The 71,600-nt window shown below is 46.4% G+C and overlaps 1 protein-coding gene and 1 long non-coding RNA gene across 3 annotated transcripts; one reads left to right on the top strand and one right to left on the bottom strand.

Annotated features, from left to right (window-relative positions):
• Positions 1–46,535: 46,535 nt before the first annotated feature.
• Positions 46,536–56,392, bottom strand: LOC311438174. Of its 2 annotated transcripts, none has more exons than XR_014693962.1 (2): positions 56,362–56,392; positions 46,536–48,147 (listed from the first exon to the last, which is right to left on the bottom strand). It is a non-coding gene; the product is annotated as an uncharacterized lncRNA (long non-coding RNA). The 2 variants fall into 2 exon arrangements; XR_014693963.1 differs by lacking the exon at positions 56,362–56,392 and adding an exon at positions 51,380–51,433.
• A 9,839-nt stretch (positions 56,393–66,231) lies between these two features.
• Positions 66,232–70,558, top strand: LOC311437131 (uncharacterized protein). Its single transcript, XM_084519990.1, has one exon. It carries the CDS (start codon positions 66,527–66,529, stop codon positions 68,879–68,881), a length of 2,355 nt encoding a protein of 784 aa, XP_084376116.1. The 5' UTR covers positions 66,232–66,526; the 3' UTR covers positions 68,882–70,558.
• The last annotated feature ends 1,042 nt before the right edge of the window (positions 70,559–71,600 follow it).

Raw genomic sequence — 71,600 nt, 5'->3', positions numbered from 1 at the left:
CTCTTCCCTTGTGTTCATTTTTCTGTTCCAGACACAGACGGCAACAGCAGCTCCTCTGTCTTCTGTTCCTTCCATGTTTGATCTTCTGCCTGCGCTTTCTTCTGCTGGGTCCTGGAGCCCGTAGGAATGAGGGTATTGTGTCCATATTGCATGTGATGACATGTGTTTGAACCAGCACCAGGGCAGCCTGGCAAGAAGGGTTTGAAATCCAGTGGGACAGAACAGCAGGCCAGGTCCCTGCTCATGAACAGCTCGGCCGCTTCTCTGCAGCCCTTTGGGGACAAAAGACATGGGAAGACTGACGGGAACCTGCTGTGGCACCTGCTTTTTGATTTAACCTAGCAGCTAGAGGGACAAAACAGGGGTGAGCATGTCAGCCTGGTCAGAGGCTGCAGCACACCAGTACAAAACAGCACACAGAAATGTTTCCCCATACACGAAAGCAACCTGGAAAACCCCAAGCCAAGATGGACGCTGAGTACCAAAGAGCATCCCAAATGCCTTTGAGAAGAAGTGGGAAGCAACAGGTGGCAATGAAGGTGCTCCTGGGCTGCATCTGGGCAGGGCACTTTGTGCTGAGCTTTTGTAGTTCGTCTTGGCTGCCCCAGCCCACAAGACAGCCAATGCAAAGGGACTGAAAAGCCATTTCCTTTAGAATTCGAGAAGAAAGTGAGCGCAGTTCCTGGGTGGTAAAATGACTTTGTGGTTGAATAATTAACTTGGAAAGGCTACAGAATATTTTGTCTTTAACACAGCAAACCCCCTTTTGCTTTTAATCAATACAATGACTTATGGAGTGAAGGATCTTTCCAAAATGTCTACCCCATAGATTACTGTTCCTTGCTGAGAGGGCTGGTCATGAATTCTTAACGACGGTGGCTTTCATTTCACCCAAAACAACATTGTGTGTCATAATTGAGGCAATAATTAATGCTTACTGGGAATGCTGGATACTGGTTTTAAACAATAAAACTGTAAACCAATGGAGCATAGCGTCACGTGGAAAAGTCAATTTTGCTTAGCAAAAGGCAGGGAGGAGAAAAATGGAGAGACAGAAAGAGGAAGAGTTCAACAGAGAGACAGCGACTCTTACACAAGGCTCAAACTGAGAGGGAAGTGGGAAAAATCACTTTTCCTCTTGTTAAAATAAAGTAATCCATTCAGCTAATATCAGGTCAGGACAAAAGGTCAGGGATCTTCCCGTTGTTAAACATTTGCAGTTGGAGTGCACTATTGTAGCTGGGGGGGAATATGCAGCAAGTATTCCAAGAAAAAAAAATAAATAAAAATCGACTCATAAAATTAAGTAACAAACAAATAAATACAGTGTGTGTTAACTGAAGTGTCAGTGTGCACATCACTGTCTGTTTTCTAAGGGCTATTTTTATTCGTAGCGCCGTAGTACCCAGAAAATCAAATGAGACCGAGACCTGAATTCTCTTGCTGCTGTCCAGACGCACACTCACAAGCTTTTGCTTGAAACAAATCCTCCAGCCACAGTACATGAAGACACGCTCTGTTATCTTTCTTTGTCAGGTGGATAAAGTGAGGCAGAAAGGCACCATAGCCCTGATTACAGAAGAAATCAATAACCATTTATTAATTAAATTCTTCAGTACCTCTGGCCTTGCATGATTTGCCTAGGGTTAGGCAGGAAGCCTATGGCAAAGCTGAGAATTGAATCCAGACCCCTGGGATACTCACCCAGAGCCTCTTCCAAAACCCAGCTTTATATGCACATGAGCAAGCCACTGAAAACTCTAAGTGAACTCTCATTATGTCAATTAATTTTTGCTTAATTAAACAAATCTTTAACAAACATATGTGGGATGTTAGCTCCCCTTCTGTATAGAAAAGCAGACAGACAGCTATATGCACAGAGGGAAGGGCTGGTAATTAACGTTACTAGCATCATCATTGATCTAAAATACAGCAGCCCAGTTTCCAAGGGCAGTCTGCACAGCTCGAACTGCGCTCGGTTTTGACCCTATGTGCGTGGAACATCTGGATAATCTAATGCAACCACGGCAGCTCTGTGAAGTCCTTATTGTTGAGCAATATGAACTTGTTTCTCCATAACATAAAGTAGAAGCTGACAAAACGCAGCTTGCAACTGTTTGCAACCATGTGCCACTTGCAACCAGCGCAGCCTTTTATGTGTTTTTGCAATTGTCACCACGCCTGGCAGAATCAGCTGGTTGCTCCCAGGGCCAGAAATATCAGACAAACACAAAGCTGTTGGCTAGACAGGGTCTGGAAGCCCACATCGTTGTAATCCTGTCCTTTGAATGGGGAAGCCATTGCAGGGATCTGCTCCAGGGTCTCCTTGTTGTGGAAGTGGCTGAGCCTCTGTTTCAGAGGATGGTGGGAGAGAATAAGAACTTGAATTTTGCTGTCTGGCCTCAGCTTGATGTACCAATCCTTCAGTTGCTCTCCCTTGGAAACTTTTTATAAATGATGCGAGTTATGAAGATGAAGGCTGTAATCTTTTAAAAATTACTTATAGGTGTTGTTAAAAAATAATAAAATAAAATTAAAAAAGGAAAGGAAAGGAAAAAAAAAAAAGAAAAAAGACAGTTCTATCTCTGAGCGTAGAGACTCCGCTTCAGGATTGAGCTGAAGACCTAAATCTTCACAGATGTTATGGGCGGGAGCAAATTCCTCCATCCAGTCTCCTCTGAACTGATTCAGAGGGAGTAAATCAGCCTACAGGATGCACGAAGCCCTGTGCCATGATCACAAGACTGCTCCTGGTACCTGAAGAAGCAAGTCCACGTTCACCTTGGAACTGCTAAATTTACTGCAGTGAGGGTTTTCGCTATGATTTACACTCACCAAATGCAACTGCAGTTAACACTGTTGTACCAGGAGTTGAGTCATGAGCAAAACCACATCAGTAACTCATGCTCCATGTAGCTTTGCGTGCAGACTTTGCTACTGCTAAGAAAAGAAAAGCCTGCATGGCTCTGTACTCACCTCATGTATAGCCATACAGTAACAAGCACAGAAGAGATCTCCAGATCATGAAAGATCTCCAGAGCACAGTTTTTCTTTCAGAGCAAGGTGTAGAAATGACCTGCATGTCACACACTAACACAGTGTACCTGTAGATGCCACACTGGCATTCATAAATATGCAAGCTAGAACCCTTCATGTGTGCCAATAACCAGATATATTCATAAGCTGTGTGAAGGTAAAGATGCAGATTTATCTTTTGAACTTTCGCCTTGTGTTAGGTACCAGAAAGGGGAGAAAAAAAATATCAAACTTCATATAAATTCTATATGGGGTCCTGGAGTATTAATTTGCTTTAAAAAAAAAGATGTTAGCCACTAATATCTTCATTAAGAAATAACTATATATGCAAGAGATTTAGGGAAACCCTTTCCAAAATCTCCATCTGGTTGATTCCATCCTTCTCCCTTCCTCTCTGACCTTTCTCATACTATGCTAAATGAACCTTCTCATTTCTTGGTTTGGAAACATCTTCCCACATGTGTCGCTTTTTTTAAACTCCAGAGTAAAAATGAAGAGATATAGCACTCACTAAAACTTCAGCGTAACTCCTCTTCTCAAGTGATTTCAAAGGAAAATATTCTGTGCAGATCTCCTTAAATGAACTGTCAACAAAGTATGCTCCGGGCGGCCAGAATTCAGAAAAGTCACCCAGCGTGCTGACTGGAGAGAAGAAAAACAAACCAGGGAATCGTTCCCCCAGAACACGAGGAGACGAACCTCGTCCCACTGGAGCAGCTCTGAACACTGAAGGTTCCCCTTCGTGCCTGGCTGAGGAATCCAACCCCTCACCTCGCTAACTTCGCCCTCAGAAAGGTTATCTTGCAATCAGAAATGTTGCGTTGCGTGACTTGGATCCATTGTTTATAGAACCGTCTAACTGACTTCATATGTATCTGGTCCAGGGAAACTGATGTTATTAAAACACAACACTGAGACATTGAGCTCCGATAGCAGTTCAACATGAACAAATAAAGCAAGAGTTTTCCCCAAAGTAAAGCAAAGCAAGGATCCCGGCCTTCGTGTGAACTGCAGGGATGAAAGGAGGATGTGATACCATCATCTGAACGTTGACCTTTTCACTGTTGTTTCTTTTTCCAGCTCTGAGCCCCAATCCCGGGTCCCTCCCGTTCTCTTTTATCCCCTCAATCCAGCTCTTGCAAACCCCTGGAGCAGGTAAGCTGTGGGTTGAAAAGGTTTTTCTCATGTTTTGACTCTATTTATTGCTTTTGCAGCCCGGTCAGAGAAGTGCCTGGGTTGTTAGTTGTAACCTTTAACCCCCAGTATCAACACTGCTTGCAGAAAGTTCAACGGCTGTGGTGGAAGTGGGCATGTAAATCGAAAGGTGAAAATGCAGACTGCTTGACTGTATTCGTGAGGTGTTGTTGATACCTCATCAGAAACATCTGACTATGCACTTTCCACACACTTTTCTCAGTGCTAATATCAGAATCTCTGGAATTAAATCTCTGTTGTGCCTTATCAGTACAGTATAATTTCACTGCAGCCTTTGGGTACAGAGACTTCTAATTTCAGACATTATAAATATTAGAAAGACCCACTGCAAATACTTAAAAAGTTGTGTGCTTTTATTCTAGAGAAATACTGGCCATGCAGCTGCACTGGAAATTGGAGAAAATTTGACGTTACACATAGAGGTGCCACAACTGTTGAGTGAAAGCTTTTGGATGGCTGAAGAATTTAGCTTGATAAGAATAATTAACCAAAATATATCTAGGAGCTTTCATCCAGAGATCACAGAGCTCTTAGAAACGGAAGGCAAGGGAAATGCTTTGGGTATTTCAGACATCAATGGAAAGCAGCCAATTTGGGGGCGTAATATATATATATATATATATATATATATATTAACATCACACAGGGAAGTAAATAATAGCCTCTGCTTTGCCTGCACTGAAGAAGAAACGTTTACAGTAGCAACATGCATCAGCCCAGATGAAATCTGGCCGATATATTTAGTAGTCCTAATACTCTTGTCCCCGTGAAAAAAAAAAAAAAAAGAAGTCTATAATGAGCACAAGTTTTGTGTATGAGCAAATAAATTGTCCCTAGATTGTCTGTAGAGGAGGTTCACAAGAAGCTGGGGATAACAAAGGGAACGGAAGGACTATGCTTACTTCATGGCAATTGAACTTCAGCATTCAGGACTGCTGTCTAGCCCCACACTGCTTTAAAAAGAAAAAAATAATGGAAAAAAAAAAAAAAGGCAAAAACAAAAAAAAAAGCATAAAACCAGCTATGACTGAAGATAAAGTGGAAAGTTCCCATGTCAGAGCACCCTGGATTGAAGAATGAAGAGCCACTCTGCTGCATTTCCAAGTCCATGCTGCTGTACACGTTAGAGGACATAGGGAAGGCAAGGATAGCCCCCACTATATAGTATAATTTTGTGCCTCTGAGGGAAAAAGAGTAGGATAGGTGAAGACACTAATTTTCTCTTAGGAACAGAAGCTACTCTGAAAACCCTGCTTACTTGTGTGCTCAAAACCAGATGGATTGTAATGGTAATAAATGAATTAAATCTTTATCATCTGGCAGCAAAGCCAAGAGGAGAAGGAAAAGTAAGCTCAAAGGGTTGGAAAAGGACTCCAAATTCCCCATAGAGGAAACAGATGTAAATCTGGCAAGCTGTCTTTTGGAGATCCAAGTACTGTGGGTTGAAACGAGGACTGGGTTATTCAGCCAAGTCTATTGTCAAATGTGATGGTAATCCTGTTTTAGTGTACAAAAGATTGCGGTCTCGAAATGTCTAGGGGTCTTTCTGCACCATCAAGGGGTTTTCAGAGCACAGAGAGTGACTATCTTGCAGACCTGTTTATGTTGTGTTACGACACCTTTTTATAGTTCCTTGTTGTGGGCTGATCCTGTCACAAAAGACAGATGTCAAGATTGATATCGGTGGAGCTGCAAATGGCTTGATGCTGTTTCAGCAGTACTTTAGAAGTCCCATTGTCCTATGGAAGAAAAAATATCAACACACCATAATTTTAGTAAACAAAAAGGCATGCTGAAAAATGCGTAGGATGTGGAAAACCACTAATTCAAATCAGTATTTTTCTTGAACTCACCGTATCAAGTCTAAGGACACTTTTATTAAAGCAAATCTTCTTAGCCTCCTGAAATGTATTGCCTTGATTGCTTGTGCTCACAGAAACTTATTTCTTAGTCTCTGGACTTCCCTCAAGTATTTTCCTCCATACTATGGCACCTTTATGCTACAACAATAAAGCATCTGGGAGGATAATTCTTGTGTCCTGTGCAGGATGCTTGTGAATCCCAAAGGATGCTGGTTAGTTGACCAGATTAGTAGGACTGATCAAGAGATTTCTTTGGGTGCTCACAAACTCTCAGTCCCTCACCCATACCCATTAATATTTTCAGCTGCAGGATTTGGTCCATCAAAATGTCTTGCTTGGATCTTCACTATGTTTTTGTATCAATTAACTGTCGTAGAGCCACCAGCTTTTCCCACTGGAGGTGCTGGAAGAGGATAGGTTGATTATTATTTCTCCTCAAAGTTCTGGATTTCAGACAATGAAGTCTCTTTCCTGCAAATGAGGTAATTCTGACAAAACCAGCCTTTCCAAAGGGTGGAGAAGAGACCTGAGGAAAGTGTAGGAGGAAGGAAAAGTTGTTGCTGCCCTTACTTGGTTTCATGGGGGAAGACAGTCCTCTCCCCACGCCAGCTCTTGTGGCCACGTGGCGGGAGGTGATGGGGACACACAGCAGCAGACAGATGTCTGCACCCATCAGCGTTAGCCCCAGAGCTCTCCAGTGACTGTACGTATTAAATACCCTCCCCAGGCTATTCCATCTGGGCAAAACAGTGGGTGGTGAAGCAAAAACAACATTTATCATGTTTAAGTTCTGTAACAGACCTTTCAATGTAAACCAGGGTTCTCCTACTTGCTTCCCCTTGCCCTGCTCTTCTCTTCAAAATTGCTTTTGTCAGTCAAACATTGTTTTTTTTAATATCCATGCTTTCCCCTCCTTGACCTGGTTATCTTGGCACGCCAGACACAATTTCTTGCCAAGGTAACTAAGTTTAATCCATAGATCAATGCACCATTCCCACGTGTCAAAGTTTAGAGGAAAAAAATATGTGTGTGAGGAGTTTACTGAAAATGCATTTTTTTTAAAACAAGGTATCTAGGAAGAATTTGTGAGAGGACAGGAAGCTTTTTTTTTTTTTTTTTTTTTTTTTTTTTATCAATAGGTGATGATGCTACCAAAGTATCTAGGGATTTGCTACCACAGCGTTGTGGTGACCTTCTGCACAGGGAGAGACTCCTGAAGATGCAGGCACCCTGTTGGCCCAGCAGGCAACCCTAGATCAGGGCTGTCTCCAACCCCGCATGTCCCTTCTTAGGTCAGGAAGGAGTCAACACAATCCAAATTTCAGAAAATGCAAGGAGCAGACTGGAGGGGCCAACAGATGGTAAGTGAGCTTGAAGGAGCTTCACTCAAATCACTCCAAGGACAGCTGTGGATGTTCACTGACCTACCCTGCACAAGGTGTGGGTTGCTGTCTTCCTGCAGCAAAATCCTGATGAAAGGGCTATGCTGCGGGGCATGAACTACCCTCAGACTCCTGACTCCTACCCACCCATTCTCCTAGCTCTCAAGCAGCGTGTACCAGCTGCAGAAGCACCAGAAGACTCGTGATGGTTTTGAGCTGGATGCTGGGATTAAACCTTCGCAGTAGTGAGGGTAGCAAAGTGCAGCCAGATTGCCTGGGGAGGCTGCAGAATTTCTACTGCTGCAGTTTTTATGGAAAAAGTTGGACAACTGTCCATCAGGAGTGCCACAGAAATAGCCTGTCTTCTTCTGGCACAGGCAGTTGGACTGGATCATCCTTCAAAGCTTCCTCCAGGCTACTTTTTTTTATGGCTTACATTCTCAGGCAGTCTCTTTTTCTCTCTTCCCTTCTCACGTAATGTCAGTGAATCCAGGAGCGTTTTTCCCCAAGACTGACAGCATGCAGTCAGTGTTTATCTGACAGGAGAACATTACAACATTTTCCTAACTGGTGCGGTGCCAGTAAACCGTGTATCATAAGATGCAGCCATTATACATCGACCTTATCAAACCCACAATCTCCAGGTCACCATTAGCTCTTCATAAAGACCACACATATTAATCATGCAGATGGCCTTCAGACTATTTTTGCAATTCACCAGTATCGCTGCCTTTTCCTAATTTTCAGGGGTAATCCCATCACATAAAGAAGGTCTTCAGCACTTTGTCTTACCACAGCATCCCAGCCAGCACTTTCTCACTGTATTCTCAAAAGACTCCCAATGAATCTGTTGTACTTTGAGAACCGGGTTCAATAATTGTAGCCAATATACATTTACCATGAAGCCCGATAGAGATTGCCTGCCTTATTATTCATTCATCTGCAAAAACATATAAAAAAAAAAAAGGAAAAGAAAAAAAAAAAGAGAAAGAGAGAGATAGACATCTGTCAAAAATTATTCTGGCTTTCTGGGTTATTTTCAAATGCATTTATGTACATGATATATGTATAGATATATATATAAAATAAAGAAATGCTGGGAGGAGATAAGTGCATGTAAATATAAGGGAGAGGAAGGGAAGAGGGAGAAAGAGTGTGTGTTTCACATAAGTGCATTTGAACACGTGCACATTCATGCATATTCACTCCAGAGAGAGCAAGGTAAAAAGAAAATATAGAAGTCAAGTTTATAAAGGAAAAAAATCACACCTTTGGGAGAATTAACATGTTTACATGAGCAAAACATTAAATGCTGTGCAGTCAGGCAGCCCATCAAGAAGGGAGTGGTCATCAGGCAACTGTTTTAGAAAAGAAAGCCAACAGAATAGTGACGTGTAAATGAAAAATAAATAAATTGAACGTAAGGCACTCCTGGTTCCAGACTCATGCTAATAAAGCAGCTATTAGGTGGAGACACTGTGGTGATGCCTGAGTTGACAGGGGATTTTTTTTCATTTCTTGCAGGACCCTAATTACTTGAAATGATTGGGGGGGGGGGGGTGGGGGGAGTTAAAATGGCAAAATGGCAAGAAACAGTAAATTTTAATGGCACGTCTGAATGCTGTTCCATTTAATTTCTATATGGGGCAATATTAAACCTCTAGGAACCTGTATCTAAAACAGTCTCCCTCTCTCCCTTTTACATACATGTACAAAACACACGTGTATGTGTGCATGCATATGTATACATATATGCTAGCTCCAATGAATATCTTTGATGTTTTTGCCACTGGCTGAGGGAGAGGCAGTGGAGGAAATGGCTGAAGTGTGGTATGGATCAGATGAGGACAACATTTTAGAGGGAAGAAGCATGTTTTCTCATTTTACCCTTCCTAGTCTATTTTTTCTCTATAGGAAAATACAGTTTAGGAAATACTAAACAAAAATAACCTCTTTGCCATTGTCCAGCACAAATTCCCTGTTATGCTAATCTCTGCTTACATTTTAGCAACTAAAAACCAAGATAATTTGTGCTTGAGTTACTGTCAGCTTTGGGTGCAATATCCAGACAGTGCACACTGGGTTCTGGTCTTCACATTTGTCACCAGCCCTGTCTGGGGCATCTTCTGATGGGAAGCTCCTTGGAGCAGGGAGCAGCATGTTTTGGCTCTGAGTTAGGCACTATGCCCTGCCGTGTGCTCTTTTGCAGCCCTGAAAATTATTATTCTTTATGAACAGTTGTAGTGCGTATGCAAGAGATCTGGACATGGATTAGAGCCCATCTACTTCTTTATACTCAGCAAAAAGAAAGACTCACCCCTCCAAGTATTTTAATCAATTAACAGAGGCTGGAAAACCATAGGAATCAATAGGGGAAAAAAAAAAATAAAAGAGGAGAAATTTGGAGGACTGAAGCAAGGATGCTGCTTGCATGCTCTGCTCGAGTGGGTGGTTACTTTGAAAGCCAAAGGCAGTAAGTGGGAAATCCTAGATAAACAGGAGGCTGTATTTATACCTTCCTCCAAGCCGGCTGACACAGGTGCTCACCAGACACGGGGTACCTGGGTGGCCTGAGTGCGGGGCTGTGCTGCTGCAGGGGGGCCGTGGGGAGCATCGCCAGGACTGTATGCCTCCCACGACATCTGCAAGGTGCAGATTTGAGAAGTGTTGCCAGCCCACCGGGTGCAAATAGCTTGTTTGAAACTCAGTAGCTCACTTGGGGAAATAATTCACCTTTTTGGCTTTTTTTTTTTCCCTTCTCCTGACAGTGATACTATTCCCCTATGCCCACAGCCTGATTCCTCACTTGGCTCTTCCACATCTACAAACGCGTTGTTATTAATGCTGTAAATCATTATTAGTTACAAACAGCTGAGAAATGCAAGGCCAATTTCTTCCCTGAGGTGGAAGTCCCAGTGCTTTGGGTCCTCCAAGCCCTGGGGTCTGCTGCCTCCAGCTCCCACCATGCAGGGGGCTTTGCTCGTGTGGTGGCATCCCCCAGCTCCAGCATTTCCCTGCCAGCCCCACTGTCACCAGGGGATGAAGCTGTCACTGCAGGAAAAGCCCTCGGCTGCTCTTGTTGGCACCCTGGGGGTGCTCCATGCTCACCAGCCTCCCATCAGCAAGCCGGGCCTTTTTTTAGCTCTGCGTGTGTTCATCACAGAGAAAAATGTTTCCACTTACTTTTCCCCCTCCTCTCTTTGGAATATGAGGCACACACTTGTCATGCTTAAAGGAGTGGATTTATGGTTGACTCTGTCTCTTATCTCCCCACAGAGCTTTCTGGAGCTGCTCTCCAGATGGGACAGCATTACAAGCTTCATCACATAAAGCCCAGTTCAGCCTACAGCCCAGATGTTCTTTGTTCCCAGAAATATTCCTCCCCACCAGCCAGTAGAAGGGAGCTGGTGCTGGTATGCGGTCTGCTCCTCCTGTTTGCAGCGCTCGCCATGGGCTGCATGCCCCAGCCCCTGGGCAAGGCTGGGAGGTGGGCATCCAGGAGAGGGCCCACACTGTTCAGCTGCCCAACACCAAGAGGGGCTTTGCCTCCAGTGAGGGAGCTGTGGGTTTCTCCTGACCCAAGATGTGTAAAACAAAGTTCGCTTTGGGCATGGCCTTGCAGCTGCCCCCACTAGCGCAGTGCTAGCATCCCTGGGGAGCTCTCCTCTCCACACCGCGCTGTGTGTCCTGCAGCAGTGGGACCAGTCCCCGGTGCGGGCTTCATATTTATGCAGCTTTCCCCGTGCCCTGAACTCTGCCTGTGTCTCCGGCAGAAGGGCAGCTACCCCAGGTCAGAGCACCGCCTCGAGCCGCCCGGGAATCGGCTTTCAATTTCTGCCGTGGCTTTCCTTCCCTTTTTTCTCTTATCCCTCCAGCCATCGCAGAATAATTCCCATCCCTATTAGCTTACCCCCCTCCCCCTTCCTTCTCTGCCCCTTTGAAATCCTCCCTCCTGTCCCCGGGAGGGGCGGGGGGCGGCGGGAGAATTCCTCCAGATATTACACAAAAGCCTCATGCATCCCCAGTGTCAACCCCAGAGGGCGGCCGGGTAATTCAATTAAGGCGAAGGGGCTTTTGTTTTACTTGCTTTCTTTTCTGACTTTCTCAAGTCTGAGGCAAGAGAGAAAAGCAGGAAGGAGAGGAGCGCTGGCCCTGGGAGGAGGCATAGCGAGGATGGTTGCCTCCTGCTGAGGAAGGCTGTGGGGCTGCTGCCCGCCGGGCATGGTCTCTGTATGGCTGTATCCCTCTGCAGGCCAACCTCATGCTGCTCCTTCCATCTCCCCCATCCTCCTCTGTATTCCTCCCTTCATGCCTTTTTCTCACCCTTCCAGCTTCTTCCGTCACCACCTTTCGTCCCCTCTTATTCTACTTTCCCTTGCCTATTTAATTCCTCCCCTCAGCCTCCGCCTTCCCTCTCCCCCCTGCTCCTGAGTGGTGGAAGATTATTATTATTATTATTTTTTCCAATAATTAACATCTTCATCCCTCAGACTAATGTTTGTTAACTGTGTGTTTATTCTGTGCTCAATGGAGGGCAGACACGCTGGGGTAGGCACAAGTGTGGGATTAAGTGGTGCCTCCTTAAAGCCTTGTGGACAACATGTCGGCCTGCCAGCCTTCACAGGCGTTTTCCCAACACCTCTGTGTCTCCTCTTTTTGGGAAATTAAATTGCCACACTGAGGGGGCTGAGGCTGTGTCACATTCAGCTTTTTCTGATCATGGTGTGTCACCAGGACACCAGGACATGACACCAACAGCAGCCGGTGAAGCCTGTGCCCCTGGGCCTCTTCTGCCACCGGCGCTGGGCCCACAGCTTTGTCCTGCAAAACTTCAGGGCACTAAAGGACAGGGAGGGAGGTTCAAAGGTGTGGACAGCCCTGAGGATGCAGAAATTAGCCCCTGAATTCTTGGAACCGAAACCTGGGCCTAGCCTCACAGCAGGAAACGCCCCAGAGACAATATGGATACCCTATTTCTCTCATCAGTGTGCCTTGAAAGACCTTAGAAGGTCTTGTATGGCACGGTCCTGCCTGAGGAGAGGGGATTCTCCTCTCTGGAGTCAGTGTTGAGCCCATAGCTCTGGGGACTGCTACAGGGCCTGCCACAAAACTCAGCTTTTACACTGCCCCAGGTCTGGCACTGCACCATGAGCCCTCATGAGCTGTGAGGAGACAACTCCCCACCTCCTCCTGCCACCAACTAGCATGGTGACAAAGACATTCTGAGTACTCTAGCCACAAGAACAGAAGTTCTAACTCCCATGATCAAAGCCATGGTGGTTTGCTCTGCAAGTGTGATGGCAAAAGCCCTTTGGGTGGAGTGTGACAGGCCAAATGCCTTTCTCCTGAGCTCCTAAAGCTCAGCAGTCCACATGGCTCCTTGCTTCACATCTTCAGTCCCTGAGGAGCCAAAACCCCCACCCAGGGCCCAGGACCCACTTTTCCCTCTTGTGCTGTCTCAAAGCACACCATCCCAAAGGCTTGGGGAAGGTGAGAGATCTATCTTTTGGTCCATAATCTCTCTGAACTGATCATCCCCTTGCTTGCACTCTCTCCCCCTTCCCTGGGGGGAACCCTGGGGGTGTCTCCCCGTCACCCCTGTCCTGCAGAGGTTAACACAACACGGCGGGGCTGTGCTTCACTCCCCCTGTGCTGCAGCTCCCCCAGGCCAGGCATTTCTCCTGCTCCTTACCAGTTCCCAGCTCCCTGTCTACAGCGGGCTTCCCTTATTAAAGGGGACATACAGACCAATTAGTTGTTATATAATAGCTCTGGACAGCCAGGCAGTGGGACCAAGGGCACTTGCTCAAATTAATAGAGTCTGGGATTGATTTAGGTCTAGGAAAGAAAGCTAATTTGAGCTTTAGTATCTCTCTGGTATCTCCTCAGACAAAACAGGACAGATTTCTTTAGTGCCTGTATTGAATGAAGCCATATACATCAATACACACCAGTAAAAGCTCTTTTTTTCTACACAGAAAACTATGAGTCTGAGATGACAAAATTGTATATTTTTCCTTGTACTTAACCTTTAAGTAAAAAAAAAAAAAAAAAAAAAAAAAAGCTTAGCAAAGAAGGTCCTTTTCCACAAATAAGGAGTTTATTAAGGTAATGGTGTAGCAGGCAGGGTCCCAGCTGAGGGCACAGCCTGAGCACAGCATCCCTGTTCCCTGTCTGGGGCAGCTCCAGCGCCCTGCTGCAGCAGGGTTGGCTGTCACTGCTGATGGCCTGGACCCTTGTTAAAGCACACATCTCTCTCAAGTCATCTGTCTCCCCTCACAACATTCATTGCAGACATCGTGCTCCTTTAATCTATTAATGAGCTCTTCATAGGGATCTTGACACAATTAGGAAATCCAGGCAAGAGAGAAGCTGGAATTTTCTCGAGTGGCTAATTTCTTGTAAAAGAAACCGAGGCTGGAAGATGGCAGAGACACGTTTCCTGCAGTACATGATGTTCATATAAAATGTGTTCTTGGCTCATCTCACACGTCGTTTATCCCGTCTATGAAGCAGGAGGCAGAGGAACAGCACATAAAGCTGTCCACACAAGCTGGCAGTGCTGGAGGCATTGCATCCTGCTCGCTTGGCTCCCACACTGCCACGCCGCGGGTCTGTAAGCCTTAACAAGTGGGACATTTGCCCTGCCCCAGCCTTGCTCTATGGCCAGAGGCTGCTGCTGAGAGCCACAAGGTAGAGCTCCTTAGTAGTGCCATAGGTGGACTGCGTGAAAAGCAAATTGTTTGACCCTTGCATTGGGCAGAAATAGGATCCATATTCATGCTGGGTTGTTTCCTTAATTAACAGAGCCAGTTACAAATACTACAGCTGGTTTGCAAGTAATTTTGCAAATTAAAGCACTGATTTTCTCTGTTGTGATTTATGTCATATTGCTCACTTGTTGGGGAAGTTCAGATTAGGATGAGAAACGCTGAGAAACATGCAAGTCTCTAGACTTTCACAGATTTTAATGGCATACATGGAACACTGAAAAATTAGTACCAGAAGTTACTTCATTTTTTGGATAGCGATTACTTTCTTGCTACAAAGGGAAGCTCTCCAGCCAGGGAACTGCAGCTCTGCCCCCGGCCTTGGCCTTTCTCACTGTGAGGAGGAGGATGGTACCTATCATGCTTTGTACAGATAGAAAAATATTCCTCGCTATTTGGAGAGACCCTGCTGAGCAGCTCTTATTGCATCCATCACTGAGCATGACATCATCCAAGAAGGTGCAAAACTCTCATTATCACAATTTCACATATCACAAATGTTTAAAGAGTTTCTGGTGGGAAGTGTGAGAAGAACCGGAGGCTATTGAGAGATTCATTGTTGTGAAAGGCTTTGGCAGGGCTGTAAATTGACAGCTTTAACAAGGAGCTTACAAAAAAGAAAAGAAATCAAAACAAGAATTATATTATTCAAGTATGTGATCCAAGGAAGAGAATGACGGGAGAGGGGTTTGTTTTGTGTAACCCATGAGTTCCTTAGACAAATCTGGTTTGGGAGGTAGTTCATTAGGAGAATGAAAACAACCCACCTTCTGCTGCTTGCTGCGTTCACTCCACCTCTTTATTTCCAAATCTGCTTTCTTTTCTCACAGGGAAGAGGTAACACTGGGCTTTTGCTGCCCCCGAGCCCCAGCCAAACCCCAGAGCAGAGCAGCGGGATGTGGCTCTCACATGGTTCTTGTTCATCTCCTCAGCTTGGTTCTTCTGACACAAGGCAGAAGAGCGAGTGCATCCTCTCTGTCTTGGCAGTGCAGCCAGTAGGCACGTGCCCAAAAACATGCATCCAGCTGTCTATGAAGTGAAGCCATAGGAAATACATCAAGCCAAATAAAGTTACATTGTTTGATTCGCTGCCTCTATTCAAATAATGCCCCGATCTGCTCCTCAGACGCTGGAGTCAGTCAGTCATTTATCTCTGACCATTCCCATTAATCATAAGGGGATGTTTGGTGGGCTGCGGGGCAATCGGGGGCCTGGGAGGGAGGCAGCTCAGCTTGCTGAAGATGGGGATGGAAACACTCGGCTCCCCAGCTTTGCTGCTGCTGGTGCCACAGATACACCACAGCCCTCAGACTGGGCTGAAGGATTAGGAGACAGGAGAGAAGGGTTTGGGGAAAATGCTGTCTGTGGGAAAGCAGAGAGCTGGCAGTCAGAGCGAGCACATGCACTGCAAAATGTCATCTTAGCTCTTCTCCCTCCCTCCCTCCTTCTGCATACCATCTTCCCAGCGGACTTCACAAGGGGCTGGGACCAAGCCAAAGGAGACAATTCAAAGAGAAAACAGGGCATCCAGCACCCCCTACCTCTGCTAAGCATGCCATCGTCCTTCATTTCTGAAGAAGAGCCAACACACCTGCAAGAGCCAAGACGCTGGATTGCATTTAAGAGTCTTACGTATCTAATCTGACAAGGCATCCTTTTTTCTGCATGTGACGTGATGAGCAGCAGTTCAGCCAGACTACCTCAGCAGTCTGGATCTCAAAGCCCTTCCCAAATGTCACCCCAAAGCCATGTCCTCGAACCACCTTGGACAAGCGCTCCCAAGGAGAAGCACTCAGTGAAGTACTAATAATTCAGAAGTTGAGCAAAGACCGTTCACAGGGCCAGCTTTTCAATCAACTGGCATCTGTAAGCACATGTACAAATCCCTGCATGCAGTTCCTGAAATATGGCACCTTGAGCAAACACCTTCTTAAGCCAGTGGACAACAACTAAAAAATAAAAAAAAATATGTAAAATAAAAAAAAAAAAAAAAGGAAAAATGGGAAATGTCAATGGATTTTAAAAAAAAGCTTCAGACCTGTGAAATGGAAAAAATGTAAAGGAAATGGTAACTGTACCACAATGCCTTGACTACAGTGGTATTTTCTTTCTGGTTTGCATACAAGCCTACTATTGAAATACCAGGTCAGAAGTCATACATTTCTCTCACTTTGTAGTGCTGAGCTCTCTGAGTGAATTTGATATTAGAATTGAGCCTTCTTTATTTCTTTTCTTTCTTCCTTTTTTTTTTTTTTTTTTTTTTTTTTTTTGGCAAATAGTAAATTCACTTAGCTTTAGAAGAATGAAAGGACTGACAAATAAAAGTCAAGTTTTGAGTATACACTCCAGCCTAAGAGCTGGAAGATTTAATACTGTCTTTCATGCTTTCATAAAAGGGTTTTCTCGCTGATTTTAATTTTTTAATTTATTTTAGTGGCAGATTTTTTTACATAAAAAGAAAAAAATAAATAAGGGGGGGTTAAAAAGAGAAGACTACATTTCAGTTTCTCCAAAGCAGAGAGAGATGTTGCCTCGTTTCATGCCACCACATCTGGAGCTTGCTTTTGTGAGAGTCTTTCTTGAAAGATGAGAGGAAAGAGAGAAAATCTTCCCATTTTCTCTGAAAATCCTCCATGTAGACCAGGACATGCGGCAAGGTAGAGGGCAGAGTCACTTCACAAGCCTCCCATCACCGCAGCCTGCAGGGTCTCTGCAGAGGTTTCTGTCTGGCTGTGGGACCAGCCTTAGCGAGACCTTGCTTTCCCACGTCGTGTTTACCCTCTCGGGTTTCATCTGTTTTCCTTGGGCTCCCTTTGGTAAACCTTTGGCTTCAGCGTATTATTAGGGAAACAAGAGCTCGGTATTAAGTGATGATTATGCAATTTATTCTGACAGCAAAAAAAAGTGAAAAGGGGAAATTGACATTTGTGATTTTAGTTATGCGCTGACAACTATAATTAATCTTAATTCCAGTAAGAGGCAGATAAGTGAATGTGATGGGAAAGCTGCATTTTCACTCCTGCTGCCTAAAGACAACTACTTAATTGTGGCAATAAAAAATGGCACAAGTTAGGAAATTAAAGAGGGCAAAAAAATTAGCCTAGTTTAAATGCAAATAATAATAATCATAATAAAAAAATATATATGAAAATGCATTGAAATTAAAATGCATAAAAAGTACAAATTAACTGTATTAAAAATACCCCTGTACAAAGGTAAAATAGCAAGAGATGAGTTTATAAAAGAAAAGAAAAATCTTTCTGAAAACCCATCTCAGGGCAATTGGAAACAGAATTAAGAAAGGGCTGAGTTTAGACTTATTGCACAGAAAAAAGGCTGAGTAACTATTTTTCACTTCATTGGTTAAAAACTTTTTTAGGAACGTGAATGAAGATGGATTTTTTAATTTGACTTTTTAGCGTGAAAAATTGTTTTATTGATCTGACATTATTTTAAGATGAAAATGGTGATTTTGATCAACAAAATACATTAAGCATTTGAAATGAAGAACTGTAAGTCAGCTTCAAACCACATGAAGTGAAAACAAACATTATTTTTTTAAATCCCGGTGGGAAAAAAATGTCCGTCAGCCTATTTCACTTTGTTCATTACGTATCAAATGAAGGGATGGTACCCGCTGCCTTGGGGCAGGAGGACAGACTAGACGACTTCTTAAGGTCTTCTTTCCCTCTGCTTTCTCCTGGCTATACTCAAATGGAATAGGATACACAGCGTTCCCTCTCCCTCTTCCCACAGAGCTTTTTCCAGGCTTATTTAAGGAATTTGCTGAGTGCAGGGAGAGTGCCTGCTTCACAAGCAGTGTTGACTGGAGTCTCCAGCCCTGCCATCATGGAGACAAGAACAGAAGGAAAACAGCTGTTGGGGACCACTTGAGTGGCATTAGTACTCCACTGCAGTTACAACCCAAGCCACGGGCTCTCTCACCAACGCAGATCTACCTACCATTTTGGGTACACTCTAGAATTTCTTGAAAGTATGAGGTAGCCTCTTCCACCAGCCTAATATACCTTAATTTTGAGGATTTCAGGTTGCTGCAAGTTAGAGTGAGTCTGTACGGCTCCCAGGAGGTCTGTTTGGGTGCATCCCTGTGCTTGATCCGCGCCTCTTGCAGCCCACGGAGAGGAACCTGTTGGGCCCGTGCTTTTGGATGCATCTCTCACAGAGGGAGCACCACCCCAAGGGGCACTACTGGCTTATATGGAAGGAGATTGAACCTGTGCTATCAGGCATGTGCAACCTGCAGCTGGCCAGATCACTAGCTTCACTCATCCATCATTTGCAGTGGTGCACAGGCTTCTTCAGCAAATACGGTCCAGACTGATGATACTTTGATGATACTGCAATTCCTCTTGCAAGTTTGCGGGTTTGTTTGTTTGTTTGTTTTTAAGAAAACTGGTATTTTTTAGCCAAAATACAATTTTGAGCCAACTCATGTAAAGAAATGTTCAGGCAAGTATTCATATAGAGTATCTCGATGAAAGTTTCTCTTACACTCAGCATTTCTTTTTTACTTTCCACTGTCGAACATGATTCCTCATCCCAAATCATATTCAGCTGATAAATTCTATATCCAAGCTGAGGTTTACAGAAACCTCCATTTACAGTCAGACTGTGGAAATCCTAACCACAGAAAGTTACTAGTCAAATGCGGTAAATGTTTCTTAAAAAATGTTAAATAAAAATATAACCAGCATTTGGTTATATTTAGGATAAGCAAATCTGATGCTTCATGGCATAAGGCCAGCCATGTGAGGGTCAGAAAGAAATTTCCAACAATGACAATTTCTGTGCATTACTGCATAATTAGACAGGTGCTTTGTGTGTAGTTCAAGCTTTCTTTGGAGGCAAAAGGTAGAGGTTGTCATTGAATCTGGTAATGAACACCAGCAGCCTAATCTGGCATTTCATTCATTCCTTCTCAACTGTCTGCTAAGAAAAAACAGTGGAAAAAAAAAAAATCAATTTTTATTTTTTCTTGGGAGTTTCTCTCTGTAGGGTAAAAGACATAAAAACTTTTTACAGCCATTCTTCTTAAAGAATAATCATGTTGAAAAGATCGCCTATTCTATCCTGTAAGCCAGCCTGTTGGATAAATCAGAATACAAGAGGACATTTTTTTGACCAAAGTGTTTTGACCAAAGGCTTTGGAAATGAGGGTTCCAGTGCCACCGAGCACCTCCCAATACTGGTTAACAAAGACAGTTTTGCAGGACCGATGCTGACAGTCTAAATATTACAGTGTCCATCTGAGTCTTTTGTGTCATTCAATTCTACCTCAGGAACAAGACAAATCTTCACCAGCAAGAATTTTAAATGACAACGGGGATAATTGCGTAGCAACCCTGATATTCAAACACTGAAATGCTTTAATAACACGTACCAAAATAACAGCTTGAATGAGAAAAATGATGTTTTAGGGCAGCTTTAACTGGAGTTGCAATGTGGTGCATTAGGTCATAGTTTTCAGCAGGGAGAACCACTGGGTAGACAAAGAGAGGCCACAGCACTGGTCTTGCAAGGAGGTGTGAATTCATTTACATGAATTCATTTTAGCAGTCTTATACTGAGGCTGAACTTGGCTCATGCCTTGAAGAGACGGGTTGCAGTAGGTATGAAGTTATTGACAAGAACATTTTCCACGTGAATAAAAGCCTGTTTTGTTTTTAGATCTGCCAAGGCTGACAGCTTCCATTTCTTCTGCAGCAACCTTGCATAAGGATGGCATTAGGAGGCAGCGTTTGAGTCTACTTGAGCAGCTTATGATTCCACCAGTGGATCCAGGGGAAAATTTAAAGACTCAAAAGCTTGAGTTAGAGCTTGACAGGTAACTGAAAGCAGAGCCATTTCTCAGTGCGGTACAATCTTAAATAACTGTTCATATTGCCAAAAACAAAATAGAAAAATCCACCCAACCACACGGCTTCGGAGCAATTTCTAAGCTGTACAAAGAGCATAATGCAGGCATTAGCTATAAGGGCATTTCTTAGTGTTGCAAGTAACTAACGGCTCTGAAAATAAGGACATTAGAGTTTTCTTCTGGGCTGTGTCATGTGCTAAACATCATGCCTGACAAGGTATTGGTAGGACAGAGCAGGGAACAGAGCAGCTAAAATACCGAAATTCGAAACAGTGAGAGTAATGAGCTGTATGCAAAGTCTTCATGGGACTGGCCTAAAAATTATGTCTTTAAGTCAAGACAACCCTCCTTACCCAACTACCTCCTAGGCACTACCCCACACCACCACCCAAAAAAAAAAAAAAAAAAAAAAAAAAAAAAAGGAGAAGAAGAAAATAATTCTGTAAGGACTGGCTGGGATTCTTTGGTAATTATTTCTGTTCTGATGTGCAAAACTTACAATATTTGGCAATGCTACCTTGCAAAGGCTTCAGTGTTCTTTGACAATTGGAGACCGTATCCATTCCTATGCATTTCTTGACCACAAAAAACATTGCTTTCTCAGCCCAGGTTTGATTTCAGAATAAAAAATTAAAAAAAAAAGTCTTTAAGGAAAAGCTGGCTGTCAGCCCTAGGCATGGTGTATCCTCACTGATAAACAGACGTTTAGATCTGCAAATTCAGCAGGCCATGGAGAAAGCACTCCAAGCTAAATGGGTTAAATGTTTCCATCAACACACATAGCACAGACACATGCAGTTAAAAGACAGTTTGGGCTGATTCAGAGGCCGTGTATATTTCCAAATAAATTCAATTTACTGAGACTGACTCCTAAATGGAGTCTAGTGTCAGTAAGCCCCCTAATGGAAAACTTGCAGTCTTTGTATTTTCCGCCCTGAGTAAGTACCAAACCAGATGGCACTGGCTCTGGGATGCAAGCACCAAGTCTCTTCTCCCTGCAGGGACAAATGTGCTGACACTACATAATGCTTACAGGTGTTATTCAGTATTATGAACGCTAATAAGAGACTTTCATTTATGGGAGTCTCTCGCCCAAGGGCTCCTGAAGAGAAATAAACTCCAAGCATAATTTACATTAAACAGTCATATGCAGAAATGAATCACATAGCAGGAACAAAGTCTGGGAGAGAATGTGGCGTGCTGTGATCACTAATCGGCACTGCTTAGCAGCAACATCAAGAGCAAGGATGATGAAGAGGCCTTGTCTCCTGTTCTCTGTGCTCACAGTGGGAAGGGATTCTCCATCAGGGAGGACTTCGGCAGCCTTTGCCATGGGAGCATGGCACAAGAAGGCTTTTGCTATGTGGCCATCCCTTAGAGAGGGTCTTGGTCTGGCACTCATCTCCTCTGAGATATATTCTGTCCCCAAGGATTTTTCAGGCTTAGGTTTATCACAGACCCATAAACTGTCTGGAGAGGAGGCTCTGCAAAGGGGACCTGTGAAGACCTGTGAGCCCTGATCTCTGGGTTTCTCCCTGCAGGTGGGAGCAGCTGACAGAATTGAGACCAAGCAGTTTCCTCCCTCCTTGCAGAGATTGGTGGTGAGCCTGTAACTAACAAAACTGGTGCTGCCCACCATGAACGGGAGCTGAGAGTTGTTACCACGGGGTTACAAGAATCCTTCTCACCTGTGGACTCAGCTGTGGCTCCTTCCTTGTGACAGGTGGAATCATGGAATCACTCGTGTTGGAAAAGACCCTAAAGATCATCAAGTCCAGCCATCAACCTAACACCTCCATGTCCACAGCTACATGATGTAGCTGTAGCTAAGCACCACATCCACATGTCTCTTAAATACCTCCAGGGATGTAGGCTTCACCACTCCCCTGGGCAGCCCTAAGCACCCTGTCCATGAAGAAATTATTCCTGATATCTGAACTAAACCTCCCCTGATGCAACTCGAGGCTGTTTCCTTGTGTCCTGTAATTTGTCACCTGAGAAAGATGAGACATCAGGACACAGCACAAGAAAGATAACATCTTAATGACAAGAAAAGGACCGGTTAAATCACCTCTCAGAGGAGTAGCTCAGCCTTCCATGCTCAGAACGGGGCTAATGCCCATCCCAGAGAGGAAACAAAGAGCTGGACCAGAATGACTAATGCCCCCTGCCTATTCCAGATGGGTGAGCTTGCAAGTAGTTTGCTGGCATAAACCCAGAGACACATAAAGCATCAAGTCTTCAGTCTTTACTGGAGGAAATGAATTACAAAGAAGATATTAAAGCAATGTGTCTGCACTCATTTTGCATCAGGAAGATGGAAGGAGTTCATTTCAATCCTCCCTCCCCCCTGTCATCAAGTGTCCTAACACCAGTGAAATCCCTTCCACATCAGGTCAGGCAGATCGCCTTTCAGCGGCTGCTTCCCGCAGCCCAGCCGACGGGAGAGCAGGGCTGGCCAGGCAGCAGCTGGGAGCTGGGGCGAGCAGCAGGTGCCGAACACTTGTGGAGCCCCCAGATCCACATCCCCAGGACCAGGCAGGCAGCAGTGGGGCCGGGCAGGGTGAGAGCTGTGGTGTTTCCCCCTCTGCAGCATCTCCTCGTATTGGGTCTGGTTGTTGTACAGCCAGATGTGGTGCAAGAGGTGGTGAAGGACAGGTTGGGGGAGCTGGACCCCCTGCACCTGTGGCAGTGAGAGGAGCTCCTCTGGAGACCTGCAGGAAAAGGTGCCCAACACCAGTGAGCATGAACTAACAATTATTTTTGAGTGTGAAGCATCATTTTTTAAGTTTTACCTCATCTCAATCCTTCAAAACTCTGAGAACTTGGAATAAAAAAATAAATAAAAAATCATTGAAGCTGTAAAGGTGGATAGGTATTGCTATCTCACTTTTTACTACTAAGACTGGGGTCCCGAGCTGGTCCAGAAGGAGCTACACTTGCCTTGCCTCTTCCAAGAGGAACTATGAAAACTGCTGTTCAGATGGGCTCCACTGTACCCAAAACCCAAAGCTCCTGGTAGAAGTCACGGAGAAAAACCATATTAAAAAGCAGAATTCTACTAAATGTAATGGTGCAAATGGGACATAATACTTTAAAACTGCCATTCTATGGGTGGAGATAAAAAAAAGAATCACTGGTTCTTAGGCTCCAATTCAAGCTGTCCTTTAGGTTGGTAACTCAATTAGAGTACCATGAATTGCTTGTTCAATCTGGAAAAGACAAAACTTCTCTTTAGTTCCTCTTGTTCTCACACCAGGGATGCCACTTATGCGTCCAAACCGTCTCTTCGTTACCTGAGAGGAGTCCTCGGCCTTCCCTGTGATATTTAATAAAGCAAAGTGAACGTGCTTGGCCTAGTGGCCAATGTTGCTCATCTTATTGAACACAAGCAAAAGATGAAATATGCAACCTCACATTTGCCAGGTTCTGAGGCAGAATTTCCCACTGTGCGTTCCCACAGTAGATCTCCAAGGGCTTAACACAAACATCTCCAGTTTGGAGCCCACAAGGAAATATCCCTCGATATCACATATCAAACCAGGCTCCTTCTACCCATGCCAGAGAACTGCTCTCACTGGTTCCTTCTCCTTTTTATGGTGATACAAACCAGCCCTGAGAATTCCCTCACTATCTAATTTTCCATTGCAGAGGACAGAAGCTGCTGCCAATCGTTTTCCTCAGGAGTTTACTTCCAAAGTGCAGCTATGTCTCAGTTACAGATGGAAAGCTATGAAGGGTGTTGTTGAAAAAAAAAAAAAAAAAAAGAGAGAGAAGAGGCTTGGACTTCTGGCCTTATGTTTTCTCATTTGTGGTGGGTTGTCTGTTTCCTTAGAGCTTACTTAGATTAACTAGTTTGAAAAGAGAGGAGAAGAGAACAAATGTTGATGTTCACCAGAGCCGCTCATTCCCAGATTCCCCTGTTTGTATCTGTAGCAGCATCCCCAGGAGCCGCTGGTCTGAGGAGCTTCTGCTCTGTTTCTGCCAGGTGGCTACAAGGACACCTTGCATTGGAACAAGGCCTGCACTGCTGCTAAAATGGCTACAAGGACACCTTGCCTCAGAGCAAGGCCTGCACTGCTGCTAAAATGGCTGCAAGGGCACCTTGCCTCAGAGCAAGGCCTGCACTGCTGCTAAATCCTTGCCAGGCAGGGTCCACTGTCCCCAGTGCGGCAGGCTTGAGTTAGATGTTGCTTGTGGCTGCTGAAGTGGGTTCAACCCACTCAAGAGGCTCCAGAAACCCTTCTGTCTGAGGGAAGAGGGGTTAGAAATGGCATCCCATCCCCTCCTAGGCCATGCTGGACTGCTGTCAAGGCCTGTGCTGGAAACATCTCAGTGCTGCACGGAGGCAGGGATGTACCAGCCTTGGCCAGCATCGGCTCAGACATCCCTGCGGTTTGTTCCCTTGCACTTAGGGATACCCTTGCAGGGTAGGAATATCCAGTCATCAACACAAACCACAGCAGTTACCACCGTGCACGAGAGCATTTGTTCATCCACTTCAAAACCATCCTGCCAAAGAGAGCAGTGGCTCTTTAGAGTGCTGGTTTTAGAGCATAAAACCACACACCACTCAAGAGCTTCTGTCTAACCTTGGGCAGCTAAAAGTTGGCTTAGGGCAGAAATTTGAGATCATTTTTTAATATGGTAAAGAATGAAAAATAGATATAAAAGCAGGAGGAATTATAACTTAAGTTTTGGCTTAAAAGATGTCTTTGATGAAGCGTTAACTGGAGAATTACCAGTAGGGTACAACATTCTTTGCATCCGTGCTTTATTACTTGGCCTGTTTTTTAAGAGGTTCAGGCCACGTTAGCTCTGAGAAGTTACCCCCACTGAAGTGGCACAAGTCACAAACCTCAGAGTGAGGGCATCCAAAAATAAAAGTAACTTACAACGCCTTGGATAGAGCTCACCCTCTCACAGCAACAACTACTACTTTAGACAACTTAAATATCAATACAGAACTTTTCATTGCTTTTCATTAAAATGTGAAGTGATATTAGTGAATTGAGGACCTTTTTTTTCTTTTTTTCTTTCCCTTTTTTTTTTTTTTTTTTTTTTTCCATCTAGGAATGCAGAGAATGCTGTTTTTATAGAGATCAGAGGAGAATCCTTCTAGACTCCTGCAAATCTACTTGTTTAGCAAGTGAAAATAATATTTTTTTCTAAAAGTGCAGGGCACTCAGATGAATTGCAATGTAGTATGATTTAGGAATTTAAGCCTATCAGTATGGTGACAACAGCATGTAATTTTTTTTAGGTTAAAAATTTTAACACGCTATATTTACTGTCTTAATGTTAGAAGGGGGAAAAAAAAAAAAAAAAAAAAAGTGTGGCCTTTTAGGTTTGGTATTTTTCAGTTCTGACTCTTCAGTTCCAGTCAGTGATGCTGAAGTTTTACTCCCAGAATTGGTAATGTTGATCTGATCTTCTGACCTACACGCTACAGTGCTGGACATATCCTGGAAACTGTCATAAGAGATACCTTATAATCAATACAGCTAATAAAGGGTCCTTTTATTGAAGGAATCTTTTGTATAAGCTGTGCTCTCCTCTCTGTTTTTTCTTTCCCTTGTGGGTGGTCAGAGCTGGAAGTAAAAGATTAAAAAAAAAAAAAAAAAAAAAAAAAGAACCATTTCAAATGCAAGGAATTTTAAGTTCACAGACTGTGGCTCATTGTCACTAATGATTTCCTCTGGAATGGTGAGGAGAGTTTTTTTTTTTTCTTTCTTAGAAAAAACAGCTTTTCTCTCTATCTGTTCTTTGGCTTGCAGAGCTAGAGATGCACCCCATTCAACAGCTCAGAAAGGAAAAAAATAAAATAAAATAAAAATTTAAGAGCTGGCTAAGATCTGTAGCTTAAGGAAATATTCCCTTCCTCCCTCTCCCTCTCAATACCAACATTTTTTTCCCATAATAGCTTCTTCTTTTTGCTGAAAAAGAAGCCCCAAAAATGTATTCAATAATAATAAAAAAGACGTGCTCTAAAATTCAGTGCTAAGACACATTTTGTTTTGTTAACAGAGGTTAAGAGAGTTCCTGTAAGCACAGCATTTGGAACAACAGCACTCTGTTGAAGCTTTTGTTTAGAAAAAAATACAAGACTTAACTGGTCTTCTTCTACTGTTAAAAGGAGTAGGAGCTGTCACCTGCTTCCCAAACCCAACGCTATCTGTGCCTGAGGCTTCGGGGTAATTCCTGGGAGGAGGACATGGGTGGTGGCAGGGCTGCAGGAGCAGCCTCTGGTCCCGCAGCTCCCCATGTGCCAGCATCCCCAGACTGGCACTGGCTGGGCACAGGCAGAGCCTCAACACCAACAGTCGGAACATGGTCCTGATGATTTCCTGTGGTGTTCACAATGCCCATAAGCCTTTTGATGGGGTTTTGTGCATCTCTCTTACTCATCTCTCTTACTCTCTTACATGATAACTACTTCTCTTACATGATAACTACTCTCTTACATGATAACTACTTCTGTTAGCCCAGAGAAAATTATAGTTGTGAATCTCAGGTTAGCTTTTCTAGGTTCCTAGCTGACTGCAGTTAAATCAAAATAATATACTTTTAAAGCAGGATGAGAGCTAAACAATCCTGCTTTAAAGTCCTGCTAAATCACACCTTTAAATGTTCTTTTTCTACTTAAGATGTGCAAGACAAATGACAGAGCCTCTGACAAAACTGCCATCCCTTTCTGGAGTCCCCTTTCTGTTACATTGACAAATTGTGTCTCATCCTTTCTACAGCATCTAACAATAAGACTTGGAAAGTTACATAAATTACAAATTTTGGGGTCTGATGCACAAGTTCTGATGTCTTGATATGGCATTGGAGGCAGGGGGACAGCACGAAGGCCATGCAAATCAGAATTCACACGCGGAGCTGTTACCCTGGAGGAGTAGAGAGGGCTGGTTAAATATATGTGCATATTTCAACTCCAAGGGGCAAAAAAGGACGAGATTTTTTTTGCTGTCAGACTTGAGAAATCTCGAGTCTTCCATTCCTAATATGAGCAAAAAGCATTGCATTTGTTTACACGTTGCCTCCATGAAAACTGCAGCGGACAAAGGTTACCCAACAATGCTCAGCATCCGAACTGCACTGTGAGTCTGGCTGCGTCCCAACCCAGGACAGGAAAGGGGCAGCCAGTTTTGGAGACCTTCCTAGTACAAACCATCCCTGTAATGTGAAAGGGCTCTGTTGCTCATCTTCCAAGCAGAAAATACATGAATATCCCATCTAGGGAAAACAGAAAACTGTGCGGTGCAAGAGGCGGCTGGGAATCTGATTCCAACCAAACTACAGTGAATCTTGTTCTGAGAAGCAATATTTAGGGCTCCAGAGAGTGGTTTCTCTAAGCAGCTCCTCATCACCATGTCTAGAAGACCTTTTATTAGTCCCTGTTCAAGAAGGTACATATACAAGTACCAAGGGTATGATGTTTGTTCTGGCCTTGAGCACCAAGCCTGCAGTCCTGCCCACCTGTTCTGCAAAGGCAGACCCTAAAAGAAACAGCTGCAAAGGAGCTGGAGTCCTTCCTCTCTTCAGCTGAGAGAGAAAAATCCTGAATAAATAAACTAAATTTTAGTAAAACTAAATTTCAGTAAACTTGCAAAACAAAGACCAATTTTTATTTCCTTGTTTCTATACTTCGCAATCTTTGTTTTGTTTTTGACAGAAAAAAAAAAAAAAGGAGACTTGTAATCTTGTAATTCATCTTTTGATTACAAATTATTGAATTATGTAGATTTTTTGTGTTCTCTGCAGGAATCTAACATGCCCAAAGTATAATGTTCATTCAAATGCAGTGAATTAATTTACACTTTCAGTGAAAAACCCTGAAAATATGCCTCAATAAATATATTTAACTTGGGGGTGGTACTTCTATTTGAAAAATCCAACCCCATTCCTTCTCTTCTTCTCTCTTCCCTCAAATATAACCCAGAAGTTATTATTGTTATTATCTTTTTTTTTTTTTTTTTTTTTTTTTTTTTTTTTTTTATCAGAGGAAGCATGGCCCAAATTAACCAATGTGACTTAACATGCAGATATATTTCCTGTTTCCTTCCTCCTCTTTATCTTACTTTTGTGAGCTCAGGAATATGCTCACCAGAAATAAACAGGTCTCAGCTGCAAGCAGCTGGTTCTCTGCTGCTGCAAGAAGTCCCAGGCCAGGGATGAGAAACTCGGTGTGAAAGTGGGCCAACTGCTTCTCCTCTTGCCTTTGCAACAAGCTGCCATTCTGTGTGTGGGCTTTGATTCATGCACCCTATTGGAGGCAGTCCTAGGAATTTTTGAGCAGCTTCAGATAATTAAAAATGAATAACGCCTTCAGCACAATAACCCTTGTGCTAATTGTCTGGATATTAAGCTACATTCCTTTTACTTTGCCCTTACACTTACAGATTTTTGCATTAACATTGCAGTGGTACTGTGGAAGTGGTTAGGGTAAAAATGGAAAAGTTTCGGCATCTGGCTACAAGAAACTGGAGATGTCGGTGCATGGTGACATGTGGAAGGCAGAGTGGGACATGGATAGACACATTGTTTAGCTTTTTCTGGTAAAACGATGGCATTGTATCAATTAGCAACGATAACAGGAAGCCTGCAGACAACTGTGTTGATGCCCCTTTGTCACTGGGACGAACAGGGCAGGCTGCAGCCCTCACATCACTGCTCTGCTGTCCCTTCATGGGGCAGTCAGGTCATGTACAAGCAGGAGGACAGCCTCTGCTGTGAGGTGAAAAAGCCAGTTTCAAAACCAGAAGAAGATTTTAATGCCTTTTCAACAGCTTTGGCATTAACAGAGCTGGTGGAGCACCCTCAAACCGGAGAGCAGTGTGGCCTTGGGAACTGCTTGTTAAACAGGTCTCCAATCTTGCAGGAAGACACTGCCCGAGCAGCTCACACGAAGCGCAAGATACATCACATACATGTGGTACATTAGGATACACGATCAAATTTCAATATCAAAGTCACACAGATCATAAAAACATCCATGCTATTTGCTATTATTATCAGGAGCTTGTCAACGAGAGCTCCAAATGAAGCAAGAGAAGCATTTTCTTTGCAAAAGAAGCAGAAGATGATTTCGAACATCAGGCACACATGGCAGGAGAACCATTTGGAGGGGGTGTCTCAGCAGTGAGGGAAAGGAAAAAAGACCTCAAGGTGCCTCGCAGATATACACTGAAGGAAGTCACAGGAAATTTTGAACCTTATGTGAATGAGGATGGTAAAAAGAAACTATCTGTTAACAAAAAGATTGGAGGAAAACAGGTCAAAAGGAAGTTGCAATAAAGATTTTTGTTCATTGGTGTAGGAAATATTCTGAGTTTCATAGACTGGGTCCTACCTAAAAACATGTATTTCCTCTGAAGGGAAGCTCTGCTCCAGTACATCTGGAACCAATTTCTAGGAGAAGCCAGAGGCAGTTTGCCGCACTCCTATATGAGATGCACCTGTGAGAGGCCCACAAACCACCTTAATAAAAGAGAGCGTAAAAAGGGTCATGGGCTTATGCAGTAGGGAACCCACAAGGAGGGCTGAGATCCATCTCTGGGCACCCAGGAGACCTGACCGGTGGGTGGCGAGGGGCTCAAGCGTCCTGAGAAGGTTTTGGTTGTGCTGTATGGCCAAGAGAAGCCACAAGGACTCAACAGCAGCAAGGATTGTGCAGCATTATGGGCTGATGTCTTCTTCTGTGCCCTGTGCAACACAGAGAGAGAGCTTGCAGGCAGAGTACAGGGAGATTAAACCAATTTTTCAGTGCAATAGCCAGACAATGGTGCCAGCAGGTGAATGGTAGGAAGGTGAAATATCAGATATCTATGCAGAAACAGGAGAATGAACAGAAACAAATGTAGGGAAATTCATTTGCTTACAGGCTTTGATAAAGTACAACCAAGTATTAGCACTGGAGAATGTTCTCATCCATTTCACCTCTTCTCAGAAGATGCTACCTGTGTTGAATAGATATGGGAAGACTTTACTTCTGCACCCCGTCTTATCTTTCCCATAGAATGGTAGTCATTTCCCTATGCTTCCCCTTATCCTAACGTGCTCTCGCTGAAAGGAACCTGACCAGGACTCCAGCCAGGAGGCTCAGCACCAGCAGCTCTGACAAGGTCTCACATTGAGCACCTCACAGCACCTGCTGGAGGCCAGCAATGATGTGGCTGGAAGGTTTCTCAAGCTGGAGGGAGGACATGGGGTCCTTAGAGGAAATGGTCACCTTCAGTGACATAAAGGATGTGGAACTCCATCCTGTAACCAGCGGGCCTTTCCCTGTGTCCAGGGACAGTCTGGAGACCCTCTTCTTTAGTCAGAGAGATTCCCAAGTTTACATGCACAAAAGTTTCCATCATAGCAGCAAGCAAAGGCACGTGTCTGGTAACACTATGGTAGATGGGAAACATCTGCAGTGAGCAAGAACCCCAGCCTGAAAATGAGAGAGGGCAAAAAAAAAAAAAACCCTTAGATTTCAGGCTGGGGCAGTTGCAGCAGTAACATCAGTGAGAAGGGATTGTGGTGCTCCACAGCAGCCCCTGTGCCATGTTGGTGGGACACAAGCACCACATCAGAAGGCACCAAGGGCAATGTGCCTGTGCTGAGGCCCCCAAATAAATGCTCTGGGGAGATGGGGTTGGAGCAGCACTAGGGACAAGTCCTCTTCGCCCCAGCCCCATGTTCTGGCCTGCTGCTCTTCAAACTTCTGATTTTTCTGAGGCCTTTCCCACAGATCAGCCTGCTTTGTATTGCTACACTGCCAAATAAGAATGGTTTATTACTAGTTTAGACCATGCAAGGGTGTTTTGCAGTCAGTCCATGGCCCTCTGGGGTTTGGTGGGACACTGGCGGTGAGCACCTTTCGCTCATGCTGCCTGTGAGGCACTTGGGTGAATGACTCCAGCCTCTCTGATGTGAGTGTGTAGCCACCATGTGCTCCATGGGGGTGCAAGTCCTGTGTGTGCATAGCCTTACACTGGCTTTCTGTCACACGCTCGCAGCCCCCGGAGTGGTTTTCTGGACAAAACCTTAGTGAAGTCCTCCCGGTGCCTGCGTGCACCTCACTTTTTCCCCGTCTGAAAACAAATCCGCAGCATTCGGAGCATTTCCTCCCCGCTCCATGTGATTCTGATTTCACTAATTGGAGTTAATCTGATAAAGGAAGGAACTGCGGAGAAGACTAAGAGCAGAAAGGCGGGTGGGCAGGGGTCAGCCGGCAGGCCGCGGAGGGAGGCCTTTGCGGCCAGGGAGCCGAGCGCTGCGGGGCACAGCGGGGCCGAGCCGCTTCATCTGTTTGGCCATGGGCTGGGGCTGAACCCCCGGCCACCCCGGCTGCCCGGCCTCACCCCCCCCCGCTGCCTAGGACCTAATGAAAGGCACCAGGGAGCGGGAGGAGTGCTTCTGCCTCCTGACTGTGGTTAGCCGGAGCACAGCGCGGCCCAGGCCGGCCTGGGGGATGAGTAATGGATAACAGAGCAGCTTCTGAGTCTGTTGGGCCGGTGCCTGGAGGGCAGCGCTGATTGAACTTCATTGGCACCTGATGGTGTGCCGAAGGGGATCTGTAGGAAATGAAAGCCTGGAGTTCAGGATGAGATGTCCCCTCTGCGGACAAAAGGGTTCCTGGGATAACAGAGCCGAGAGCAGAAGCGTTGCCTGGAGATTGGTATCCCAAAAAGAGCAGAGCTTTGGGTCACAGCTTCACCACGCACAGAGCTGCTTCCTTCCAGCGCCATGGCACACACAAATCCAGCTCAGTGTGAGAAACACCTGACAAGGTGCTGAGCATCCACCCCTCACAGCAGGCAGGGCCATGACACCCAGTTTTGTGGTTCAACGGGTGCCAGCTGTCTTCTCCAAATAGCAGGTCAGGCTCCTTGCATCCAGCAGATTTACAGAGGAGGAGATCTTCAGAGAGAAATGGCAGCTGGAGCCACATGTAGCATGTGCAGAACAGTCATTAGAAAGCTAGGAAATGGGATGAGCTCACCTTACTTTGTTTTTGAAATCTGTCTCAATGGCGTTGATGTGCTGGAATTAATTTTGCTGAGCACAATGTAGCGTATCAATCTAAAGTATTCAAGCACCAGGGATTTACTTTATCCAGCTTCTATCTGGGCAGCGAGGAGCCACAGGATGGCCTCTTGCTCTAAACATGCCAACAGAGATGCTCACGGAGCCTCTCTGCTGAGGCACGATATTCGCATGCAGCTAGAGATTTACCACTTCTCTGCTTTCTTTAAATGGCTGGTACATACATCGATTTCGACAGCACCCCTGCCCCTCCTCTGCAAACTCCATTCATCGTTAACTTGTTTAAATTAAACACAAGCACGGACAGGATCAGCAAGCAGCCGTCTGTTTTATTAGTGCTTCTACTTCAAATGTCAGTCTTAGTCCCTCCTTGCTGGGCTCTGATCTCTCATGACAATTTGATTAACTTTACATTTCCTTTTATTGTTGGAGAAACATTTGGAAAATCTTAACATATCTTACAGGCTGGTTCTGAGACCAAGATGGTGATTATGTCCATGCTTAGCATCATCCATCAAAATCAGGCATCTGACAGTCAGACCACCTGAAAAATGTGTCATTCCCAAGAAGTTCACAAACCATAAAGTATTTCCTAGTTGTGAATAGCCACGTGACACTTCTTTTTCTCCTTACAGGAATACTTTCATTAGGAATCTCTTAAACCCCTTCATTAGGAGACAGTCTCCACTTCGCATCAGTCTGCCCAGACAAGAGCACCTTCTCAGCTCCCAGCAGCCAGAAACTGGTATCTGAGCCTTTGCAGGAGCCACATTCCTGTGGTGACTCCCTGATGGGAACATACCATTAATTGAGGGACTGTCAGGATATGACATATCCCAGGGAAAAGGATGCTCCGTTTCACTTTGACAGAACTTTTCCCCCTTTCCTGGTGCTCAAACTAATCTAATAGTGCCTGAAGCCTCTGGCATATACTCAGCGTTACATTTCTGCCTGCCTCTAAGCTTCTGGAGCTTGGCACAGCCCCAGAGCATCAAGGCACCAGTGAAAAAGGCTGGAAGTTGGCCTGGTTTTGTCTTTATGTTTCAAGACCAGGATCAGAAATAGAAATAGTAAGAACCTCATGGAAAAAGCATGGTTTCCTGGTGTTTTTGACAGTTTATTACATGTAGATATTCAAATTCTTTCCTGGCATCATTTTCATTGATCTGAAAGTACAGCTACTTGGTTGTCCTGAAAAGCCATGCCACTTGCCTCTTTTTCTGAGGGTAACACAGGGATAGCAGATGTTATTGCCCTTGTACAAAGGACCAGAACAAGGATAACTGTATGTTAGCTACTAGAGCTAACATCCTTCTTCCCTGCCAACCATGCCGCCATTTATACTGGCCATTCCTCAGTGGTTCAACATTCTTCTATCCCTAGCTCCATATTTACAGTTTTTCTTCTACTTCAGGACCGAGATTAGTGTTCCGTCAGATCTTCTTTTGTGGCTTCAACCGTAGTTCTGAAACATTGTTCCCAAGCAAAAATAAATATCAATACCTAAGGGCATTAAGATGACTTCTTCAGGAAATAGTCAGATACCACAGCTCAGCTGATACCATTAAGCCATGTTAAATCTGTCTCATGACTGAGCCATCTATTTGCCTGTTTAGCAAAAGAAAAAATTAATACTAACACATGTGGACATCAAGTAACATGGCTGGGAGACCTGTCTGGCCTCATATCCCAGGGCTCCAGGCAGCACTAAGTACACTAGAAGGTCTCAGGATAGCTGCTGCAGAGAGTTATGCCTCATGGCAAACTCAGGAATATGTAGGTTGCACAACATACCAATTCCCATTGCTCCTAGTGTAATTTGCAGCTGATGATGAACACAGTAGTAGTTAAAGATGGTACCAAGATCCCCCCCAATGGATATTTCTAATAATTCTTTTATTTCTGTCATTTTCAAACCCTGGTGAAATTCCTCTGCAGTTCTCAGACATTTCTGACCTTTCTCACGTGAGAAAAGCTACTGTTCCATGCTCTTAAAATGAACAGTTCTGCTCAGGCTACAGCAGTGTGATTCCTCATCCCCTCACAAAACAAGTTTTCCTTAATGAAGCCTCATTTTAATCCACAAAAGCAGAAGAGAACAACAAACTAACTTATTTCCATTCTCAGGAGAAGAATGGTTTATATCTTAAATAGAGATGTCTGGCTTTTCTAATAAAGAAGAGAAAGTGGCCTAGAAAAAAAAAAAAAAAAAAAAAAAAAAAGATTGTGAATAGCTAGAAAGCAAGTCATTGAAATTTACAGCAAGCAGACGTTCTCTAATGCTTCTGCAGTCCCAAGCCCCTGCAACAGAGAGGTCTGGACCCTTAGGAACAATTTGGACTCTTATACTTTGACAAGTCTGTACTTGGACCCTACATCACAGTGTTAAACCTATCCTCCAGCCCTTCAAGAGGAATGAAAGCTATTTATGCTAGTTCAATACCACAGCCATACTAGGGGAAAAAAATAATATATATATATATATATTAAAAATAGAAGCTCCTGCAATGTAAGAGTGCAATGAAAGCTGGGATCTGGCCCCATATCACCAGCTCTCCCTGCATGAGTGCCCAAAAACCACAGGCCCAATCAAGCATCTTACTTTCAATGTTATGGGTGCTGGAAAGAGTCCAGCCCCCACAGTCCCAGGGAAGTGATAAAACCCCATGTGCTAGTTAATGCACTGCCTCTTACAGGCCCATGCAGCAGGTGAGCAATTATCACTTGCAGTCTAGCTTAATGCTTTACAGGGCCCGAGAGCTGTTTCCAATTAGCCTCAGTATACCATGGAAATTAACTCATTTGTGTCACCTTGGCTTGCAAGTGGGCTGTGAGGAACTGATGAAACAACTGGAATTGAGTACAGGTGGAACCTCCCTTCTCCTCCTGCTCTTGGCACTCCTTGCACTGGATCCAGAGGGGTTACGTTTCATGGAAGAAAACACGGATGGAAAAAAACAGCTTGATCCATAACCAGGACCTGAGGGAGGGTTGATCCCCAGAGTCTCGTCTCCATGGTGTTTTTCCAGACTGGTTCTCTGTGTCCCAAGAAATATGCTTCCAAGCACTTCCCTTTGGATTATTTTGCAATCTCATGAGGCTTCTCAGCATTTGGCTTGTAAAAGCCTATCTTTATAAAGAACTGTGTCATATGTGTGTTTTATCTGTGAGCCTTGTTTAACGAATGCTTTCGGGCATTATGAGCCAATTCAGAGCCTGCTGTAAAGCCAGTGTCATTCCATCAAGCTCACTGGTGTGTCATTGCTGCAAGGCATTTTCTCTTAAAAGGATGTTCCAAAAGTTGATGTTGGGGCTAAAATTAGGCTAAATACTTGCAGTGGTCCTTTTGTGATCTCCTTATACAATTTTGGTGCCTGTGAATGGTGTGCATGTCAAAGGAAGGATGATCTCACAAAAAAAGACCAAGAGGGCAGAAGATCTCTCAACTATTTTCTGAGCTTTGCCATAAAAAGTCCTGTGCCATTTTGAGTACACCATCTCATCTCTCTATGCCTCGGTTTTCTCCCTTCAGAGGTTAGAGTAATCACCTCTTGGTGAGACTGTAGAGATAAATATGTTGCAAATGTAAAGTGGTTCTTGGGTAATAGTCATGAAGAGAAGCTTTTAACTGCAATGATTAAGAGATCTCTTGCTTTGACAACTTGATTTTGAGCTTGGTGATCTTGGCTTACCTGAGCTCCTTTTAGCACCTAATTCTTGATGAAAGATGAGCTGTAATCCGAGTGTGATGGTGTATCCATCTAAAATTATCTGTAAAACAACAGATTAAACTTTAGGGGTAGTGTGTCTGTGTTTTGTATTTGGCCTAAATACAAATTAAAAGCCAAATTCAACCCCTGTATTGTATAGAAGGATCTGTTTCTACTGATGATCTGCGTATAAAATGACTGAAGAAGAAACTTTAAGTTGTTTTAGAAAAAAATGAAGATTCACACCAAACCGCATTCTACAAAACAAGTATCAGTACGTTCAGTGAGTGGAAGAGCAAGTCAGAAATGAAATATTCTCCAGGCAAACACAATTCTGTTTCTCCAAATGCAGTCTGCAGCTCAGGCCATTATTTCTAGCAGCTAACACAAGTTAATTGCACTGACCTTAAGAGCACGTTGTAGTTGTGAAGATCAGCCCTGCATTGTATTAACACTGGTGGAGACATTGTCCTGGAGAGGTGGCCAACATGCAACAGACCATGTGGGTTTTCCCACCTTGGATATCCTTTCCACGTGGGGAACACCTAACTGCAGAGAAGCACAACTCTGCTACATTTTGGCAGGGGTAGGAATAAAAATGCCACAGCCGCATCACGGAAGGAGCGTGTCCATCCCCGCAGCTGCAGTAATGACAGACCGGACGGGTGCTTTTGGAAAACCCAGATCAGCTGGGGAGCTTTGGGCAGCACGGGGCCGGACCCTGGGGGTGGCTCTGCACCGGGGAGGAAAGCTTCCCAGAGCTGGAAATGTCAAACTGCTTCGTAGGGAGAGTCAGGCCCGGGCCCAAACCCAAAATGTCAGGCCAAATCTGAACGGCCCCAAATTTGGATCTGGATGTGAAATCTGTGGCTTGGGACCATTTCTGGTTTATATTTAAAAAGCTAATTGTCTCTTGCCATGGGTAACTAAGTATCACAAGAACTGACATGGAAGCAGCAGATTGAAATCTCTCAGGATCCCATTTTGCAGTAGTCAAAAACCCCTTCTTTCCTGGACGCAGGGAACAAGCTTTGCCACATCTGCAAGCCAGGGAAAATCACTGGAAACTCTGGAGTGAATAATTATACACAAATGTTTACAAAAAAATAAATAAGAAGAATGTATGCATAAGTCAAGAATAACAAATGACATGTGGCCAAAACCCTGAATAGCTACTAAGGCCCGGCACTGGGATATGCAATTTTCACATCATTTGCAGCCCTGGGCAGCTAGGAAGGGTGGTTAGGAGATATTAGTATACAATGGCTGCTCAGTACCTGGTATTTATAGTAAATTTCCAGTGGCCAAGGAAACAAATCACAAAAACCCAGCCTTGGAAAGGATGGAAAAAGCCCAGGCCAGCCAGTGTTACTGGTATTCCTGTCCAAGAGAGAGGTCTTGGGCAATATGCGTGCCTCTTTCAGGTCTGTGTACGCACAGACCCGGGCTCTTGTGTTCCTTGCTGTCCCTGGTTTGCCGTACAGCCCTTCACCCAGTTCTTATTCCAGACACATCTTCTGCCTCATGTCCTTCCAAGGACTGGCAGGTCTCGTCTCCCCATCAGACATTACCTCCTTTAATTCACTCACCCCCAACACACCTATACACCTCTGCAGGATGGGCTCTGGGTTTCACATCCTGCAAGGCTTTTGCTTTAGTTTGCACATTTTGCAAAAAAATAAAGCTGAAGCCTGAGCCCTTGGTGCACGGCCAGCTTGGGTTCCCTGGGATGCCCACCTACCTACAGGATCATGGCTCTGCCTAGCTGACCCTTGGGCTTGCTTGACACTGATCCTGAGCAAGAAAGAAGTACAAAAAATGCAGGTGAGGGCAGAGATATCATTTCTCCCACTCCCCAAGAGAGACATAGCAGAGCAGGAAGCTGCCTGGTGCCAACATTGCCTGCCTTTGGATACACCCTGTCCCCAAAAGAAAGAGTCCCTCGGTGCTTTGCTCATCCTGGGGCTGAAATTGTGGGTAGCCAGGAGCAATCAGAGCAGGCTGGGAGCTCTACCACCTCTCCAGGAGCACGGCAAAAGCCATTCTTGATAATCTTGTGGAGATACGGGTAGCTTTGAAGCCCCCTGCCTGAGCTCAGTAGCAGATAGCTGAGCTTCTGGAACAGGATAATCCTCCTGAGCCCCTCTCGGCTCCTTCCAGTAGATTGCTGGGGACCAATTTACTATTTACTGGTCCTATGAAAAATAAAAGAGAGAGAGAAAAGCAATTTGGGAACTATCAAAGTGAGTAGCTGTAGCTTTTATGGAGGTGGTTTTATGAGAGATTGCTTCCAGGTGACTCTTGGCTGGCGCAAGGCTTCGCCTGACACGGAGCAAATCAGTGTGCTGAGGGGGCTTGAGGCCAAGGGGACGCAGCCACAGCCAACCTCCCCTGCTCCCTGCTCTTGGGCAAGCGCTGGTCCAAGCTTGGACCTGCAGGGTGGCTGGAAGTGATCGCCTCCCCGCCTGTAAAAAGCACCAGGGGAAGGGCTGTGGTCAGCACATCAGCAAGGAAAGCAGAGCTGTATCTGCCCGTGGGGCTGGGCTGCAGAAGATGATGCATTAAGATGTACAATGCAGGGATTTCCTCCTCGCTATTGCACGGTAACAGAGCCCACTGCACACATCATTCACAACATCTAGGTAGGAAAGCATGCAGGATGTGCAGCCACACCATACCCTGCACCTACTCCAAACCCCTGGCCGACTGTGAGGAGGCAGAATTGCTACAGTCTGCGTCTGGGAGCGAACAGAGGGCTTGTAACTGTGTTGGACAAGAGTTCAGGTTTAGCTAGAGATGGGCATGATCTGAAGTGAGGCAGCTCTTGACTGGACAATCTCCAAAATTAAAGGCTATTCTCATCGGCTCTCCCTTACTGTGACACCCGGTGCAGCGCCTGCCAGGCTGGGGCTCGCTGTGTTCCCCTCTCCGTCTCCCTAGACAGCAGCACTCGAGCGAAGGCACAGTGGCAAGGCACATCACTGCTCATCAGGAGTGTACTGCGGGAAAGAGAGCCAGTTCTGAGGTCATGCTTGGCCTGGAGGTTTGAAAAGAAACAACTTTTTCTTTTTCTAAATATATAAACTTTAAAATTTTCCCATTTTCTGTAACTTCTTACCTCCTTCCCTTCCCCCTTTTTTTCCCCTCCCTACCTCCTGGAACCTAGAAGTACCTGGATGTCAAGGAACCTGCTAATTACTGGCAGTGGCAGTAATTTATTTTTTATTTTTTTCGATCCCTCCAGATGCTTTTGGCTCCTCCCTTGCAGCAGCACTCGGCTGTCCTGTGCCTCAACATGAGCGCACAGGCAGGCAGGTCGCTGCCACCTGGGGTCAGTAAGTGGCTGCAGATATCAACATTGCCTTGTGAAACGAGTAGACGTGGCCAAAGCAAGCTTGGCCCCAAAGCAGGTCCAGGGACTTCACCTCATCCCCTGCAGCTGAAGAGTTAACTCCCTCTGCAGCTCTCCTGCACCGGTAGGATTTAGAGGGGATTGCAGCATCATTCTTTAGGCATACCCAGATGCTCAGTATTAACGTAGGCAGCTCTGCGAAGATTGTTTCCTGCTACTCATCGGATGGGAAGAATATTTGGATGAAGTAGTGGTTTGGGTATCACTTTGCAGGTCTGGAGTATAACTCAAGTGGAAAGAGATTTAGCTCCAATTACTCGATGTAATTCAGAATACAGAAGAGCCCTCTGTTGCTAAGACAGTAGTTAGTCTTCAGTTAGCTTTTACTCCACTGGCAAAAGCCACAGCGAGCTCCACTCTTCCTTTTTTTGTGAGTGTATGCATGTAGCCCTTGGCATCCGAGCAGGCTTTGAGATACGACTCAGAGGTGTGCATTTATCTGCAGTCTCAAACAAAGCAAAACAAGAAGTAGAAATTAGAAATAAAACTTGTTCTGCACTGAGACTGAAAAGAAAAGAAAGCAATCCCATTCTTTTCTAGCTTATTTTGTTCCTGTTGCTCTGGCTGGGTGGTGAAGCTGAACTCCTCTCCTGGCAGCTCCGTGCAGCTCCTGTGCCAGAGGCAGGTTCTGTTTTGTCTGGGTCTCCAGCTCCACTGAAGTTGTTGAGCCCTGGTTTCACTTATGTTGAGAGCAAAACAACATAAAAAAAAAATAATAATAGCTTTGTTTAGTGCTTATATTCCTCCTTGCATGAAAAATCTTTGTTCTGAGCCTAAGTTTAGCTGATGATGCCCTTTAGAGTTTGATTACAAATGGACAAAACCCATTCATTAAAATAAAGGAGGGGAATGGGTGACTCGTCTGACCTGGAAAGCCCCACTGAAGAAACAGTGGATTTAGTTATCTCAAAGCAAGAGGGAACCTAAACTATGTGTAGGGGCCAAAATAAGGAAAAAAATGCTGCAGAAAATTTGAAAAAAATACAATGCTGCCTGGCTGAATAGCAGCTATTGCAGTGAGCACACGTAAAAGGATTGCTAAACCTGAGATTTTCCAGAAGAAGTAAACCTTGGTCTCCCATTTGTTTAGAACCAAGTTTAATTTCAGCATGGCATTTGTTCCAGCAGCTCATTTTAATGCTGCAGCTTGAAGAAATCTTAAACGTACTGGGGAAGACACAAGAACAGAGTGCTGTTCCAGCACAAAAACCTGCAGCCCGTGATAAATAACAGAGCATGATCCCAAGCTGTCTCCTAGGTTGTCTGAGCAGAAGGTATTTCCCCGCAAACCTCCGAGGTTTGTTTTCTGTTTCTAATCACTGCGACTGCAGGCTCCTTGAGGCAGGGACTGCTCTTCGTCATCCCCAGCGCCTCAATGGGCCGCTGCCGGGTGCTGCCCTCTCCCGTGAGAGGGGCAGTCAGTCCTTCCAGCCCTGAGATTGTCCCCGTTCCTCACAGCTTTCCTGCTGCATGGTTGGCACCTGGTAAAGTCTGAAGGGAAGGAACTGAGGTCGCCTGTCACAACAAAACATCTGCAGAACCTCTGCCTGTTCTTTGGTGTCCCACAGCTGGGCTTTGCTCTGCTCCACAATCCCCATTAGTTCGATTTTCAGCACATTCACCTCAAGAGCTGGGCAGATTGGAAGGACTTGTGCCAGATTCACCCGTACTTTTCTAAAAATAAACCTCCCAAAAATCAACAACGGAGGGTTGAGCTAAACGTGTTTGACAGGCTGTGATTTTCCTGCCGGGCACTAGAGCCCAGCCAAGACTGACTACGCACAAAAGCGAGGCGGTTCTCCTCCCCACCCTCCCGAAATGTTTTAAGCCAAAAGGAGGATGGCCAGTTCCTAACCTGGTGCAAAGTCCAGAAAAGTGTGAGGCCGATTTTGCTGTGTCACAAGCTGATCTTTCACAGATGCTGGAAAGCTAGGAAGTGCAATTATGGGAAAATTGCACTAAGGCAAACAAGTACATGCCAAATTCTGCCATTCCCCATTACCCACCTGAGCCCCTTGATTGTGGCAGACAACGCACCATCTGTATGTGCTTTGTCAAAGGGAAAAAAATAATCCCAAGAACGGTGTCTGAATGGGGAAGCAGGAGAAGAGGGGGAGGCTCGGGGATGGGGCAGGCACCCCACAGCCGCCGCAGAGCTGTGGCAGCACCCAGGAGCCATGCTCAGCCCAGATCTTCTCCAGGGTTACCTAAAACAGGGTGGCCCCAGCTCACCCACATGGTCATTCCCGTTGTGTTTGGCCATCGGGGGCTTCTCCAGGTCCCTGAGCTCTGTTCCCCCTGAGCGTGCGGTGTGAAGCCCAGTTCTCATGAGAACAAGCTTTCCGGGCACTGGGAGATGTCAGATACTCCCAGCTCCTGCTCGGGCCAGAAATAACTCGCGAAAAGAAGAAAACAAATGAGCAAATAACACAGGAGGGCAGGGACTTGAAGGAGTTACCCATGCTCACTGGGCCTCAGAGACAGCTTGGTTTTCAGCTGAGCCTTGGGTTCAGATGCTGTCCTCTCTTGAACCCAAGCAGTGCAGCAATTCTCCACGGTGTGCCCCACACTCCAGAGGCAGGAGTGGTCAGAGCACTGCCCTGGTTATATTTCCTTGCCCTGCGTTTCCTGGGTGGTCCTGTTCAAGCCATCAGCTGTCACAAGTCCCCGTTTTGGGAAGGGGTCCGGTAGCATCCCCTTCCTTCACAAAAAAATGGGCAGGTCTGCAGGTCCTCAGTGGCCTCTTGGTGCCAATTGGTGCAAATACCCTCAGTGGCCAATTGGTGCAAATACCCTGAATTAGGGTGCTGGCTGCTCAAATCGCATGTATCTAGACCTCCTGCTGCTCTGCCAGTCACTGATTTGTTCACATGTGGACATCAGAGCTATCATGAATGACGAGATGGAAACAGTGCCAGGCTAACCCGTGAGCTGGATAGGGTTTATCTCGCAAGGGAGCGTTTATCTTGCATCTTTAAAGATATAAGTATGGTTTCTGAAATCAGTGGTTGTTGCCAGACTGGGCTTTGAGGGATGTCCCCAGGGTAAAGAAGGGAAGCTGAAAGCATGTGGGTTTGGGTGTAGCCAGAGCACACACGGTCTGGTGCACCGGTGCTCAGCCAGGCAGACAAAACCTTGACGTTACCTTGTTAGGTCTAGCCTCAGTCGTGCCAGGAGACACGTGGGTCTCTTCTGTGGACAGGAGGTGAGGAGAACACATGCCCTGCTCACCACCGTGCCCTTCACTGTCCACCAAAGGCTGTGCAAGCAGAGGCAAGCAGACAACATATGTCTAAGGGGGCTTTGGTTGGAGAGCTTCTGGTGACCAGCTCCTTCTGGACCAAGCTGGAGAGCGCACGTTGAGCTGGTCTGCACGTACCCCATAAACGTAGGAAATGTGCCCTCCGCTACCAAAAGGCATTTTTGTCTGAAATCTGACTCAGAGAAAAAGGGAAGAGAAAAAAAGTGAGCCTATCTGTAACTTCCTGCCTCTGGTCTAAAAACTGCACTGGCAAGCGTACAGTTGGCAAGGCACAGCAACGGATGCGACTATTTTTCTGCATTCCAGTAAATTTAGCATGATTTGTCTAATTCAGGAGTTTACAAGCAGTTTCCTTGTTTGCATGAGATCTCAATATAGCACCTCATGCTTCTTTCCATTCTTCAGTGCACATTTGTGCTGTGGGGACTGGCTTCCTTCTCTCTTGCTCTCCTCCAGCCACCCTCAAGGCCCTCACCTGGCAAGCCAACACGAGGAAAAGATTTAGTTTTTTTTAGAGCTGTTTTCACACACGCTAGTGTGTAGAAAAATGAAGAGACTCCCGGCCACTGGTGACTTTAGGTGTATTAAGGTAAACGATGCTTTGCTATCAGTTGTAGACTCAAGCAGAGAGGGGAGAAGTAAGGTGCTCTGAGACTGTACTTACCTGGTGGTTCCAGGGATGATGTCTGGCAGCTGTAATTTCCAGATGGGTTAAATATACTCCCCTTCAGGCAGAAAGTCCTCTGTGAGACAGGTCCCCAGGCCACTGTGGATGCACCCCCACTGCTGCAGGAGCCCTTAACACGTGGGGCCATGCCCTGGGACGGGCAGTGGCGCTGTGCTGACAGGAGGACTGCTGGGGACCCCCGAATTGCAGAAGCAGGAGGAAGCAAACCAGCGTGGGATGCCGAGACCAACCCCACTGCATTGTCCTGGATCCCCTGTCACTCCCAGCCCAGGCCGGCTGCCATCCTCGAGGAACAATGGGAGCCCTGCAGACAATGTCAGCTCTTGTCTGGAAGCGGCTCCTGGAGCTCTGCCCCCTTGGCACCACGGGGGCTGCTGTGGCTCCCAGGCAAACAGACATCTTCACAGGGACCTGTGACAGCCTGGTCACTCCTGGCCTTTGAGATTATCCCACTGAAATACCTCTCTCTATAAAGAAAATAAATTCCGCTTGCATTGTCTTTTAAGACATGAATGGCTTTTTATTTCATTTTGGGCTGTTGTTGGGATTTTGGGGGGAAAAACTCTAAAAATAGTTTAGAATTCTGTCTTCATACAACAGTGGATTTGGAAGAGCTCCTATTTCACGGAGCACAATTCTCTTCTCCACTCTTCATCCCTTGAGCCCTCCATCTCTTCATTCCCTGACTCTGCTTGCCAAAATTCAGCTGCTGGTTCTGCCCAATCTCACCCGCTGCCACCCTGGAGCCCTACTAAGAGCACTTGAAAGACCTTGTGGTGGCACAGCCACCCTCGGGCACATCCAGACATCCTCAGGGCTGGCACTAGGGCACACTGCTTGAAATGTGTGTGACGGGCAGCACCTGGCAGTACGGACAGGCCAAACTGTTGGCAAGCACCATGCTTGTCATGCTCTAGTTCTAACAAAGCGAGCAGAAAATATTCACTTCCCCTTCTTTCTGATACTGCTGGAGGTGTCGGGGCTGAGTTTCCGCCGCCTTCAGTCTGAAATAAATGAGGCTGGGCACAGGAGGGAGGTATAGTTTCATCTTCCAGGACTTCAGGAAGCTTTGGAGCCCACATCTGGACATCGCAGTGTTCTCTAAGCGCTGAGCTGGAGCATCACACTGATCTGCACAGCTGGGGGAAACCTGGCTTTGGATCCAGTCCTGGGCCAGGGTGGGCAAGACACGGGCTCATCTCAGCCCCAAAGAGAAACTTCCACTGTTTGCATTTCCCTGTGGGCAACACGCAGTGGATCTCCTGCTTTCCTCCGTCAGTGTCTGCTCGGTTTCTAGGCTTCTATGCAGGATTTGTCTCCAGTGAATCAGTTGCGGGAGTTTGGTAAGGCTTTTGTAGACAGATTATATTTTGGAATTGGCAGAAATTCCCCAAATTGTCCAAGAAAAGCAATAGACGGGACTTCGAGTGGGGTATTAAATCAAATGAATGAATTTATTTATGGAGGCAAGCATCACAGTCATCACGATGCCTAAACCAGGTCTGAGTGCTGTGCTTGCAGCTCTCACTACAAAAAGGAGAGGGGCAGGATCTCCGTGTTGCAGTTTGGATTTGAAGGCTCAGCCTAAATCTATTCCTAATTGATATAAACCTTCTGAGGTTGAAGCATCGTTGTGTTTCTGGGAGATGACAGGCTGCGGCCTCTTGCTTTGCTTTCCTTGTGCTCCTCAGGGCTTCCTAGGACGTGTTTTGTTATTCCTTGAGCGTGCTCTTGCCCTGCATTTATCAATGTCATTGCAACCTTGGAGCTGTTAAGGTCATCTTTGGCAGCAGGAGGAGAGAGGAAACGCAATGCTGTCTGCTCCTGCTAAGCCTGGAGACATGTCCAGTCCAGCCTGTGGTGGCAGAGGTGCAGGACACACAGTAATGGGCTGACCCCAAAAGTTGGTGGGGATGGGACCGGGATGGGGGAGAAGGGGGTAGAGGCATAAAACCATGCAGTCGCCGACTGTTCCCTCGCTCACATAATTATGTTGGTGTCAGTACTAATTAAGCTTTTTCAAGGCCGGTTTGAACTTTGATTACCAGCTGACAGGTATATACAATCCCCCTTCTGGGATCTGTAGCTCCCTGCAAATCATCAAACTGTCTTCAGTCAGCTTTGGACCAGAGGAGTTTTGCCAGAGGCATCCTGCATCTGTTGCATCATATACAGTACATTAAAACCATCTTTATTGCTCTTTATAAAGAAACCACAGTTGTTAGAGAGTCCTGAATGCTGAGCCCTCATGTACTGCCTTGCCTGTGTAGTTATTTGCCCGTGTTACCCCCTGTTGCTTTGAGACATGGTAATACATAAGGCAGCTAATCATTTAAAGCTATATTCATCCTCCCTCTTGGAAAGCAATAGTGGCAGCTACATAACGACACATTGGATCCAGGGGGGTTGATTTGGGCCCATCTGTGATTTATCCGGTGGGAAACACGGGGGGAATGTCTTTGTTCATTTGTCTCACTCAAACATGCCTATCACAGCCTCTTGATGCACGAGCAGGGAGCAGGGAGGAAAGAGAAAATGGAGAGGAACAAATTGACGACAGCCATCTCGAGAGAGAGGCGAGTGCCCTCGGCGCAGGGACACAAACCAAGGGCTCGCCCCAGCAGCGGGTGGCTTAATTTTGCACCGCCAGCACAAAATCGGGTGAAAGCTGTGCTGGGAAACACAGCTGCTCTCTCTGCCGGAGGATGCTCTACCTGCATGCTTGGCAGGGCGTTGTGAGCGGATTTGAAGGGGAGGTGTCAAACCAGGTAGTTTACAGCCACCTAGGATGGGTGTCAGTAGGTGTCGTCAAATCTTCGCATCAGCGGGGTTAAGCACGGGGCAGGGAGAGCTTTGCGTTGCTGTAGAAAGCCCACCTCACTGAAAATATTTCATAGGAAAGCGAGATTTCCACATTTCTGACAGGGAATTTCCCAAACACGCCATTTTGCTGTTATTAAATCATCCCGATAGCATAAACGATGCCTTGTTTTCAGAAGGATGTTGAGCACTTCAGCTAATCTCGCTGTGATTTGCAAAGTACCCGGAATATCCCCGGGTGTGCCAGATGTCACAGTCAGCACGCAGCGTCACTTTTAGATGCTATAAAAACAGAGCGATCCAGCAGCATCAGAAGGGGATGCATTGACAGCTTTGAATTGAAATGTTTCAGCATTTTATTCCAAGGGAAATTCATGAAGACTGCCTTTTCACTTCCACTCAGAATAACATCTCAGTTCTAAGAGTGAAAATTTCTCACAAAGTGGAATTTCAGCCTTCCATCATCCAGGGCTGCCAGAAGCAGTTCGCAAAAGCCTTTATTTATACAAGTTATGAAAGCAGAAAGGTCACTTCTCTGTGTATCTCTTGAGCTTTAACAAAAACAATAAGGTGCTCAGACATCACTGGAGGAACCATAAAACTTTGACAGACAGACAGTGTTTCACTCTTAAACCTGATCTCATGCCAAACCCTTAATGCGAAAGCATGAGAACAGCAAAAAGGAATGGCATTAATAGATATTTCCTGCATAGCCTGAAATCTCAGCATCTCCCCAAATTATGAAAGTGAGCAGATCATTCTTACTGAGACAAATGAATTGTTGAAGAGAAACAAATCAGAAAGTGGCATGTTGCAAGTCATATTGTTGTAATGCCATCCATTCTTAAATCTATCTTTTAACATAGCAAAATCTTAGTTTTTAATATAATTCTCAACAACTCCATTTAAGCACAGCTTCTAAGCAGAATCCATTTTGTTTACATGAAACAGAAAAGAAACCAAGCTCAGATTTTAACCATTTTGAATGAGAAGAAAATACAAAATCATTTTTTCCCGATCATATCTGGTGTTTAGGCAGAAGAAAACCCAAAACATTGCTTCCTGGGGCTCCCATAGCCACACAAGGTTTAAAAGCAGAACTACTGAAATACTCATGATTTGATTTTCTTTCTGAATCTGCTCCATACCCATCACTGTAATTGATGCAGATAGGAGGTGTGTTGCAGCATCTTTGTCAGGATGAGAGTACATTTAAAAACTTTTCTGCACAACTGGAGTTTCTTGTTTCTATTGGTTTGTCCTGAGCCTCTCACAGAGAGAATTTATCTCTATAAGCCCTCATATCTTCTCCTTCTACCTGGTCAGCAAAAGCATGAAAGGCGCCACCCTCCAAAGCCTGGATGCTGTATTCAGCACACAAGAGCCACATCTGAGCATCTCCAGAGACCAGCAAGATCTACATACAGAGGGAGAAGAGATTCAGGGGCTGAGCTCATCTCCACTGCTGCTGGAGATCAGAGGCTCCGTGTTTTGTACATCAGTTTTCACGAGCATAATTTTGCTGACTTTCTTGAGGTTATTCCTGATTTACGACACTAGGAGATTAAAATGAGGCTCAGGGAGTATAGCTTCCTGCTGAAATCCCCAAAGAGAGCAGATATTGCATTACTTCACATCAGAGCAAATGATTCCTTTGGACAAAAGAAACCCATGAAAGAGATAAATACCCATCCGAATGCTAAGACAGATGGATTCCTTCAGAGCTTCCTCACTAATCAGATACATCAGTGCCCCCTTCAGTAATGTGACAGGCGGTTTAACGGGGGAAGTGTTTCACAGTTCTTGAGAAACAGGGTCCAGGGCCAGCTCCTGCATGGGGTTGCCCATCCCGATGACATGGAAGGCTGCTCCGTGAGGATATTCTCTGCCAGGAGTTTTCCTTCTTCCCAGTTGTGTCCCGATGTGGCCACGCGGACAGACTGGGGGAGCGCGAGCAGCCGCTGCAGAAAGCCCAGGCTAACAGGGGAGAAGCTGTCAGGAGGCAGACATTTGTGGTTAAGGCACAGGCAGGGTGGAAAGCTGGTACGTGCCATTTACAGAGAAGCTTCATTTCTGAGAACAAATAGAAGAAAAAAAAAAAAAAGGCATTTCAGGCGTTTGCAGAAAAAGCCAGAACAAGTGAACAGACCTTGGCAGTGCAGTTTCCCCTAGAAATGAACAATGGAAAGTAACAGGAGCCTCGGGGCATTATTAAGAAGTAAAAATAACAGCTAGCACAGCCGACCCTGGCACTCTTTTGCCGTTTGGCATCTGCAGGCCCCCAGCCCCCAGAGGTGAGCGCTGCCTTGGAGCCAGGTTGGTTGGAGCCCACGGCCGGGGAGGTGAGCGGCACGGGGATGGGGCAGGGGCAGCACGGATGCACCTGGGGTAGGGATTCCTACTTTTGGGCAAAAAGTGTGTTTCCCATCCTGCGCTTCCAAGATTTTTCTTCTGTTTCTCTCCAGGACGGGTTCGAGTTCTTTCCAAGCTTTTCAGTGAAAAATAACATGAGTGTAATGCCCTATTTAACCAGGCCCAAGGCCTGGGGAGAGGTGAGGGTAACTTAGACCCGCTCTGGGAAGGGCTTTGAGCCTGGATCACCAGAGAGAGCTGTAGCTGATGGCTGTCCTTGAACTGGGGCACCCACCTTGGTTTTGGCCACAAATGTTTTCTGAAGCATGAGAAACTCCTCCCAACCAAGTTTTTATCAAATCCTCCAGAAAGTTCAGGGTATGGCTTTATTATTATTATTATTATTATTTTTATTTATTTATTTATTTATTTTTTCCTGGCAGTAAAAGATCATGCAGTAATACTCCTGCCCTGCTCTGATGATCTGATGGATACCTCTCCCACACTTTCTGGAGCTGAAGCTCCCTCTGAAGCTGCTCGTTCCCACGTCCCCACATCACTGCCAGGCTGCCAGTATCTGTCTTCATGACAACACAATGGTCAGTTTGGTAATAATGACCAAAAAGTCCCCATCCCCTGCCCCCTGCCGCTGCCCCAGTGTGCCCCATCCCTGTCCCCCCACCCAGGACCAAACAAAGGGGCCGCCATGGGACAGGCACCGAGATACTGCAGCCGACAGACTGTCTGTCATCTGGATCTGCTTTGTTCAGGAAAACCACTTAGTTTACAAATATTTGTATTTAAATGTTTCTCTGCCCACTTAATTCAAGCCTGTGCTTCAAAAAAAAAATAAGGAAACCTTCCTTAGAGAAAAGCAAAACACAAAAACACAAAGCCGAGGCTGAGAGAACTGCTTGTTCACTAATGCCACATTTTCCACAATGGAAATAATTGTCTCCCTTCATGTTTGACAGTAATCTGCAGTCCCAAAATAAACAGAGCTCCTCTTAATTTTGCCCCGGGGTGTTTCCCGTCTGTCAAAGCGGAGCGGGAGACGGCAGGCAGCCGTGGCAGAGGTGCAGCACGCTCGGCTTCGCGCTCCTTGCTTCCACTTCGGAGCATCCTGGCAGCGAAGGGTTAAAATATTTTGCTGTCCATCAGGTGCTTGGCCCATCAGTGGGATGCTGAGACTAGGAAGGAAAGGAGAAAGGCTGGTGAGAAGTGGTGCCATGGGCTACCTGTACGTTGGTCTCAGTGCCAGAAGGAAAGGAAGGTTACACGGCAGAGCTTAGGCATGTCCCGGTGTCCTGGAGAATTAAGGTCTGGTAATTTGGCAATTAATATTTTTGTGTTTAACAGCTTTGGTGGAGTGTTTTCTCTATTTGGCTTTCTAGCAAGTACGCTTTTACACCCAGCTGTCCTGCGACAAGGAATCCCACAGCTTAGCTCTAGGCTGGATGAAGAAGTCTCTCTGTTTTGAGCCTGTCACTAGCTGGCTTTGCCCAAGTCCCTTCCATTCTTGGAACAGAAAATTTGGTGAATAACCCAGGCAGCCGTTATTTGGTGGGCAAATAGGACAATTATTTATTGTCCTGTGTTCCCTCAGGCTTCTCTTTACAGGCAGCTGAGGTTACAACCTCAACTGGTGGTAAACAAGGGGCCCTAACTCAGTACGTGTGTGTACCTTCCTGGCCTACACACACTCTAATTTTTGTTTTTCCTCCTTGGCATCCTTCTCATTCTAAATTAAAAGCCATCTTGAACAGAAACTAGGTGATTGCACTTTCCATGACATGATGAAGTTCAAAAGACACCATCTCTTTCTTGTTTTGGGAAGCAGGTACCCAGACCTGGTCTGGTCAAAGGCTCACTACTCCATGTGGTGGTGCTTCTCACTTCAAGATGAGCCAGGTCTGAGACAGATATTTGTCTGTGGTCAAAACTTGGTTTTTACCAGACAAGATGTTGAGGGATACACAGCAGGCAGAAGGAAATAATCATGTTGTCCCAAAGGGATCCTTAACACATGGAGGCTCAGACAAGGAGACCAGGTTTTGGAAATAAAGCCTGGGAGAATGCTGGCAGGGAAGGGCGTGCAGACATCTGTACCATGTGGCTGACAGACCAGAGACGAGCCAGGTCCAGAAAAGAGCAAAAAACTCACTATAAAGTTTAAAATAAAATCTGTGAACGCCAGGAAAGGATTCCACTTTCCGACTCTCTGGGGATCTTTTTCAGTGAGTGCTCAAGACCCTTCCAGATCTTGAACCTCTCTTTGATATCTGGTGGAAACTAAAACCACTCAACTCAGAAAGCATTAGGAAGAGTAGTCCAAAGTGTTGGCATCCATTTCCCAAATGCAACTGGAAAGCAACCATACACCCCCTGTAAGGGTCTGGGTTGCATGGCAGAGTGTTGCCTGCTGGACACCATCCTGGGAAGCTGGTAACTTTGTGCCACTTTTATCTGCCCCCTTCCCCGTGGTCTTCAGAAGCGCTGTTGTGTGGAGTCCTGAGACCAGGTGTCACCACGGGATGAGGTGCTCGGTGGTGGGAGAAGCCCCCAGGAGCTGTGTGGCTTCACAGGCAGCTAGGCCCAAATCGGAGTCAAATCGGAAAAAGGAGGTGTGCAACAGGCAGCAGATGAATCGGATAAGGTTTCTGGCTCACGATTTACCCACCCTTAGTGACAGCTGTTGGTTAACACTGGCGATAACCCTGGTGTCATAATAAGTACTGAGGAGGCTTCCTGCAGAGGGAACAGGCTGCATGCAGCTAGGACAGGAGCCCTGACAGCGCAGCCACAGGGCTTCAATTACAGCAGATCTGAAAATGTGGGGTTTGTATCTGTCTCTTTGGTTTTAGCGTTAAAAAATGTTAACGCTTCATCTGAACTATTTTTAACACTCTAAACGATTCTCTTTTTATGTTCCATATTTATGTCTTTGCCTTACCTCACGGGAGCTGCCATGAAAGCTCTTCACGCTCCCACTCAAAGCTGCAGAGGAAAACCAGGGATAAAACTACAGATCCCATGATGCCTGCACCACAATACGTGGTGCTACATAACTGCAGACATTGGCTCTTAAAAGTGAAGAGTGACTTATGCCTAAAATTCCTATTGCTTTTTCCTTTTCCTTTTTTTTTTTTTTTTTTTTTTTTTTTTTTTGAGACAAAATACCTTATTTTTATCTGAAAACCCCAAACTTAATTTTTCAGGAATTTTCTTTTCTAAAGGAAATTTGAAAATGTCCTAGAAATTACAGGCAATATTTTTAAGGACAGCTAGTTTCTGCTAGGAAATAAATTAATATAAGGAAAAAAAAATGAAAGCCTACAAACATAGAAGCCCTTCCTCAGACAAGCACACATTTTTTGCACTCCCCCCAAAAATTTTACTTTATAAAAGATTTCCTAATTTGAGCAATGTTATATTTTGACAGTTGTAATTATAATGGCCTGCAACCTTTGACTTTCCCTTCATGGAGCCTTTGCTGCTAATGCAGAACTGATTTAGGGACTGGAGTCCCTAACAGCAGCTGACTCTTATTAGGGCTTTCCTCCAGCAGTCGGAGAGTGAGGTGAACGGCCAGGTAGCCCAAGACAAGGCGGAGGAAACTCCTTGACCCAGGGCTATAGCATGGAGGAGGAGGATTACTCAGGACAGCTTGACGGACATGGGAATGCAGGCATTGTCCTGGCTTTCTAACGTGCCACGGATACAGGCACCATGGGCGTTATAAGACAGAAATGAAGGTAGTGGCTTGTGTTCCCCAGCTTTGGAGCCTTCTGAGATCAGTTTGGTCCTTGCTGCTGGGTAAGGTCATGGTCACAAGGGCCATGCCTCACCCACTTCACTGTTACCACAGCAAGACATGGCAGCAGGGAATGGCAGAGGAAACAAGCCTCCTGCGGTACATAATTTGCCTTTCCTCCTCTTTTGTTTTGAACCCCACTTCTATGGACTGTGAGCTCCCTTAGGGTAGCGTGGGAGTTCCCATGTTGGGCAGAGGAAGGAAGGTGACTGAGTACAGACATTAGGTGGCTGCGCTCTTTGCAAGAGGGGTTTGTCCCGAGGTATTAACGCTGAGCTCTGCCACTGACCAACACCAGGAGCAGGGGAGCACTCTGGCCTCAGGGTCTGGTTCGTGCCCATCCCTACAGATAACCTGGATGCTGACATTTTCTCACTGGGGTGCAGAAAAAGGAGGTTTCCTTACCCTCCTGGGCTGAAGCATTTCAGACTTTAATGACTCAAGTCTGTGGAACAGAAGCAATAAAGATGTGGGAGAGAAGGAGGGGAAGCAAACTCTCTCTCAAAGGTACCAAAGTGTGTAACACCTCGTAAAGCAGTGGGAACTGGAGCTCGGAAAGTTATTGGAATCAAGACTTTCATCTCCTGTCAATAAAGCGTTATCAGCACCGAGCCCAATTTTCGGCTCTTAATTCCAGATGTGCGCACTGGAACTTCGTGCCTCTTCTCATGCTGAAACCTGCAGCTAAGTTCAGGCCCCGGGGCAAATGGAAGGCAAACTAGAAAACAGACAAGTTCCTTCCACTTGTGTCCAAATATGGGAGTGTTAGAGTATGCGCAAGATTTAATCCCCATTTTCCTGGGTTCCAGTCAGGAGGAAAGGCCGTGACCTTGCAATGTTCCCTTATTGAGGGTGAAGTACACGGATGAAATAATAGGAAAGGCCACAGCTTCTCTGAGGTCTAAAAAAGAGGAGCCATTCAATATCTGGGATAATCTAAAGCCTTTCACTTGGAAAAAAATATTTGGACAAAGGCATCTGGCTACATCTTTTCTCCAAAAGGACCGTAGTATGGACAGAAATGAAAGCATACAGAAGTATAATATTCTGCCATGATGCAGAAGAGGTGAAGGCAACAACATGCAGTCTTTACTGCCTCTTATTCATCCCCATCACCTGTTAGTGGAATCACAACCATGCCACCTAGAAGTGTGTCTTTGCTCTTCCCTGCAAATCTCAGCCTTGCTCCTCAGTGCTGAGAAGCCAAATGTCAGAAACCATCATGACTGAAGAGGAACCTTTATACCAGAAGGTGAACGTGGTCACCACAGGAATACAGGTGAGCACAGACACAGAGAATGGTCCATTGCTGCTCAATCAGAGGGCTGCAGTTAATATCTGATCCCGTTGCCTGTGAAAGCAGGTGATTCACTGAACTGCCTGACTTTATTCACCCACATTAGGCCATACTTTTCCGTGAGAGTGAGCTGAGGGAAGGGCACAGCAGCGAGAAGGGCACCTCACCTGCTCATGTCCTGCCCTGCTTTAAGGTCTTGAGAGACAACGGAGTAAGCTGGAAGTCACACAATGCTCAAGTTCACTGGCAAAAATTAGAATTTGACTCTTGTGGGTTTTTTTATTTTTACAAAATGTCCCCGCTGCCTTTGCCTGAGGAGAACTTGGGGCATACTTTGGCTCTCCATTGAGATCTGTGCTTTGAGATCTGTTTTTGAAGTCACAACAAACGCAGACAAAATCACAGCAGGCAAGGGGTAAGAGTTGCACCAGGCAGTTCTGGCAGCCACTATACACAGTAAAATAATTAAATATGGTGGGTTTTGGTGTAGATGAAAGAGCAGTGCTCTTTTTTAATCTCAAATATATATTTCCCAGGGAACAATCAGAGAACAGGCAGCCCTTTCAGTGGCAGACAGCCACACTTTTTAGAACCAAGAGCACAGGGAGCTGAAGATATTCCCATACAAAATCCATGGTAAATTCTTTGGGAATCAGAGAATACAGAAGAAAAGAGGCACGGGGAGAAAGGATAAGGAAAAGGACAGGGAAATCCCTTGTGTGTTGCAGTAAGTCTTCATGTTCAAAGCGAAAGCAATAGAAACACTAAACATTTTATAGTGCAGCTTCATTTGTTTAGGCTTCCCTATTGAGCATTAAATTTTATGGCACTTTAAAGAGCTCTTGATAGTTTTGTAAAGCCCTGCATTAAACGCACACATACACACAGACATGTACACGCACATGCGCGTGCGCGCACACCAAGCTGTAACAGTCCCAGTAACAGCGGCCCAGTCCATCCCAGTTTTACACCGTGAACTTAATGCAAAGCATCAGAAAACACCTTGCTGGGAGAGAGGTGTTTGATGCTGAAAAGGAGAGAGGGGCAGAAGGAGAGGCTTCAGCAGGAGGCAGATGAGAGTGAGGGATCCCACTCCAGCCCTGCCTCCTGGGCAGTCTCAGGGGGGCCAGGTCCCATCGGTGAAGCATCTAGCCCAGCTTCCCCTGAACCCAGATGTAATTGGATTTGGTGGAAGGTACCAGCACCTTTCAAAGACTCCCTTTCATGTGCCCTGCACCCCCCTATGCCTTCTGCCAATGCTGAGATGGACATCTCATGTGATGGGACAGAATAATGAGGTAGGCCTTAAGCAGGTCTGAAACGCCAAAAGCTTCAAGGAAATGCTGGGGGCACTGAAGGACTGTGCTTCCTTGGAAACTCCTAATCCCCTTCAGATGAGAATCTTTAACCCCTCTGACCCTGTAGTCATGAATCACCCCCTAAAGGCCTGACCCTCAGCGTGCTTCACTGTCGGTTTAGCCATGGCAGAAGGGCTTTCTCTATGGTTTTCACTCAGGCACACTCTGTCTGCTTAGGACTTCAGAGAAAGGCCATTTATCAACAATTTTTTCTACCCCAACCTCTCTCTGTGACACCCCGAGCTACTCCCAGTAACATGAAGGTGAACATCAAGCTGTGGATATGGACATTACCATGCTACCAGACATGGGGCGTTTCTCAAACTCCTGCAGTTCCCCCAGAAAGCTCTGGAAGATGGGAAGCTGGTGGTCTAAGCGAGCAGAGCTGCTCTTCTCACACTTGCTGAGCTGTAGCACAGTGTGTGTGGTGCTAATGGCACAAGAGAGGGGCATCTCCATCAGCATCTCAATAAATACTGAGTGGCAGGAGCAAGATCTGAGGGCGTACAAGAGAGCAGTTTTGAACTATTTGAGAAAATAGCACTGAACCACCAATCTGACACCAAGTCTTCCTTTGAGGGGGCATAGGGAGCATTTTGACACCATCAAGGTTGCAGGCACAGCCCTTGTTGAGTCTCTCAGCCTGGCATCGCTCTTCTTGAACTTCCTGGAGTGCTGGCAGTAGCAGAACTCTGCTTCCATCCACTTTATTTCAAAATATAAAACTCTTCTTTAGTCCATGCCACCTGTACTTGAGCAGCTGAGAAATGCAGCTCTATATGAAACAGTTTGCAAAAGACAATTTTCAGACTTGTCTTACAGAGCTGAAAATAACTGAGAGAAAATAAATATATTATCCCTTCAGGACCTGGATTTTGCTTTTTTTTTTTTTTTTTTTTTTTTTTTTTTTTTTTTTTTTTTGGGTTATTTTAAAAGCAACTCTTTATTAAAATGAGCATCCAAAGGGTATTATTGTAGAGATTCCTGTTACATCCTGAGAGGCTTTGATCTTGCAGACGCAAGAAGTACAATGAAAGAAGACTTCATACAATTATATCTAGCCAAGCTTTGCAAGCTAAAAAAAGAAAAGGCATGCTGCTCTGACCAGAACTAGCTTCTCTTTCATTGACGGTGATGTTGTGAAAACACTAAGTGCCTTTGGGACCTAGTTGGGTTTTCTGTCTTATCTACTGCTGTGTATGTTTTTAAAAGGGGGTGCTAGAGCTCATACAAGCTAGAGCTGTATGAGACATGCTGCAAACATGCTCCATGTGCTGCATGCTGAAGTCAGGTGCTGTAGGCAGGGACAGAAGAAGGTGAAGATGGTATTTAAAGAGTAAAGAGAAGTTTTATAGATGTTGACCAGTCATGCACTGTGTTTTGTAAGCATTTGTTATATTCGGGGGAGATTTTCAACAGCACAGTAGAAGTGCTTAATACCTACATTCTTCCAGTGAGACAGTTACCTTTGCTTTTAATTATGTAGATTAAACACCTGTATGCCTTAATTTGTCACACAAGAGTTGTGTTTTGAGCAACCTGAGAGGCACAAGTGTCACAGAGGTTCTTCTCTGATGCTGCTGTCACACCGTGTGGGAACATGTCTCACCAGCTTTCCCTATTAAAAAAATAAAAGGGCTCAAATTGGCATTGGTGGGCTGGCTGGCCCCCAGCCCTGGGGCAGGACGGACTTTGAAAGCAGGACTAACAAAGCCAGGACCAAGATTTGCAGTATGGGAGGAAGAACTAAGGAGGAGATAAGCCAGGCTAAGGCCCCAGCCCTGGGTCCTAGCCCTGGTGTCAGATGCAGTGTGACTGTAGCCAGTGACGTGAATCAGTGCAGCCTTGCCAAGCACATCTCTGTGCTGCAGCACGAAGGGAAAGCACAATATCCTCATTTGGTACTGGCCCCCACGATGAGTCGGCAGCAACGCCAAGAACAGAGCCACGACTCAAGAATCCCACTCTGCCACTCTCCTCCCAGGCTTCTCCTTTATTGTCTTTGGGAATCCACCAGCAGGCAGGCAACAAATTATGCAGATAGGGAAGCTTTCAAAAACATGCTTCCAATTATTTTTGTGCCTGGTCAAAAGCCCCACACTTTTACTTGTGGTAAAAATGGCTCATCTTTTTCTTGGGGCCCTCTCCCTTCCTCCTTCCTCTGTTTCGATTTCTTAGTCTTTCTGTCTCTCCTGAAAAAGAGGACTGGCCGTTTAAGCATCATTAAAGCCAACTACTTTTCACAAAATATGTTTGCAGGCATAACCCCATTGCACTGGGGACAAATACATCCTGGTCCCAGAGCTGTCATCGCAACCATATGCTTTGTACTGTGTCTCTGAATGGATTCGTCCCAAGGTGAATACGGTAATGCTTTAAAGTAGTGTATTTGTTAACTATTCTGTCAGGAGCATAAATCAGAATGGCACAGCGTCATTTCTACTGGACAGGCAGGATCCGAGTAGGATCCTGGAGCCGCACGAGCAGCAGTCACGGGGACCAAACCTCACACCACATCCTCGGCGGTGAGGAGGAGCTCAGGGCTGGTTCCTGGGGAGATGTTCCCAAAGCAGCACTCAGGAACCCCATCAAGGCCATGAATCCAGGCACGCAAACAGCAGTAGGGGCTGCAATCCCACCGGTGAAGGCAGAAATGAACAAAGGCCCAGGAATCACTACTATAATGTATTTTCTAGGTGGGTCATTCAAGGCAGCCTCGCACAGATTTAGTCACCCCTCGGAGGACAGCATCTACTTTCTGTGAGGTTGTGCTGCTTCTGGGAACTGTGATAGCACAAGCACCCAAATATTTCATGCCTGGCAAAACCAGTCCATGCCTACACTTCCCCACATCATTTCAAGTTTGGGATGTGGCAGCTGGGCATGCACCAGAAAGAAGCAACCACAGAGCCTGAATGCTCCCCAAGTTTGGGAGTGCTCAGATCCCTGCATTTGCTTCAGTTTCCTCTCTGGCTTGGGCTGGGAATGTTTGTGCCAGCAACCTAGAGAAGAAAATGAAGTCCATTGCATACAGATGCTTGGCCAGCTCTCAGTAATGAAACACGTCTTTATCGTCCACAATTTTTGATTTAAGGAAAGGGGCAAAACTGCCCACAGTTTGCAGAGAAAATAAAATATATAAAAAAAGAAGCAAGCCCCAATGCTTAGGTTGTGAAATGCAGCTTCCTCGGGACAATAAAGACGTGTTTCATTATGGAAAGTGGCCGACCATCTGTGCACATTTGACTCGTATCCCTCAGATCTGGGAAGTAACAAGGCCAGTTTTACACTCACTTCGCTGACTGTAACTGCGCTGACGTGTCTGACTTTGTAAACACTGCCAGCGTTTTTGGAGCGAGGAACACATGCCTCCCGCTCCTCCGGGCACGCTCCTTCCGCGGGGCGTGCGGAGCCATCCTGCTCCCCTCCCATGGGGCAGAGACCTGGAGCACGCTCTGCATCACCCCAAAAGGCTGTGTCCTGTGTGCCTGGCAGCTGCTGGGATCCTGCACTCATCCTGTGCATGCTGCTCCTCTCTCTGCTCTGCTCAGACAGATTTTCAGGCAAGAGAGAGGTGCTGGATGGATACACCAGGAGATGGGTGCTTCCCACCAGTAGGTAGCACATGGTACTGAAGGTGCCCATGCCATCCCTGGTCCTCAGCGCTGCCCCTCCACTGCCTGAAGATGCTCAGGCATTTGGTCCTTGCCTGTCCTGCTGAAGGAGCAGCCCTCGTGCTGAAAAATAGACAGAAAGGGACATCCAACACAGGCAGAGATGGGAAGGAAGGGCTGCAGCCTGGCGCTGCACGCTCAGAGCTGCTGCCTCTGGCAGCCAGCCCCTGAGTGACGGTCACCAGGCAGCCTGCACTGGTGCCTATTGCCAGGGGATGGGCCCTGCCATGGGATGTGGCTCCTAGGGGACACATCAGAAGGGTGTCTTGAGTAAAATGCAGGATGGAGCTGAAAGCAAGACGCTCTGAGGCTGGCTCAATCTCAGATGTCAGGTTCTTCACGACATAGGAGGTTTCACCTCTCATAACTCTTCTGTTGAAGGCCAAACCTTTACATAGATCTCTGGCTTTTATGTTTTAAACATATCCATTTACATTTGCTCTGCAGTCTGTCTGTCCATCTCTCTCTGATGCTTCCCATGGATATCCAAGCACCAAGACTGCCACTGGTTAGGAAAAAGACCTCCAATTTCAGGATAGAGAGAGCTCTGGGAAGAGTCGATACCTACCAACATGATTGAAGATGTACCAAAATCCACGCAGGCTGATCCAAAATCCATCAAAGACAGCATAAAGTCTCCAGCTGTGACCACCAGCCCTTGGATCACGTCCTAAATGAAGCCATGTGAACTATCTGCGGACAGAAGAAACACAGCCCTGAGTGCGCGATGTGGCAAAGATGTGATGTTTCCCAAACAGCGGGAAAACTGATTTTTATTTTAAAAAAGAAAAAAAGAAAAGGAAGAGAAAAAAAATCAGAGGAGTAGAGAGCAGAGCAGGCTTCCCCCGCGCCTGTTAAGCACAGCTCAGGAAGGGTAATACACTACCAGGAGCCCTCATTTCTAAACATGACACGAGGAGATGGAATTGGTGTTTACACAGTCATTTTAGGGAAGGAAGAGAGTTTAATTTCAACAGCACCCCACCTACACGTGTGCCTGGATATCATTATTGGCAGGTGCATGTAATCACAAAAACACCAATCAAATAATAAAAACATTAAGTTTCAGCTCAAGATCAAAGGAGCGAACCAAAACCTCTCCCCTGGCTCAGCCCGACGTGTCAGCCACATGCCTCAATACCTTCGGCTTCGAGATCACTCATTCCTCCGAGGCACATGTGTTCAGGTTGCTGAGAAAGCTGAGGAGCTTCTCTTCCTGGGCCCTCACCTGTGAAATCAGCCGGCAGCAGCATTCCTGGGAGTAAGGCTGTGAAACCGAGCTAAGGGAAAATTCAGGATGGGGAGATCTTGTAAAGTGCCGTAGGCAGCAGCCCAAGCTCAGGTAATGAATACGGGTGAGCAGACATCCAGCCATGCCCTCTGAGGGTTTCCCTTACCTCTGTGGGGACAGAGGTGGCTGTGCAGGCTGGCCAGGGCCAGGGCCAGGTGACAATGCAGCGTTATTAAAAACAGGAGAGGCAGTAGCACAGGACTGGCCAAAAATAGAAGTCCTTCCTAGGCTGCGGTAATATGCCAATGTTTAGGTCATTTGAAGTCTAGATTAGATAAGGAGTTGAAGAAGACATGGCCTGGATCAATCCTGCATAAAGTCCCCAGGGGGAATGCTTGAGATAGGATTTAATAGCTTTCTCCCCAATTCTAATTTCCACTAAATCAAAGGCTTCGTGCCTGCCAAAACCAGAAGGCAAGGGTTTTTTGAAATGCTTGGTTAAACTCTCCCCTCACTTGCACCGCGAGAAGCATGGATTTAATTCCCTGGCTATCACTGGTGCTCACCCAGGGCCTTTGGTGCTGGGGCAGGGTCCTGCCCGACATCCCCTCCCTGGCCCCTGCTCAGGCTCTCGGGGTCTCGTGTCCATGGGATGCACAAAGCAGCTGCCCCTCGCTCTGGGAAGGTCAGCTCCTGTCCCCCGTGGGCCGTGGTGCAATGTGACTTTCCTGGGGTTTTGTTCTTTCCAAATTAACTAGCTCCTGGCCACTGCACGGTGTTTTCCAGTCACTAAATTGCAGCTGCTTGGCATAGTGTGTCCAGACAAGCGAGTTAAACAAGAAAGAGAGCAAGAGATTTGTGCGCTCAGAGTCCAGGTCAACAGTGGTTTATTAAGTCCCATTAACCATATGGTCACGATTATAATAAAAGTCTGAGTTATGGCCAGTGACATGTGTAACCCCCCCTGAAAACCCGATATATATATATATATATATGATGGGTGTAGAGTCAGTGTGAGCTCAGAACTATATCACAGTGCTTTTTAACCCTTTCTGGTCCCCAGGGAAAAGGCAGAAAGACACAGCCACAACCCAGTTATGTCTGATAACTCTGCAGCATGGCAAACCCTGAAGGTACAGCCTCTCCTGCTGCTGCCGCCCCTTCCTTCAAGGGCTCACTGCAACCATGAAGCTTGGGAGGCTGCTCCTCCACCACCAGACTGCGGTCACGGGGATTCTTCTCCACCTACCTGATGAAGTACCCGCGTGGCTCCAGAGGGTTGCCCAAGCCGCGTGGCTGTAATTCAGAGCAGAGTTTGGCCCTGCCTATTTCTGAGTAGCCTTGCATGGGCTGGCTGTGAACTGAAGCACCTGCAGGCTGACCCTGCGGGTGAGAAAATGCTCTTGATGCTTTGAGGACATCACATCGCTTTGGTGCCCACCACGGGGAGCGCTCGCAGTGCTCTGCTGGCATGGGGACTTTTGACACACGAGATGCAGAGGTTCTCCAACTATTTCACGGGTCAAAGAGCCGACGTAAAACGAGCCACGGGCAAACATGGGTGACGAAGAAGGAAGTAGGAAGAAGCAGTGAACTTACTGAGGTGTTTTCCTGGCCAGGCCAGAGTAAACAACAAACGGGACCAGCCCCCAGTGAGATAACTGCAAGCCAATTCTCACCCTGCCCTGTCCTGCCGAGTGGCTACTGAGCTGGAGAGGTTGTCCTCTCTCCATGCTTCCCCCTTAGCTTTTTCTCTTGACCATAAGCAATGACATTATAAAAGGCCACATCTGGGCCTGTTCTCCGCTCAGACCCCTCATCACCCCACAAAGCAAGCACCACAGCCTACATGTGCCTCAGCCACGTCCCCATCCAGCCTTTCTTTGGACACCCTGCACGTCCAGCCTCAACCCAAAGTCCTACCTAGTGACCTACCCCTTCACCCCCTTCTCAAACACCCCACCCGCTTCAGCAGCTTCCTAAATATCCATCCCGAGGAGTAATTTGCCTCAGGGACACCAGCTCTGCTGTAGAAAAGGCCTCTGTCAGGAGCTCACCTCACCTTTCCATCACCGGCAGCCCCGCAGCTTCAGACAGCAAAGCCCAGGACATAAATACAAATTTGGCCGAGACAGCATTGGAAAGTGCCGGACGTGCAAAGAAATGACCTAAAAGGTAAAAGTCAAAGATAAATAAGAACAGTCCGTGTAAACTGTGTGCTCATCTTAACAATAAACAGAGCGGCTGCCGCGGGGGAACTTGAAAGGGCTGCGCTCGGCCAAGATGAATGGTTTGCTGAGCCTGCTCCGGGCTCCGTCCGAGGGGCTCGGCATGAGTAATTGGGTGCGAGAAGCGCTTGCTCACTAGGGCCGGAGCAGGCCTGTGCCGAGGAGGGGGAGTGCGTAATGACCGCGCGGGTTATTTATGGCTTCGTTTGCTCATTAGCTTGGCATCACCTTCAGTCTCCAGCCGCAGCACGTGACGGCTTTGAACTGGCGCCCCGGGTGTGGCGGGCGCTGTGACACGCGGTTTTGATGTGTGCCCCGCAGCTCCCGTAGGATTTCCGCTCAGCCCCGCCGTCCGGCCGAGGATAAATCACCCTCCCCTCCCCGCAGCAGCTCCGGGGCTTATTGGCATTATCTATCATTGTAGAGTCCTCGTCCGGACGTGCGCGAGCTCACCGTCTCTCAACAGTGAGGGCAGGGTTTCAGCGTGCCGGGAGAGCTGAAGCACGGCGAGCCAAAGCCTCGTGGGCTTCCCCAGGCCGGCCATCCATCACCGGCAGTGTGTGAGACTGGAGATGGGTTGTGGGATGCAGTGCTGGAAGGGCTGGCTCCGAGGGGAGATGCAGCAGGGCTGGCTGGGCTCATGCACCTCCGATCTCCTCAGTGAGGAGAAATCTCCCTCACGGGAGCTCCCCGGCCTTGGCAGCGCCGGGACAGAGGACAGAGGACACTGACAATTAGGGTGAATGTCAGGGGATGTTCATGTGTCCATCTAGTTCTTCTGAAAACAGGAGCCTGCAGAGAAATTGTGAGTTCAGGGACACCAACATCAGCCCAAACAGCTGCAGAAATGCCAGTCCACTGCCTGCAACACTGATCTACAGCAGAGACCTTTGTCTAAGTAGGCTTTGTCTGTGTCCATGCTAATGGCTTCCCAGGGCATACTGATGTGTGTGAGCATCGGGAAAAGAGATACTGGTAGAAATGGTCACGTCATCAGACTTGTGGATAGGTAGAACAAGTTCCTGATCTCACATATCCTATTGATAAGTATAAAATAATGGAATGAGAACTCAGGTAAATGAAACCCTTCTCTTCCTCCTCTTGGAAACACCAGCTAGTTAGCACAAGCCAATGCAAACAAGCAAACCTTTCAACATGCACTAAAAGGCTTTCGGCTCAGCTGGGAGGAACCTCAAGAGACCTCTACTGAGCAATTCCCGTGCTAAGACATGGAAATCTGGAGACCAGAGGCAAGAACCCTTCAGAAACTGCTAGGTATTGGGAGAGAGCTCATGACTTTAGCCTGGATCAAACACAGGAGGTCTAACACAACAGAGAACATCAGTAAAAGATTGATTTGTCAGTGATGATGAGGAAGTCCTGGATGGTGGATGTGATGGGCATTAGAAGATAAGAAGTTATTTTTAAAGCTGCAGACCCATTTGCAAATATCATGTGGGTTTTCTGTGGGTACCCACCCAGGAGGCATCACCCCAGCTTCTCTGGAGACAGGCAGAACTGCAGCGTTCCCAGACATTGTTCTGAGCATCCACCCCTGCAGAACTGCCCAGCAAATGCCTCCGTAGCGTCACTGGCAGTTTGCAAGCTCCAGATAATGCTGAAGCTTAACCACCTCCCCTAATTTCTCCCTGACTCCCTTCCCACCTCCCCATCCCATCTCCGTGCAACACAAGCAGCAGATCTCCCTTCTCAGGGCTGTTTTCCCAATTTTTGCCTGTGATGCTCTGTTCTGGCATATGCCCCACACATGTCCACAGAACTCAGCTCCTGGGGCTCCTGGGGCTGCAGGCAGGGGGGCGGCTGCATGGCATGGATGCCATTATTAACCCATATTAACACACCTCCTCCCCGGGCCACGAAACTGGATGTCTCCAAAATGCTCGGGGGTCAGAGGGGCTCTCTGTGGCTTCTCCTGCGCTGGCTGGCATGACCATAGGGAAAGGCAAAGCCAGATTTTTCAGGGGCTGCTCCTTTCCCTTCTCGCTAGCCGCCAACACACCCAGCGTGTCCGTGCTGGAGCTGTGCAGGCAGAGCGTGGATGCAGTGCCCAGGCACCCTGAGCCAGGAGGGGGTGAGGAGCCCCTCAAAGCCCGGAGGAGCAGAGCCCTCCAGCTGAAAACCCAAGTGCACCTTTGCGATGCTGAATGACAGACACATTAAAGGCATGCATTTCAGCTCCTTGGAGCCAGATGCCTCCTCCTTCCTCCGCCGGGCAGAGATCCGGCTCAGCATGGAGTATTCTCTCCCATTTCCTAGGGATGTCAGTCAAAGCCAGGCTCTTGGAAGTTCAAGCGTGGCCAAAAGGAAGCAGATTTCAAAACACACCCCTCCCTCCGTTCCCCCCTTCCTCGGCCTTTTGTTTCCAGTTCCCCCTCCTCCCATCAAAGACAGAAACAAGAAAAGATTCTGGAGTCACCAAGCCATGATCTATCATTCTTTCAGGGGAGTTTCTTCTAATATTAATCAACACAAGCCTCTCTCTCCCTGCCTCCTCTGCCCCAAGGGAGCAGCGGGCTTGGAAAGCTCAAGCGGGTTTCTGATGGGTCTTGCGGCAAAATTCCTCAGTTCTCAGCTGGAGCAAGATGGTGTTGGGGCAGTTGCCAGGCTTTCTGAGATTTTTGGAAGATAAATGAGATTCACTGCCTCTTGCCTAGTGCCGTGAATACATAAGACACCCAGAAACTCTGTTGTTTTCTGCAAAGCGACTGGCTTCTCCATCCCATGAATGAGAGCCAGGATCCCCGCATCCCTGCCATCGTCCCCAGCGAAGAAGGTGAGGCTCCGGCCGGCAGCTGGTGACACTTTCTGTGTTTTGCTTCTCGGCCCTGGACCAGACTGCAGAAGTGTAAAGATTATCCTAAATACGTCAGCTGCTGACAGACCTCCAGGGGTGGTCTCCCAGTAACAGAGGGTGAGAGTAGAGTTTCTCAAGCCACTTTTTTCCCTTTCAGTTCCCTCCCCTCAGTCGCTCAGGGAGGGCCAGCAGAGCAGGACAGGAGCAGGCCGCTCCCTGCCTGCGCCTGGTGGTGACAGCTTGGGACAAGAGGCAAGCTGGGGCTGTTTGGAGGGTGCAGAGGGACTGAAGCGAGGTGTAGAAGTTGCCTCATCCTGCAGTCTCTCCCCTCAGTGCTGTATGAATGCCCCTGGTGCTAATCCCTGCAGATGAACTAAAGAATGTCCCCTCTGGTTGCCAAGTGGGACACTCCCATCTCTGCAGTTTCTTGGAGACATTGGTTGGCCTCCCTTCTGGCCAGGGTTCAGGTCCCAAATAGCAAGATCTCCCAGCTCCTCCTTACCAAGAGGTAAAGCAGGTGGCCAGTCAGCGTTCAGCCTCCCGGGGAAGAAAGAATGCTTTTGGGTTTCCAGATAATCTTAGAAGGGTCTCTTCTCCCCTCTGTATCTGGCTCCCATGCCATGCCCTTCACTGGGGATGGATTCCTTTTTGCTGTGCCTATCAACGCTGATTTGTCTGTTTTGCAGAACATCCCTTGCAAAACCTCACGCTCATGCTGTTAATATAATTTTGCTGCTAGTTTTACTCCAGGCCATTAAAACCATGGTGAAGGTTGTTGGGAATTGGCATAATTGTTCGATCTAAGCTTGCTTTAAGCAACCAGGGGTAGGCCTCAGAAATCTCAGGGCCTGCTGTAGCTGAGCAAACCAAGCTGCCAGAGTAACTGTGAGAAGCTCCCACTGCAATGACTCCCACATCACCCAATTAAGGAACTCAGAAAATATTGTTACCAGCAGCTGGCCTCAAGGACTAGGTCTACGTGACCGCTAATCACAAAGGGGGTTGTTTTCCTAACTTCTAATCAAAAGGGGGGTTCTTTTCTTGCAGGTGGTGTTATTTTCTTAACGGTTTGTCTGAGTGCTTTTGACCAATAATCTTGTGTGAAACACTGTCCACCCCTGTAAAATTCACTATAAAAGTTGGGCTATACGGGCAATAAAATGGAAGCATGATCTGACTCGGCTGGTGTCTGTCGTGCTTTCGTCCGTGCTTCGCAACAAATGGCGCCCGAACAGGCTGAGACCCGAACTGGACCTGAACAGGACATCGCAGCGGGAGACCTGAACAGGGCCTGAACAGGACATCGCAGCGGGACAGACATCGCACCGGAGCAGGACATCGCAGCACCGGAGCAGATATCGCAGCCGAGCACGGACATCGGCGCGGCGCCGGGACCAGTGCCGCCGGGGACCAGCGGCGCCGCGACATCACAGCGCCGAGACTGAGACATCGGAGCGGCGCGGGACATCGGACTGGACATCAGAGCGGACATCGCACCGGCGCTGCACCTGACCAGACACCGAGCCGCAAACACTGTACAAAGGACTCACGGTAAGACACGGGGAAAGGAAACCGTGGGGAGCGTGGGAAAAGATCCGCGGGGAAGCGCGGGAAACGGAACCGCGCAGGGACGCGGGAAAAGGAGCCGCGGAAAACGCGGGACATTGAAATAATCGCGGTGCGATGCGGGACATCCGAGATGGAGTTGCTACGGGAGACCAGAGGCGTCAGTGGACAACGGTAGTCGACTCTCACCGTGTGGCGAGTCGGCACAGAGCAGAGGGACGGACATCAGGACCCTGCAGCCTGTCTGACGTAACCATGGAGGCAGCAGCGGCTGTGCAGCTTCTCTCTAGCATTCCTTTTCTAAGAGGTTTACCTTGCAATGCAAAAAAGACTATTCGTCCCCAGATCGGTGTTATAACTATGTTTCTGGATAACATTCCGTGGGGTTGCCACATTCTACAGACTATTAATGACGAATTAGCTCTATTGCGGGGCAGGAGTGCAGAGACGCAGATTACACTGCCAAATGACCACCGGCAGGCTGTTTCACAAACAGCTTCTAAGGTTGCAGCTGGCACTGCCTGCAGCCGTATAGCAGACGTTACACTCTCTTTCCTAACTAGTAATCATGTGTCTCATCCATTTGTGGTGAATGGTCAGTGGCAAAAAGAAAAGGGGGAGAGTAAGGGGCGACAAAGACAGAAACAGTACCAGGAGGATGCCACTGACACTAACAGCACGGGTAATAGGAGTAGTATAAGTGACACGGGTGTGGGGCGGTGGCGGGCGCTGCCGCGCTGCGGGGCACTCTGCCTGCTGCTTGCCCTCGCCGGCCTGTGCACTGCTGCCGACGGTGCTAGAGCAAAATGTGAAGACTGCTCAGATGGCAGTGATGAGAGTGCTTGTGTGAAGAAGACGTGTGCTGAATCTGACTTTGTGTGCAACAGTGGTCAGTGTGTGCCAAATAGATGGCAGTGTGATGGGGATCCGGACTGTGAAAATGGGTCTGATGAGAGTGCTGAGCTGTGTCATACGAGAACATGCCGGGTAAATGAAATCAGGTGTGGTCCTCAGTCAACCCAGTGTATCCCAGTGTCCTGGAAATGTGATGGTGAAAAGGACTGCGACAGTGGAGAAGATGAAGAGAGTTGTGGCATTGTGACTTGTAGTGCAGCAGAATTCACATGCAGTAGTGGGCAATGTATTTCCAAAAGCTTTGTCTGCAATGTTCAAGATGACTGCAGTGATGGTAGCGATGAGTTGGAGTGTGCACCTCCTACCTGTGGTGTTCATGAGTTTCAGTGCAAGAGTTCTACCTGCATCCCTATCAGCTGGGTGTGTGATGATGATGCTGACTGCTCCAACCACTCGGATGAATCTTTGGAGCAGTGTGGCCGCCAGCCTGCACCTCCAGTGAAGTGTGCTACGAGTGAGGTGCAGTGCGGCTCAGGTGAATGTATCCACAAGAAGTGGCGATGTGATGGAGATCCTGATTGCAAGGATGGAAGTGATGAAATTAACTGCCCTTCTCGGACCTGCAGGCCAGACCATTTCAGATGTGAAGATGGGAACTGTGTCCATGGGAGTAGGCAGTGCAGTGGTGTGAGAGACTGTCTGTATGGCACTGATGAAGCAAACTGTAACAATGTTATTCAGTGTTCTGGACCTGGCAAATTCAAGTGCAGAAGTGGAGAATGCATAGATATCAATAAAGTGTGTAACCAGCAGAGAGACTGCAAGGACTGGGGTGATGAGCCCCTGAAGGAATGCATCATAAATGAATGTGACTCTCCAGCTGGGTTTGAGTTTGTAGACAAGAGAAACTGTGGAGATATTGATGAACGCCAAAACCCTGGTATCTGTAGTCAAATCTGTATCAACCTGAAAGGTGGCTACGAATGTGAATGTAGCCGTGGATATCAGATGAATCCTGCTACAGGAACCTGGAAAGGGCCATACAGGTATAGAAATACAAATAACACCTGTGATTACAATGACGCTGCTAAGCAGGGTTTAGGGGCTTATAGCATGGAGACAAGGGGTAACAACTACAGTGTTTGGAACAATTGTACAGCTTTGGCCTTACCTCCTGATGTTTTTCTGATTTGTGGTGATAGGGCCTGGCAAGGTATTGCTGCAAATGCTATCAGATGTCCATGTTACTTAGATAAACTCATTGTATTTGCTCCTAGCTTGTTACAGTTGCATGAGATCACCAGACATAAATGGGCATTGCTTGCACCGGATTGCAATGATAATGTTGAATTGTGTGGGGTTGCAGCTAGAGCGGCATTGGCAATTTTAGTGCCTGGAGTGGCATCTGCAGCCGCACGTAACAACTGCTCGGCTGCAGGGATCGGCTGTGGTGTGGACGCCCCTAGGTGCACCCTGAGCGTTTTGTTCGGAGGGGACTCCACTCTCAGCCGCTCACCACAGGAGCAAAGATCTCCTGAAACTGCAGACAAACAGTATGTTTTCAGCTGCTGGAGGGATACTAACTGGAGTGTTAATAATTGTATGTGTTATTCTTAAATGTCCAGGTATTTTGTGTTGAAAGTATTTGTGTAAGGGTAAGGTTTTAAAACAAAGTGTTGCAAGTCATTTCACGAGGAACACAATGAGAGACAATACTTGTTTGTTTGCTTATCATTCTAAATTATGTTCTTGTGGTATGATTGAGAGTGAGATGTGCCAGAGGCCTCTGGGTGTGCGATTGTGCTCTGTATGTGTGATTGTGCTGTGTACTGTGTGAATGAGAGCGCGCTTTTGCCACAGTGCAGGTTATTGCCTTAGTGCAGGTTTGCCACAGTGCAGGTTATTGCCTTAGTGCAGGTTTGCCACAGTGCAGGTTATTGCCTTAGTGCAGGTTTGCCACAGTGCAGGTTATTGCCTTAGTGCAGGTTTGCCACAGTGCAGGTTATTGCCATAGTGCAGGATTCCGGAATATGGCCCTAGTACAGGTTATCATTGCCATAGTGCAGGATTCCGGGATATTGCCATAGTACAGGTTATTATTGCCATAGTGCAGGATTCTGGGATATTGCCATAGTGCAAGCCAAAAGCATAGGAAATTGGTGCCGGCAAAAAAAATCATAGAGAAATGGATTTATTACAGCGCTTTTTAGAAAAAACGGGGAATCAATTGTAAGCAACTAGCAGAACGAGTTGCGATCGGTCGAGCAAAATCAAGTTTCACTAGTACGGAGTCATTGTTTGAAGTAGCCACTTGGAGAAATTTAAGGGAATGTACTGTTTAGACCTTTTCAACTCACAAATTCATTACTTTCCTGAAAGAGCACATGAGAAAGAGTCAATATGGTATCAATCCTTTCAATCAATGGTTCACTGATTTGTTTGAAACAATGCATAGATGGTTACTGGGATTAGTCAAAGGGGGATTAAGGATTCTGTTCATTGTGGTGTCAATCATCATTACACATAGTATTATGTTAAATGTGGTTAAAGGGTTACTTGCAAAATGTTATAGGGATTTTGAAGTGGTGCCGGGAACAGGTACCCAGTGGATCACTGCAAAGTGGACTGAAGCAGTTTTAGAATCTGCACACGCTGAAGACGACCATGAAGAGGTTCCTGATAATCATTCTGACAATGACGTGGGCTGTGACACCCTTTGATCACCATCAAGTGATTAGGTTTAAGTGTGTTACTATTAGATTGTGTTACCATTAAGTGCTTACAGTAATTGTAGTGTTATTAGGGTTAAGTTATATAGTTGTGTTATGTTATGTATTTGACATCTGCTGTAAAACCAAGTACTGCTTGTACAAAAAGAAAACGGGGGAATTGTTGGGAATTGGCATAATTGTTCGATCTAAGCTTGCTTTAAGCAACCAGGGGTAGGCCTCAGAAATCTCAGGGCCTGCTGTAGCTGAGCAAACCAAGCTGCCAGAGTAACTGTGAGAAGCTCCCACTGCAATGACTCCCACATCACCCAATTAAGGAACTCAGAAAATATTGTTACCAGCAGCTGGCCTCAAGGACTAGGTCTACGTGACCGCTAATCACAAAGGGGGTTGTTTTCCTAACTTCTAATCAAAAGGGGGGTTCTTTTCTTGCAGGTGGTGTTATTTTCTTAACGGTTTGTCTGAGTGCTTTTGACCAATAATCTTGTGTGAAACACTGTCCACCCCTGTAAAATTCACTATAAAAGTTGGGCTATACGGGCAATAAAATGGAAGCATGATCTGACTCGGCTGGTGTCTGTCGTGCTTTCGTCCGTGCTTCGCAACAGAAGGTGCTTCAGTCTTCCAGGAATTGTCACAGGCTCTCCTGACTTCAGGGGCCTTGCCATGCTCCCTCCCAACTACACTTGGATTTCTCCAGCACTTGGCTCTGGTCTATCCTTTCTTTTCTTGTTTTGTTAGTTTAAGCATCAACAGCCATGAAGGCACTAAGCAATTGTCTTACTAATCCTCCTGATGGCCTTAAAAGCACAGCAGACAAGAGGGAGAATGAAAGGAAACCTTCCAAAACCCCACATGAGAACCTGGGTGCTGAAGCATAAGTGGACCGCACCACCCCTGAGAGATCTCCTTGCGGGAGTCAAAACCAAGCCACAACAGGGCTGGCATCCAGAGAATTTGCTGAAAAAATAATACAATTTTCTGACCAGTTCTGCTGAGAGCAGAACTATTCAGTCTGATGGATAAAAATGGTGACCTGACCCTCCTCCAATGCCAAGGGTAGGGCCTGCCGTTAAACCAGACCCATGTTAGTCCTCCAACTGGGGTGCAAAAGTCATCTTCGTAGACCTCGTAACAAGCCCTTCAATACATGCTATCAATGATAAGGAATCCTGATTGCCAGAACACTCTTGCCATATTTTATTCAATATTTTCCTCACTCTACAAGGAGATGATTTCACATTCCTTGATTTCTCATTTTCACTGTCGAGGCTTTGCCCTGGGCCACCAACTCAAAGTGAAGTTGCGCTGGCACACGTGAGGAGAGCTCGTTGCAGCTTTGCCAGAGGAACCCTCACCTCCGTGCTAAATATAAATATTTTAATATACATACATAGTGAATATACCAGTGTTTATAGTTTGCCTTGTGGTCTCTTTCATGGCTCAGAGTGCACCCCTGATACAGAATTAAAAACACAGCCCGTGGCTCGAAGATGTTACAGTCTGCCTGAGATAGACCCAAATGCCTCTGGGCATTTTGAGTTGAGGTCCAACCCTAATCTAAATTTCCATGAAGCCTCATCTGCTGAGGCTCATTTGAGAAGATT

This window comes from Aythya ferina (genome assembly GCF_964211825.1).
Source record: "Aythya ferina genome assembly, chromosome: 5".
NCBI lineage: Eukaryota > Metazoa > Chordata > Aves > Anseriformes > Anatidae > Aythya > Aythya ferina.
The sequence above is the reverse complement of the archived record's forward strand: the minus strand, read 5'-3'. Positions and strand labels throughout refer to the sequence as shown.

Coding starts and splice junctions, on each gene's coding strand:
- LOC311437131 (XM_084519990.1), top strand. CDS start 66,527: ATGCGGGACATCCGAGATGGAGTTGCTACGGGAGACCAGAGGCGTCAG.